We start from the raw sequence: 72,089 nt of genomic DNA, 5'->3' as shown, positions 1-72,089 counted from the left end.
ATAATACACAAGACAATTGAGATTCAACAACAATTTCAACAACATCAATCTTGTCCATTTGGTGCATCACACTGTTATCGAGGTACAAGTTCTAATTCTACTTTCAAGAATTCAAAACCTTCTTATACTATTAATAAGTTGCTGCCAAAACATGCTGAGCCTAAACTTTTTGAGTGGAAAAGTGGGGCTCCTACAAAACATTCTTCTACATCTTTAAAGCAACTCATTTCTACTAAATTTTCACCAAAATAACAACGAGTTGGTGACATTGAATGTTTTACGTGTAAAGGGCGTGGACACTATAGTCATGATTGTGTCAACTAAGACTTTTATTGATAAAAAAAGATGGCGAACTTTGTGAAACGGAAAAAAAAGATAATGAGAATTTTTTTCCTTGAATATTTAGAGTTAGATGGAATAGAAACGTCATGTTCTCCTACTGAGATATATTGTTTTGAATTGAATATTCATAATACTTGTGAGGGGGATATGGGAAGTGAGGAAAAATCATGTGAAAAGACAGAGAGAAAATAGACCTTTAGTGATAAAAGTCTACATAATGGTCAAAATTTGGTGAGTGAAAATCCATATGAGGTAAAATTGGAGAGTTCTTGTAACACCCTAAACCCGATCTAGACGTTCAGATCAAATTTTGGAGAGTTACGTCATTCGTACTAAAGTTTCATACTATCACATTGCAATCAAATTAAACTATACAATAGCATATCATTTATCACTGCAAAATATAACATATAGTCATCATAAATTCAATAACATCGTAAAACATCGGCTCCTACTAGTAATGCTTAAAGGAAAAAGAAAAGTTTGACCGAGCTTCCGCGACCCTAACCCGATCAAGACTGGGAGCCACCTGAAAACAAGTCAATGAAAATGTGAGTTGTGAACTCAGTGCGTAAAGGACTATTCTAATAGACTTTATTCATGGTGAAATTCTAATTTCAAATATTCAGTTTATTTCGGATGTATTTGTAATTTAGATTCAGAGCAGACCAATTACGTGTATACGTATATGTAATTTTAGATCATATGCGGTACCAATCAAACTCAGATGTGATTTCCTATTACCACCCACTACACACCATCTTCTGTAACCCCAACACACCATTAAGGACATTCAATGCCCAACCAACCCAGCATACCCTCAAGTGTTCGTTCACACTTTTATAGAGACGCAACTTAGCAGCTAATTCAGTATGCGACAAGTGCCAAAATCGGATATAATTTTAGTGGGAAAGCCACAATTTCAGAACAGACTTCTTCTCCTTTCACAGTATCTCATCCCATGCCAACGCAGAATAACACATGTTTAGTCATTCCAATACACTAAAAAATTAACCTAAATAGTTCAACAACAGAGTGAAATCACAGTGCATGTTCAATTATGCGACCCACAGACTAGTCTCAATGTATCAGACAGTTCTCACATAAACAAATTCAGTCATTCGTACATCGGGGAAACCAATATTAGAGTTTAACATTGTTCTCGGCCTCAAAAAAGTTTCCTGGCCCAACCTCTTGTCACACGGCTTGGGCACACACCTGTGTGCCTTGGCCGTGTGATCTTTAAGCACAAACAGTCAATTATACGGCCTGGGCACACGCCTGTGTCCCTGGCCGAGTGGTTTTTAAGCGCAAATAGTGAGTTACACGGCTTGGGCACATGCCCGGGCCCCTGGCTGCGTGGTTTTTAAGCACAAATAGTGAGTTACACGGCTTGGCCACACGTTCGTGTCCCGGGCCGTGTAAACCCTACACTAGCATGGCCACACACGGCCTAGACATACGCCCGTGTGGCCCTGATTCAGTAAACAGTCAGTTACACGTGTGGCCTACACGGCCTAGTCACACGCTCGTGTGCCCAGTCGTGTGGCATCGACAACAACCATTTTTGGTGATCTAAAACTTGCAAAGAAAGGTTTTCGGTACGCACCTGATCCCGTTTTGACGGAGAAACGAGATGAAGACTACCTGGAACCTAATTAGTCATTCCACAAACAATTACATCGTCAAATCCAACATTTAGCAAAAATCACTTATCGTCAAACGTACATTAAAAGGTTCGACACCATTCTATTCTAACTCACACGCTCACCTCGTACGAAACAAGAGGAATAACACGGTGGATTACCGTCTTTTGCGATACCCTTACCTAAACAAAGTAGTCAATTGAGCATTTAACAGAAAATCGACTAAACGAGCAAAGACCCATTTTGACAGAAAATGTTAATAGAACAGAAAACACAACGAAAGGAAATTGCAACGGAACTTACGCTAAATTGGCATTACACGCAACAAGGCTTCACAATCACACAAGATTAATTGCAGGAAGAAGAGAGAAGAAAAAGAAACTGGAAAGAAGGAAGAATAACAAAAATTAAAGAACTAAAATGTAAAAAAAAAGAACGATACGATAACTTTTCCTTAGACTACTTAAACTAACCACCACCCTTCCTGATATTTGTAAAAAAATATATTCCTAATGTGTACGATGGAATTCAAACTCAGAACCAGACATAATACAGACAAATGCTTAACTAGTGAACCAGCAAGCTCATTCTTGTCACCCTTTTAGATAGAATTGAACTTAAGCTGGTAGTGCGTGTTTATGGTTGATTCTTAAACAATAAAACTTTTATTGATGCGACTCAAACTTCAGACCTTAAACTCAATTACATAACCCAGAACCACAAATACAAAAATTAATTACTGTAAATTTTCACAAACAAGTTCTTAAAATTTTAGGGCATTACAATTCTCCCCCTCTAAAAGAAATTTCGGCCTCAAAATTTTACCTGAATCGAATAGATATGGGTACAGCTGTTGAATTGATTCCTTCGATTCCCACATGGCTTCTTTAGTACCGTGATTCTGCTAGAGGACCATCGCTAGAGAAATAGTTTTCATCCTCAACATTTTAATGTCACAGCCTAAGATCTAAATAGGTTCTTCTTCGAATGTCAAATCTGGTTGTAACTCAATCTCATCAATAGGTACAATATGCGACGGATCTGAACGATACTGTCTCAGCATCAAGACATGAAATACATCGTAAATCTGATCCAGTTCTAGCAGTAACTCTAACTGGTAGGTAATTGGTCCAACTCGCTTTAGAATACGGTAGGGTTCAATGAACCTCGGGCTCAGCTTACCCTTGTGCCCAAAGCGGAGAACCTTCTTCCAAGGCGATACTTTCAGAAACACCTGATCACCTACGGAAAACTCAATATCCTTTCTTTTTAAGTCTGCATAAGACTTCTGTTATCGGAGGCTGCTTTTAGACGATCTCGAATCACTTTCAATGTATTCTCAGTCTCAGATACTAGTTGAGGACCCAATATCCGACGTTCACTTAATTCAGTCCAACATAACAGGGTATGACACCTACGACTATATAAGGCCTCGTAGGGTCCATTTGTATACTAGATTGGAAGCAATTATTATATGCAAATTCAGCCAACAGCATGTACTCCTCCCAACTATACTTGAAGTCTACCACACAACCCCAGAGCATATCCTCTAAGATCTGAATAACCCGCTTTGACTATCCATTATTCTGGGGATGATACGCCGTGCTAAAATTAAGTAGGGTGCCTAAGGCCTGTGAAGTTTTTTTTAGAATCGCGAAGTAAATTGTGGATTTCTGTCAGAGATGATCGAAACTGGAATCCCATATGGTCTTACAAATTTGGCGATATACAGTTTAGCTAACTCCTTTAAGGAGTAATCTACTCGGATAGGAAGGAAGTGAGCCAACTTGGTCTATCGATCAACGATGACCCAAACCAAATCTTTTTTAGTGGGGGTTAAAGGCAACCTCGTAACAATATCCATTGTTATCCGCTGCCACTTTCACTGGGGAATCTTAACTGGTTGAAGCAACCCGGACGACAATTGATGCTCTGCCTTAACCTTTTGACACATTAGACAATGAGACACAAAAGCTACCACCTCCTGTTTCAGTCTGGGCCACCAGTAAAGTTTTTGAAGATCTGAATACATTTTATTCACACTAGGATGGATAGCATAAGGACTATTATGCGCCTCCTGTAGGATAGAATTTCGGAACTCCTTATCTTTAAGCAGGAACAATGAATTACACAGCCTGGACACACGTCCGTGTCCTTGGTCGTGTATAGATGGCATCTTACGAGGCCTTATATGGTTGTAAGTGTACCCAATGATAAGGAGTTACACGGCCTAGTGTACCCAATGATAAGGAGTTAAAGCATTCGGTCCTACAGGAGGCGCATAACAGTCCTTAAGCTATGTACCCTGGTGGGAATAAAATGTACTGAGATCTCTGAGAACTTTACTGGTGGCGCAGACTGAAACTGGAGGTGATAGCTTTTGTGTCCCGTTGTCTGATTTGTCAAAAGCTTAAGGCAGAATATCAGTTACCATCAGGGTTGCTTCATCCAGTTACGATTCCCTAGTGGAAGTGGGAGCGGATAACAATGGATTTTTTATGGGGTTGCCTTTAACCCTAACTAAGAAAGATTCAGTTTGGGTCATTGTTGATCGATTGACCAAGTCAACTTACTTCCTTCCTATCCGAATAGATTACTCCTTAAAGAAGTTAGCTAAACTGTATATCGCCAAAGTTGTAAGACTACACGGGATTCCGGTCTTGATCATCTTTGACAGAGATCCATGATTTACTTCACGATTCTGGAAAACCTTTACGAGGCCTTAGGCACCCGACTTAATTTTAGCACGGCGTATCATCCCCAGATTAACGGATAGTCAGAGCAGGTTATTCAGATCTTAGAGGATATGCTCCGGGGTTGTGTGGTAGACTTCAGGGGTAGTTGGGAGGAGTATCTATCGTTGGCTGAATTTGCATATAATAATTGCTTCTAGTCTAGTATACAGATGGCACCCTACGAGGCATTATATGGTCGTAGGTGTCGTACCCCGTTATGTTGGACTGAATTAAGTAAACGTTGGATATTAGGTCTTGAACTGGTATCTGAGACTGAGAATACATTGAAAGTGATTCGGGATCGTCTGAAAGTAGCCTCTGATAGATAGAAGTCTTATATGGGCTTAAAAAGAAAGGATATTATGTTTTCGATAGGTGATCAAGTGTTTCTGAAAGTATCGCCTTGGAAGAAGGTTCTCCGCTTTGGGCGCAAGGGTAAGCTGAGCCCAAGGTTCATTGAACCCTATCGTATTCTAAAGCGAGTTGGACCTGTTGCGTACTAGTTAGAGTTACCGCTAGAACTGGATCAAATTCACGATGTATTTCATGTCTTGATGCTGAGACAGTATCGTTCGGATCCGTCGCATATTGTCCCTATTGATGAGATTGAGTTATGCCCAGATTTAACATTTGAAGAAAAACCTATTTAGATCTTAGGCCGTGACGTTAAAATATTGAGGAAGAAAACTATGTCTCTAGTGATGGTCCTCTGGCAAAATTACGATACTGAAGAAGCCATGTTGGAACCGAAAGAATCAATTCAACAGCTGTATCCATATCTATTCGACTCAGGTAAAATTTTGAGGCCAAAATTTCTTTTAAGGGGAGAGAGTTGTAATGCCCCAAAATTTTAAAAACTTGTTTGTGAAAATCTGTAGTAATTAATTTCTATATCTGTGGTTCTGGGTTCTGCAATTGAGTTTAAGGTCTAAAGTTTGAGTCGCATCAATAAAATTTTTTTTGTTTTAGAGTCAACCCATAAACACGCACTACGCGCTTAAGTTCAATTCTATGTGAAAGGGTGACAAGAATGAGCCTGTTGGTTAACAGGTTAAGCATTTGTTTGTATTCTGTCTGGTTCTGAGTTTGAATCCCATCGTACACATTAGGAATATATGTTTTTGCAAATATCGGGAAGGGTGGTGGTTAGTTTAAGTAGTCTAAGGAAAAGTTATCGTATCGTTCTTTTTTTTTTTTACATTTTAGTTTTTTAATTTTTACTATTCTTCCTTCTTTCCAGTTTCTTTTTTTTTTCTCTCTTCTTCCTACAATTGATCTTGTGTGATTGTGAAGCCTTGTTGCCTGTGAGGCCAATTTAGCGTAAGGTCCGTTGCAACTTCCTTTCGTTGTGTTTTCCATTTCGTTAACATTTTCTGTCAAAATGGGTATTTGCTTATTTAGTTGATTTTCTGTTAAATGCTTGATTGACTACTTTGTTTAGGCAAGGGTATTGCAAAAGACGGTAATCCACCGTGTTAGGCTGATTCCTCCTGTTTTATACGAGGTGAGTGTGCGAATTGAAATAGAATGGTGTCGAACCTTTCGACTTACGTTTAACGATAAGTGATTTGTGCTAAATGTTAGAATTGATGATGTAATTGTTTGCGGAATGACTAATTATGTTCCGGGTAGTCTCTGTATCGTTTCTCCATCAAAACGAGATCATGTGCGTACCGAAAACCTTACTTTGCAAGTTTCGGATTACCAAAAATAGTGGCTGTTGACTCCACACAGCTGGACAAATGGGCGTATGACTAGGCCGTGTGGGCCATACGGATGTGTGGCAGGCCATGTGAATGGGCGTGTGGCAGGTCGTGTAACTCACTTTTTACTGAATCAGGGCCATACGAGTGACTACACGGGTGTGTGTCTAGGCCGTGTGTGGCCGTGCTAGTGCAGGGTTCACATGGGTTTGTGCCCAGGCCGTGTAACTCACTGTTTGTGTTTAAAAACCACACGGCCAGGGACACAGGTGTGTGCCCAGGCTATGTAATTCACTGTTTGTGCTTTAAGATCACACGGCCAAGGCACACGGGCGTGTGCCCAAGCCGTGTGATAGGAGGTTAGGCCCAGAAACTGTTTGAGGCCGAGAACAATGTTAAACTATGATATTGGCTTACCCAATGTACGAATGACTGAATTTGTTTATGTGAGGACTGTCTGATATATTGAGACTAGTCTGTGGGTCACATAATTAGACATGCATTGTGATATCACTCTATTATTGAGCTGTTTGGGTTAATTTTGCAATGTATTTGAATGACTAAACATATGTTACGAAAGTTTTATTCTGCATGGGCATGGGATGAGATACTGTGAAGGGAAAAGAAGTTTGTTCTGAAATCGTGGTTTTCCTACTAAAATTATATCTGATTCTGGCGCTTGTCACATACTGAATTAGCAGTTAAGCTACGTCTTTGTAAAAGTGTCAATGAAAACTTGAGGGTGTGCAGGGTTGGTTAGGCATTGAATGTCCTTAATGGTGTGTTGGGATGACAGAAGATGGTGTGTAGCGACTGGTAATAGGAAATCACATTTGAGTCTGATTGGTACCGCATATGATCTGAAATTGCATATGCGTATACACATAATTGGTCTGTTTTGAATCTGAATTGTAAATACATCTAAAATGAACTGAATATCTGAAATTGGAATTTCACCATGAATGAAGTCTATTAGAATATTCCTTTACGCACTGAGTTCACAACTCACATTTTCATTGACTTGATTTCAGGTGGATCCCAATCTTGATCGGGTCAAGGTCGCGGAAGCTTGGTCAAACTTTTCTTTTTCTTTTAAGCATTACTAGTAGGGGCTGATCTTTTACGATTTTATGGAATTTATGACGACTATATGTTATATTTTACTGTGATAAATGATATGCTATTGTATAGTTTAATTTGATTGCAATGCGATAGTATTAAACTTTAGTACGAATGACGTAACTCTCCAAAATTTGGTCTGGACGTCTAGACCGGGTTTAGGGTGTTACAGTTCTCAAGTGGAAAAAGAAAATGAAAAGCAAGAAAATATCCATACAAAAGTGAGGAATGATTATGTTTTAACTATCTCTAACTTAAATTTGTTTAGTGGTGTTTATTTGTTACAGAATTTCAAGGATCCATTGACAGACTCTCAATTATATTACTCTACCATGGATAGACGATTTTACTTGTAGGAAAGAGTAAGTTGAACATTGATAATTCTCCATATGTGCTAGAAGTAAGAAAAGTAATGATACATTAGAAATTAAAATATGTAGGCATACCTTAAATGTTTTTATAAGTATGCTACTAATTTTATTTTTTTTTACGATATGCTTTCTCATTGGTCAAGTTTTAAAAAACAATGGTCTAAAAGTTCAATTGATTTTATGGGTTTATCTAGTTATTTAAAGTTTACTTTTGTTGCATTCGAAAGGTTTATTAAAAAACCTCATGCATTTGACTTTGCAATAAAATTTTCTACCTTAAACTCTAAAGATGAGTTTTTACATAATAATATTAAACTACTTGATTTTTATAATTATGTGAAATTCTTAACTCATCGTTGGAAATTCTTATGGATGACCATGCATATTAAAATAAAGTTACAAGTTATTATTTACTTGAACAATCATGTGTCTAATATTTTTTTGTCTAGTGTTGATGGTTTGTTTTTAAAGATACTTGATCCATGCTAATTTTGGGATATCAAAATCATATCATTGATCCAGGAGATAGTTTTGGTGCACAAGAAAGCTTAGGTAAGTCTTTTATTCATTTTATTTATTCTAATCTCTTTTTTTCTGTGTAGCTAAAGATTTAGGGACGAATCTTATTGAGGAATGGGGGAATGATGCAAGTCTCAAGGCACAATTTCAAACCCATGAATGTGATGGGTTCATTCTACCTCAAGGCCCAACAACAATGTCAAAGGCTAAGCAAATCAAATCAGGATTTGATCAAAGAAAAGATTCTAGGAAAAATCTTTTTGACGAAAGGGAGAATGATACATGCACGGATGGGGTAAAATTTATTAAATTTCAATCACCAAAGCTACCAATTTTCAGGCTTGGGAAATCATTATAATTTCGATGACTTTTTGGATAGGATCCTAGCATTTCTAGGTTTAAATGTTTCATGGAGTTTTAAGATCCATCTCTTAGCTTCAAAACACATTTTGAATCACTTGATTTTGAGTTCAGGAGCTCAAGTTATGACCGTTATAATAAAGACTGCATGAATAGAATTTTTGAACGGGATTACGAATTTCGGGCTTTTAATTTGAGTTTAAATCATATTGGGTTCAGGTTTTAGGCTTAATTTTTATTATATAAAAGCTCTTATTATTTTATTATTATTTTATTACAAATTTTTATTATATTTTATTTATCAGCTCTTATTATTTTTTATTATTTTATTCTAAATTTTTGATAATTATTAGGTATTTTAAGTTATTTAGGTGTTTTATGTTAACAGGAAAATTTAGTTTAAAACTATTTCTTATTTAGATTAAATTAGAGTTCTAGTATACTTAAGAGTTTTATTTAGATTTATTTAGGTAGCCTTTATAAGCATTTGCATTGTACACAATTGACACAATTCATTATTATTCAACTTCTTTTTTGAGTTTATAAATTCTCTTTGAGTTTTCTTTTTAAGAATTTCTTTTGAGTTTCTTTTAAAAGAGTTTTAACAATTTTTTCAGATTGTGAGGATTATCTTCAAACTTTTTCTTGCCAAGTTTTCTTTCTTAGAGGGGAAATTAGAGCTGCTTGAAGGGGGTTGTGTATTCTTCGTGTTTCCAAGGCTTCTTAAGACTTCTACATACCACGTTCTATCTTTCCATCTACCTTATTTATTTTCTTCTTTATTAATTCTATGTCTTAGATTTCATTCTTCTATTTTATTCGTCTTAACTATTTATTGTTTTTTCTTCATTTTTATCTAACTTGGATATAATTGCGTTTCAGGTTGTGTCAAAAATCCAAGTTTCTTTTTGAAAATTCTAGAGCCCTAAGTCAAATCCGCGACTTTGACAAACTTTACGATCCGCTTCCACGTTCATCCGCCTCATTCTTTATCAACTACCACTTACTAATTGAATTGGAAAAGAAAGCATATTGGATGATCAAAGAATTAAATCTGGACCCGGAGTTAGCTAAGAAAGAAAGACTATTTCAACTTCAGGAATTGGAAGAATTATGTTTTATGGCCTATGAAAATACTAAAATGTGTAAGGAGAGGAGTAGACTTTGACACGATACAAAGATTAGAAAGCGCGAATTTCTACCTAACAGAAAGTTTTATTGTTCATCTCAAGATTAAAATTATTCCCTGGAAAACTGAAATCAAGATGGACAGGGCCATATACCTTACACCATGTAACTCCTCATAAACAATAGAGTTGATCGGAAAAGGGGGACAACTTTTTCTGGTAAATGGCCAATGAGTAAAACATTATTTTGGAGGAACAATCAACACAGTTGTCAATGAACAAATCTTGCATTGTAATGTGCTATGGGATTTACAATGAACCAAGGGGAGATCAACAACCGAAAATAGAGATGATGAAGAAAAAGACCAAAGTGTTGATTCCACAAAATATAGGGGAATCTGGCCCACATGTTGCGACACCACTCCCAAATGTCGCGACAACAAAAAAATTCATATCATAGAATCTGCTCTCGATGTCGCGACATCACTAAGGGATGTCACGACATCATTGTGTAACTCTGTTTTCTAAATTAATACTAAGTTTTTCAAGTTTGATTATATTAGGATTCTTATTCTTTAACTTCTTACTTAGTTGAAATAAACTATAACTCTTGAATACTTTATTCTTTCCTTCTAATCTATAAATAAGTCACATTGATCCTCTCTTTTATCACCAATAAAGAAAGAAAAAGAAATCAAATTACAGGCATAATAGTTTATGTAAGGAATTTCAGCAAGAATAGATTATCAAATGGCCAGTTTCAGTGTAAGTGATTTAAGCCCAATTGTTGAGTTCCAAGAAAGCGACATGAATAGATACTTGGAATAACTACAGCCGTACACTTTTATTCAAGAGTAGGGATTCTATTCTTTAATGAGGAATTGTAAAGGAATATGGGAGAATGCAACGAAAAAAGAATGGACAAAATTTTGTTTACCATCTGAAGAGCCTACAATAATCCCTACGGTGCAAGAATTTTATTTAGCATTAAAACAAAGGGAAACAACCAGACTATTCTATGATATGCATTCTTTTGTGAAGGTTAGAGGGGTTAATGTTCTGATGATTGAGATTAGTATCTGCCAATTTTAGGATGTGCCATATTATTATCTCGATTATCTCTATAAAATAGATTTGAAGGAATTGAAAAATATATATACGAATGAAATATTGCGATTTTTAATGGAAGGGAAAGAAATGTGGACATATCGAATAGGAACAACAATACCTGAGGTATTTAGTTAAGAACTAATGACACCAAAAGCCAAGATGTGGATGAAGTTCATCTGTTCAAGAATATAGCCTACATTAGAAATGTCTGAGATTGGCCCAAATCAAGCTATCATAACATATGGGATCCTCTAAAAGAAACAAATATGTACTGGTACTTGGATATATAAGAATACGGTTGATTGTGTAAGGAATTTAGGAAAAGGAATATATTCCCCTCATTTAGTCACAAAATTGTGTAAAAAAGCAGGAGTCCTTATCAAACGGATGGATAAAACCATGAATCCCTCAAGAAAACTACTCGGTGATGTCATATTCAATCAATTTGTTCTTCTGCAGACAAAACAAAAATTGGAAAGTAGGAAAATAGGATTTCAAAAAGATGATGAATTTAGGAAAAGTAAATGTGTTTTGTATTAGGGATTTGTATTTTTAATTGATGAATTAAGTATTCCTCTTATGGTTTGTATTAATATCTTTACGGATGATTTAAATTTATTTTAGAACTATGAAACTTTTAGTTGTTTTGTAAATTGTTCAAATTTTCTATGTAGGAACCCAATGCAAAGAAGACACAACAATTTGAGCTATTAAAGAGCAAATGAGGAAATACCCACCCTTAGCAGATGAAGCGAATACGATCAATTGGGTAATTTCTTTTCCTTATCTTTTTAAGGGTTGTACATTGAGGACAACGTGTCAACTAAAGTGTGTGGGGGATAACATAGAAAATTTGTTTATTTGTTTTCAATTTCTACATTTTTCTTTGTTTTTTCTTGTCTTTGGTGTGTTTGAGCTTATAGAAATACAAGTGATTGGTTAGGAGCATGTACATAAGTTGCTTGTGTTTACAAATAAATTTGGCATGATGGTAGGTTATTTTAAATTTTTGGTTACTAGACTACTAAGTTTTATGTGTTACAATGTAAATAGGCATTAAGCAATCAACTGTACTAGAGGATATGGAAAATACAAGGAAACAAGCATGCTAATATGAATGACAAATGACTGAATTTGAGTTTGTTTAGTTGATCAAATTTGTGCATATTGAGATATTAAGGGATGACCTAAGGCATTGTTTGGAATACATCCAGGGCCAAAAAGCTGACCTATTCATATTCAAATTTAGTACCAAATTTTGAGCCTGTTGACAATTCTTAATGAACCTCTCATTACAAACCCCGAGCCTAAAAATGTTAATTTGTATTTACCCTTTTTCTTTTGTCCTATACTACATGACTATAGACATCTAACCATATGTATTGAAGGTTAAGTAGATATATCATGATGGAGTTTGTAAAAATAGAGTGAAATAGGAAATATTGGTGTGATATAAGAACTATAGGTTAGCTTAAAAGTGTAAAACAAAAGAAAATTTTAAAAAGCAAAAGTAGTACGAGTAGAAAAAGCCTTGAAATAATGAAAAAACATTCATGAGTTAGATGCATTGAAAAAAAGAAAAGTAACAAAGTCACAGGCATAAGAAAAACTCATTCATTAATGCATAGAAACCTGGAGGCTAGTCATAGTTACTATGTTATGTTATGATTTCCTATGTGGAGAAACAATGAATGTGATAGAATGAGAAATGAGGCTGTGAACGGATAAGGGTCACTAAGGGGGGAATAATAGGGATCGATATGATGTGCCAAACTATTTTCGTGTTTGTAACCCTCTTGACACTTACTATTTTTGAACTCCATACCTATCCTAAGCCTTAGAACATTACAAGCCGAAAAGTCCTATGTGACCTAAATATTCTCATACATGAATGTAAATTATACTGAATAATCACATAAATGACCATTTGTTTTCTTTTCGGATAATCAAAGTACTTGTATGATTTATTGATGGATCTCTATGGGTGGGACCCTTAGTGTTTGTATACTTTTTAGTATACTTAATTTAGATGTTTGTGGTCAAAAGTGGTAAGTCAATTATTCATCATGTTAAAGTTGTCAGTGAATATGAAATGCCTAAGTCATGTGCTCTAAAGTCAATACTTGTATGATATTTGCACGAGGGACGCCTTTGCTATTTCTTGCTTTTGTTTGTGTTGCTTAAGGACAAGCAATGACTTAAGTTTAGAGGAGTTTGATTTGTCGCAAATCAGTATAATAGATTAAACTAGTTTCCGCACTTTAGGTGCTTGAAGACAAGCATTTTTATTAAGTTTTAATTATGTTTTCTAAGTTTCCATTAAGTTAATAAAATGTGAAAATTGATTCTTTTTTAGACCTTAGGGGCTGAATGAGGCCTAAGGGTGAGCTAATGAACTTTATAAGCGTGCAGGAGACCATTAGAAGGAGTACCAAATCAATAATGGTCACTATGTCGCAACACGGAAGGTCAGATGTTGCAACATAGGGAGCAGAATGGAGAAATCACAAAACTGCCTTCGATGTCTCGGCACAACCTATGGGTGTCGCGACATATCCCTGAAGATAGCTCAAGAGGAGTACACTGACTAATATGTCGCGACACAGGTCCTAGTGTGTTGTGAAATCGAACTGGACGGAAATTAAATAAGAGACAGAGGTGTTTTGGTCTGCACAATCAAACTTAAAGCTCGAGAATGTCAGCTGACCTGGGGTTAAGGACGAAAACCACCTAAAATCTATAAATAGGCTTCTTTTTCACATGTTAGGGGGACCATTCACTTAGCCTAGAATTAGTCTTTTAATTTCTGTTTAGTTTTCTCTTTCTTAGGTTAGATTTATTTTCATTCATTCTTGTTCTATTTAGAGAGATCTATATTGTGGAGACAATCAAACCTTGTGGATTTGCGATCAATCTTAATACAATCAAACTCTTTAGTGAACTCTATATTGTCGATTTATTTAGCATGTTTTATCTTTATATCGATTTTATATTGTCTATGGAGACCATAAGAAACTAATCCCTTTATGAAGGATTAGCGAGTGGAAGTATGATTTGTTAACTATTTTGTAGGGATACTCATCAGATCAGCTGCTTGAAAAGGAAGAACGTAAAACAAACCCTAGGCCTGACAAACTTGGGAATTCATCTAGGTGAGAATAAACCCAAAATTGGTATGACCCATCTGTGAACACCTTCACGCCAAACCGGTTTGGACTGTGAGGTCGGAAGATAAGTAGTTCCTATCGACTTGTTATTTGAGTTGAAGATTAGAAGATCCTACTTGAATAGCGGCTAGTTGATTGATGAGGAACCCGAAGTGATAGTTGACAGAGCCTACCAAAGTGAGCTAATCACCCATAATTAGATTTGATTATTTCCATTCTTCAATCTCTCGAATTTTAATTATTTATATTATATTATTTTTATTATTATAAAAACCCTAGAAACTCCTTTTATTTTACCTTCGTACTATAGCTAAACTAAAGTACTAATTAGATCTTTCAGTGTTTCGATTAAAATTGATTTAGCACTCGCCTCCTTTCGGTACGATCCTCGAAGTACTCACCTAATCCGTTGTAACTATATTACAACTGGACCCGTATACTTGCAGATACTGCTTCATTAATATATCTTTTACTGCAATATTTGCATTCTGGACATTAGTACGTAGGGAGGCAGTCATGGCCAGGCCGTGTGAAGGAGACCAAGCCATGTGGCTACTCCACACCCTAGTGTACAATTCGAGTATAGGGTTACACGACTGTGTCGCTAGGCTGTGTAACTCCCTGTGGCCACGTGGAAAAACTTTCACCAAAATTAAATAGGCCACATGGTCGTGTGGGGCACACGACTGTGTGGTAGACCATGTGCCAACCCATGTATAATTGAAAAGTGTCTTTTAAACCAAGCTATTCAACCATGAAATGCTTAAGCCCCAAGCTTTCATTTAAACCACATTTCAACCTATTCAAAGGCATCCAATACAAGTCAAAAACATAATTTACAACTATCATCCTAGGTGCCTAACCAATATGCCACAATTCGCACGTCAATCAACAATGTAAACCTAATTAAATAATCTTAATCAACCATACCATTATGTCTTCAATGGCACACCCCAAATAAACCAAACCAAACATGTACAAGAACAACCAACACATTTAAGAAAAGCATAGGTGTAAACCTGACTTTTACTAATTCCATACTAAGACATAATCTAGGCATATTATGCATCAAACCAAATCAAAACATCCATCAAACATAATGCCTAACATATAATCATTTCATCCATGAAAACATTTAGCAAATAACCAAAACAACCGTCAAACTATCAACAAAATGACCATTTCCATTATGCTATACATATTTACATAACCTCTAAGGCCAACAAGATTCAAAATGTCATCAAACTACAAAATCAACATTCCAAACATAAGACTTTCTGGGTACATGCCAAAACCAAATTAGGAGCATCACCAATACTTGAGTTCGAAATTGTTGTTGGATGCTGAATCGACATACAAATCAAATGATACTTAACCGACATACAAATCAAATGATACTTAACCTGCGCATGAAAAAACAAAACCATACGCTGAATGTTACTCAGTGGTATTTCTATAATTTGAATATTTAAACAAAATAGTAGCTATTAAAATGTAAAAATTAATTCAATTAATGACATGCAATATGATCAATTACAAAGGCCAAATTAAAAATTCTTTGTTCATAACCAAATCATTAATCTAATATCAATACATGGTAATTACATTTCATAGTGCATATGTTAGCTCAATTCATGTATAAACATATTCCATCTAGCCTTTCATTTCATAGACATTCATTGAACATCACCATCCAATATATACAATTCCATTCACTATCTCATATTCTTTTCCACATTTCAATTTCTTTTCTTATCAATTGTCATATCGAAAATCAAGTAACTTATTTGATCATTTATTTCCCTATTAACATGATTCAGACTCGAATGGATACACGGATCCAATCAATACACTAGTTTGACACCTAGTGCCTCATCAGATATAACCGAAGCAAATAGATGCGCCCAACGCTATCAAATAGATTGACACCCAGTATCTCATTAGTTAAATCGAAGCAAATTGGCAACTAGTGCCTCATTGACTCGTAGTCGAAGAAATCGTTGAATTCTTCCTATCATTTGGCATGCTAACTATATCCAATTCTACTCGAACAGTTAATAAGGTTTCCATTACTTATTCATTCTCAATTTATATACCAATTCACATCAATTACATCATTAACTCATTTATACAATCATATAATAACATAAAACATTTCACTATACATTCAATTCCACATTTACATAACTTTCACATATGCTCAAATTAATCCTTAAGAACATGATCATTTTTACCAATTCAAATACATCTCAATTTCACAAATAGATTGACCTTATATTCTTACCATGCAAACACAATTCAAATACAACAATTTACGAGTAATTCGAATTATAAAAACACAAATCGTAAATTTCGAACTATTTTTCAACGACTTTATCATTTCTTTTCTTTTTTGAAAAATCCGAATCGAATTTAACAAATTCAACTTAAAAACAAAAAACCCTTGGCCGTTCTTCTTCTTATTCTCCCCTAGCTTCTAATGGCTTTTTGCATGAAAGAATTTGGTTTTCTCTTTCAATCCACTTTCTTTTTGTTTTAATATGGTTTTGTTTAATGTTTGTTTTAATTTAATTTAAATTTTATTCTGTAATTTAATTTAATTAATGTTTTATTCTATAAAAACATACTTATTAGATCATCCATACGATAGTAATGTAATGTATAATTGCTATTTAACCCCTTTTGATGGCTGTCGATTCCACCAATATAAACCTACACCTAGTTTGCAAATTAAAGCAGTATAGGGAGTGGGGTCGATCCCACAGAGACTGAAATTACTGAAAATTGTTTGTTTCTTGACCAGATTAGTGTCTGGGCAGTTGTCATGCCCGCGACGTTTGGGGGGGAAATAAAATATGAAACCTGAAATAAACACAAGAAAACGTAAAAGGTAAAAAGTAAAAGATGAAATAAAAATAAATAATGAAATAATTTAAAGGAAAATCAATAAAACTTAGCTCATCCTTAAGCACGGGTTTTCCCGTCTTTGACCCGTTCCTCAAAATTAGGTGAACTCCTCTTTTCCGATAAGCTAGTTATAGCTACCAAGGACGCCTCGGACACCAACTCTTCCTTGTGTAAATTAGTTATGGAACGTCCTATAACTAACCCTTACCGATCGAACAACCTACGAAATGTTCGTGATTTAGAACTCCGGCAGCTTTGTGTTCTAGAAGAGCCTAGCTCGAACCAATGCCCTCAAACGTTTGTGACATTTAAATCTGGTTACTACTTCCCTTGACGGAACCAAACAGCAATCCCCACTTGGCACGCCAATGTGTTCACGGAAGACCAATTAGACAATCGATCCTTTCGGAATTCCAACTGTACGTCTCGCCACACTAACTCAAACGACGTCTTTTTTGACTTAGTGTTGTCTAGACTTTGTGAGTTGACGAAGTCATACTCTTAATCCGGAGAAATAATAAATATTGAAAGTTGGGAGTTAAACAACTCGGGTTCTTAATTCACGGGTTTTTTGACGGGGTTAACACCAACTTAAAACTGAAAGGGGTTTAGTGTGGCATGAATTTAATCATGCTTGAAGGTTATGGAAATGATAGAAATTATATGAAAAAGGTAGTCGAAATGGATAGGAAAAATATTTGCAAAGAGAATTAGATAAATTTTGTAAAAAGAAGACAAAATAATCTAATGCTCCATTGAATTAAGAAAAAGAAAAACAAGGTGGATAACGGAATTCCAAAATGAAATAGGAATGTAAAGACAATTGATTAATGGATGATTTCCTAAGAACTAAAACCCCCTATTTATATAGATAGGGTTTACTAAAAATAGCTTAAGAAAATTAATATAAAATCTAAAATAATAATAATTAAAAATAAATAAAATTAAAATAAACTTAAAATAGAATTTCCTATTTTTGGCTTTTTACAAAGTCAAATTTATGACTAGTACTTGGCTTGCTCCATCTTTTCGCTTTGGCCCATTCCAATAATTTTCTTCTAATTTGGCCCCTTTTCAGCTTGCTTTTGATCAATTGCATCCCTGACAAGAATTAAGTCATAAAAACACTTAATTAGCAGGATTCAGTTCATCAATAAACCAAATTAAGCACAAAAAATATGCAATTTGACATGTTTATCAAATCCCCCTACTTAGCTCATGCTTGACCTCAAGTATGTTGTTCTTTCAAACATTAGAATTAATTCCACAATTTATTAAAAATTGAGCCCCTTTTCCATATCCTCAATCAATGCAAACAACATAGGCAAAAAGAAATAAATGTTCAAATATACATTTTAATCAACAAGTGTCATAAAATTGAAATACGTCAACTAAATAATTTCACTAAATTGAGATTGAATCCCATAATTTGCATGGCATTATTAATTAACTATGCATCAGAAAATTAATAGACAAGATCAAACCTTTTTACGCGAACTAGGATGACAACCCAAGCACCCTATCCCGGTTACTCAGTTCAAACAGTCTTTATTTATTATGTATTGTTTTTTCTCTTTTTTTTATTTTATGGGGTGTTCAGCTAGCGGAATGTTTGTAAGTTATCGACTTGTCACTCGAACCTTTTTACGCGAGACAAGATGACAACCCAAGCACCCTGCCCCAGTTACTCAATTCGGTCACGTTTTCGAAACTTCATTCATAGCCTGAACCTTTATTAATTTATTTATGCACAAGCAAATATATTTTATTCAATCAATAAATTCATGCGAAAAAATTCTAGCTACATATACCAATTTTAAAACCTAAATGTCGACCAATTTATATACTTAAACATTTAATTCGAAATTTGCCCAATTGCTTTAATCATAATTCCTTAGTGAATTGCACTTTTATCATTTATATGATTTAGTCCCTATGCTTAAATTAAGTACTAATTCAACAAAATTACTTAACCAAAATTCAATACGCTTCTAATACAACTCCGTAAATATTAGATAAAAATGTTTACGAGTCCGGTTTATGAAAACGGGGTCCCGAAACCAAACTTTCAAACATCACTGACTTTTGGATCATTATACCTTCCTTTACGGACTTGATCGTACCAGTCCTTAGCAGAGTCTTTCTATCCAAACCTTAGTCCCAAAGGACTCGTCGACACTCTCGTGTTGTGTTGACCTTTATCAGGCCTCGCCACTCTACAAGCCCGTCCTCATTCCACCTTGTTCGTAGTGGTGGGATTACTTCTATTAATCCACCTCTCACACCAACCATTGCTTGGGGTAGTCTTCTGCCCCATAAGTAAAAAGGGGCAATCCAACTTGCTGAACTGACAAAGCCCTTGCCACTATACGAGCTTGTCATCTCACTTGCTCGTTTCCTCCATGCAACTATAATTTCTAGATTATATATATATTTTATGAATTTTTTATATTTTATTTCTATTTATTTTTACAATTTTTTATGGTTTATACAAAAAAAAAATTTACGACATGTTAAATGGCACTTTTTCTTTAGCTCAATCTAACTAATTTTTTTCTTAACCTCGGTCAAAAGAGGTGCCAAAAAGCATAACTTGATATACTATAGGTATTAAATTAGAAAAAAAAAAGAATTTAAATACCAACATAAGAAAATAAATATAGTTTGAGGGACAAATCATAAATTAAGCCACAATGTTATATAGTTTAATCATTTTATACAAAGAAAAAGGAACATTACACATGATTAAAAGAAATGAAAAGTCATTGCATGAATAAATGTGAGTTCAAATATTGTTTTGGTAGATAGAAGCTTTATTAAAGGAAAATATAAGCAATGGTATATGAACGTGAGTTTAAAATGAATTACAAGGTTTTGGAATTAAAAGAGATTGTATTATAGAATAAGATCGGGATTAATAGAAATTAATTTCTAGTTTAACAAATGCCTGAAATGACAATTAATCTAAAGACATGTTAGCAATTACTTAAATGACAATTAATCTAAAGACATGTTAGCAATTAAAGCCATTTAAAGTCATGATTATTGCTTAACATCTTCCACTAACTAGAATTATAACATAAGAAACTAGTAAACTAGTTAATAACTTAAGCTTATAGACTGCTAATTACTTTCCACTCTCTATATATGTGCGCGCGTGCGCGAGTTTCCCTTATTGGGAAAGAAAAGATGAAAATATCATCTTCTCCATCTTTTGTAAATCGAAACAAAAAGAAAGTAAGGAAACATTCCTCTTATTTCTCAAGTGTTGTGGCTTGTAGCAATAAAATTGGTAAGTTTTATTTTTAATTAGAATTGAAATGTTGATAAATGGTACTTAATCAAGAAAATATATGAATGTGACTTAGGAGTAATATTAATGAATAAAAGATTAGTCTACATGTAATAATAAGAAGAAGGGGTAATACAAAAATCATATGAGTAGCACTATATAGAGGAATGCTTAGCGTGTTGGACTGGTTATCTTTTTTGGAACGCTAGAAAACTGACTTCCATTAACAATAGAGTAGAAAAGGCCTGGTCAAAAAAATCAGGGCAACAAAATTACATCAGTCTCGAGAAACCAAACAAACATCAAAATACCCAAAACAAATATTTGAGCGTCTCTCAACCCAAATAAGAAGCCAAAACTAATAGTGCAAAAAGAGCTCCATTTCCTCGTCAATACAGAACAAGGTCACAGAAGTTAAATCGACTGAATCACTCCTCGCCAATCTCCGTCAACGTAAACAGTAGCCACATCTGGGAAGAAAGGCCCACCTCGTGGAAGCAGATGAGCCACAATGTTGGCACTTCGATGGAACATTGCTCAACAAAAGATTTTCTTTAATAAATCCTTACCACCACCACTAATTTTCCATCTGTCTTCATTTGGTGATGTGAGTTTCTTTATAACCGTCAATAAGTCGCCTTCAAAACCAACATGCATGAACCCCAAATCTGCTGCAAAAGTTGTCGCCTGGATCGCTGCCACAGCCTCCGCCAAAAACGCGTTGGGTATCTACCTATTAGGTTGCACACTAGAAGCCAGGACCAGACCTTCAGTATTTCTAATGACATACCGGAGCATGATTGTTTAAAGAGGTTCCTTAAAAATAGCATCAAAATGAGTTATTCTGATGTTTTTAACGAGTTTCAACCACCAATATCCTGATGTGTCAGGCACGAGGGACTTTCTGGCTTTAAATACGGGAAAGGAGGTATGTTAAGCTGATATTTCAGAACAGAATTCTCTGATATGTTTTTGCTTCGGTTTCTTTTGAATATTAAGAAGAAAAATGACTTATGAGGTTAAAATTGTCAATTTCATATTATGAAATTTGAATTATTATTATTTTATTTTAAAATAATAAACGAATTATTTGATACAAAAGCTATATATATGCGATGTGAGGTTATAACCTGACATCTTTCTACAACACTTTCTGAAATTCCTTTGAAGACCACCAAATTAGTTTCATCTTTTTCTTCGTCGACGAAACCCCGATCATGTCACAGCTTCAGATTCCTTTAGGGTTTTGATTTCTTTCCACCAAAGAAGAAATCCTTTTTGATAACCTTAAACCGATCATCAAGGGCGATCCCATACCTTCTGGTGTGCTGAAGACGCGCCATATTTATGGTGCAAATCGTGAGCCTTGGAATATCTTCGACCAAGAATTGCCAGAGTCTTTCTGGGTTCTCACAAAGTTGAAGAAAAAGAGCAAATCAAGAATCGAAAGAACCACGGGAGATGGATGTTGGCTCCAACAGTTTGCCAAAGAAGTGAAGAACAAGGACGGCGGCGAAGTCATAGGGTATGATAAATACTTCACATACACCAGCAAGAAAAACAAGAAATCAAATGGTCAATGGATTATGCATGAGTTCTCTTTGAAAGAGCAAGAAGCTGTTGGTTTGAGTGATTTGGTTATCTGTGAGATTAAGAATAAGGATGCCGCTGCTCTGAGCTCGGATTACGAAGAAAGTAAAGGAGAAATCAAGAAGAACAAGAAACGTAAGTTGATGGAGGTGCCGTCGGATTCAACAAATGATTTTGCTACCGTGCCCGTGGAGAATCAGACATTTGATTATATGGCTCCAGAAGTAGGAGGCTTCTCACCCTTCTCTGCATGTTTAGACCAACAACCAAACCCTTGGACGTCGGCAGGTGTTGGTGGCAATCTTGGAGTGCCTGATTATAATTCTCACCATCTGGTACCTGCCTAACCCTTGCTTTATTTTCATTTTGTACGTTTATATATTCATAAGCTTGTTCATGCATGCTATTGTGACTCAATTTGTGTCTCTCCATCTCTCTCTATATATATTTGATTCTCAAAACTAACCATTGGTATTGATTTGTATATTTAGGAAGAAGCTGATGAGGCTGGAGACGGCAATCTTTTCTTCACGTTCCAAGAACTGGACAGCATTTTGAACTCCGATCAGAGTTGATGTAAATGCCTTCATGTGACGACTTTTTTTCACGTGGTTTTCTTCCTTCTAAATTGGAAGGGTTTTCCACTTAAATTTGGTGTCTTTTTACATTGCCTTTATTTATTTTAATATATTAATACACTAATTTAAAATATATTTTAAAACTAATTTAAATATTTTATAATCAAACATTATTTTTTTTACACTTAAAAAACCCTGGTTTTAATTACTACCGTTGAAAATTTTAATTATCAATATTATATTATTATTTTGGTTTGTGTGTTATTAAATTGTTATTTCTAAAAAATAAATACCTCAAAATATGACATAATAATATGTAAACTTAATCAAACAATTATCAAAATAATCCCAATTATGACGTCAAACACTTACTAAAATAAATTTTAAAACATTGATAGATAATGCAACTTTTTTTTGAAATAAAAATAATGCAACTTAATTACAACGGATAAACATTAAAAGATCAAGAATTAAACATTCAAATACTTATCCGCTTGAAGTAAAAATAGTTAGAACCTATTAAAATCCCCCTTCCATTTATTAGATTCCAGATAAATTAAATCAACAACCCATATGAACCGTGATTGAAATCGATGTCCTTGATCCGGCTCTCCAACTTAGGCTCATCTCCAAAAGCATGTGTGAACTCCATACACCAACACTAACGAGTCAATAACTTTATATTAAATTTAATCAAATCATAAAAACTCATTCCTCCATTAATCTATATATATATTTTAATTAATTTTACAAATTGAAATAATATGTTTCTAGCACCCCACTTTTCTGTGGTGTCAGAACAATGGTTTTGGGGCCACAAATCCAACGCGTGGGTCCATAAATATTGCTATTTAATATTTACGAGTCTTATATAGTGTAATAATAAAACTTTATTTAATGATTTATGTTAAATGAAAGAATAATTAGGTTCAAGTGTAAGACCCTAAAATTAAGTAGTTTTATAAAATAAGGTATCGGGACCTCGTTTCTATAAATCGAGCTGTAAACATTTTATTAAATATTTATGGAGTGTTATTAAGGTCGTATTAAAGTTTCGTTAAGAAATTTTAAAGTTTAAATGGTTAATTAAGTAAAAAGGACTAAATCGTAAAAGTTGGAAAAGTTAAGTTCTATTAGTTAAAGGGGTCAAATGGCTATGGAATTATAAAATAATGGAATTATATGGTAATTATACTATTATTAATGTTAGTGGACAATTATGGGTAAGATTTAGTTAAATTTGAAGTTAATAACCAATGTTAAAATGGTAATTTAGTAATAAATTAAAACAAAACAAAATTTAAAACATGTTTTGTCTTTTAGTTTTGTCTTCAACCGGTTGAATAGGGGAGGAGAACTCCATTTTTGATAGCTAGGGTTCGACCAAGTCTTTTCTTTGCATGGTATGTAGATTTGATCCCATTTTTAATGATTTTTATGTTTTTGAGTCCGTTTTAGCTTAATCTAGCTAGCTCGGGGGTCAATTTGCAAAAATGTTAGAGGTTTAGGGACTTTTAATGAATTTTATTGCATGTGTTTTGATGTTAATTGATAGATTATGGATCCTTGTTGAAAAATAAACAAGTTTTGTTAAGTGATTTTTTAAGGAATTTTAGAATTAGGGATTAAATTATTAAAGGTGTAACTCTATAGGTTTTATTGTGAAGTGATGGTAAATATAGGTTTTTTCAAGGTCCCTTGTAACAATGGTTAACATGGATTTAGATTAAAATGGTTAGATTTTAATTTATAAGCTTAAGGACTAGATTGTGAAAGGTTAAAATGTTATGGGCAAATTGGTAATTTTGCATAAATATGAAATATGGATTAAATTGAATACTAGAAGTATGTAATTGATTGAAATTATCTATTTAGATCAGAATAAACCACGTTTGGACTTAGGCCAAGGAAAAGCTAAAGCTTCGAATTAGTTCGATCTAACTACTACGCCCCTAACTATTGAGGTAAGTCCGTGTGAACAATAATCGTTTTAAAGTTAGGCAAATTAACTATTTACTATGTTGTTTTAATATGATTGGATTTGAATACAAATGTATCAATACTATAATGAATTGATGGATAACGAGTCCCGGTTGAACCTTAGGAATTTATAGGATACAAATGATATGTCATTTGGGATTTCATGTTTCGAGTGCTAGTCTTGGATGTCCTACCGATGGTTGAGGTCCTGCATTTGTTGCGGATACTTCACAGCTCGTGTGAGTAGCATCGTGTAGCTTACATTCTGACCCACAGCTCGTGTGAGCATGCCCATTTCACAGCTCTTGTGAGCATTTATGTAAAGGAAATGTTACAATTATATGTAAAGACACACTATGTGTGAGCTTTCCCGAGTATCGATGTAATTCTAGATGGTTCAACGGGTAAGAAAAGGGAATGAAATAGTAAGTTCACAATTGGGATTTAATATGATGTTATAAAAAGATTGATGAGCTAAATGATGTACTTACATATAAGAAATCTACTTATGCTATGGATGAACTTATTTATATCATGGACAAATGCACTAACTTGTAAATTGATGATGCTGTTTAGGCTTATATTAAGTATTTGGAATGGAACGATAAGTAAGTAAATGGAATGATACATCATCTTATAAAAAGGTTGATGAATTTGCGATGTGTCTTTTGAAATTTACTTATGTTATAAATGAACTTATATGTGATGTTAATGAACTTACTACTTGTGAGTTTGATGGTGTTTCAATAGACTTATACTAAGCTTATGGTATTGGTAATGATTTATGCTTAATCTTTGAATTGTATTAATGAAGTGGTAAGTTATGTTTAAGTTTATACGAGCTTACTAAGAACTCGTTGCTTATGTAGTTGTTTTCTTTTGTTTTATAGATCATTGGAAGTTCGATTTGGTTGGAAGCTCGTCGGAGACCTATCACACTATCCAAAAGTCAATTCGATAATATTTGAGTATTCTGGCCAAGTTTTATAATGGCATGTATAGTGTGAATTGTAATGGTATTTTGGCATGTATAAGTTTTAGAAACCATGTTGGTTTGGTATACTATGATCCCTTAACAAGCTATGTCATTTTGGTTACTTTAATGTGCTTGTTCACAAGGTTCTTTTAATATGTGTTGATGGCTTGCATTTGGTCATATATGGTAGTTAGTTGAAATTGGTTAATATGTTTGGTCTACGGTAATGTTGACATGTTTAGTTAAGGAATGTTTGGATGCAAATTGTGGTGCCTTTGAATGGCATATTGGTTAAGTGATTTAGGATTCTTGAAATGGTATGTTTATACAAGTTTGAATGGTGTTTTGAACCCCTTGAATGTGTACTTAAGTGGTTTGAGAAGTTATGCATGAAATGGTTTTGAAATAGTTTGATTTTAGGTAAATTTTGGGTTCACACGACTTGGGACATGGGCGTGTGACATAGCCGTGTGAGGTACACGATCATGTGTCATTTGAGGATTTCTTAAGATTCAAGTTAGTGAGTTACACGGCCTGGCACGCGGACATGTGGGGCAACTCAGAGAGTTACACGACCTGGCACAGGAGCGTGTGACACAACCATGTGAACCTACTCAGAGAGTTACACGGATGAGGACACGGGTTAGGGGGGTTTAACACGGCCTGGCAACATGGCTTTGTTGTAACACTCCTACCTGTATTCATTGCCGGAATAGGGTACGAGGCATTACCGGAGTTTACGAATTAATTTAATTTTTTTTAAAACTCAATATAACCCATTTATAGATATCTAACCTTCCCTGCAATTTTAAACCGAGACTCATCCAAATCAACCAATCCAATTCAACATATTTTCAAGATAGATTCATGCATATTTATAAGATAACCTCATCACACATCAAAACCAAGATTTGTTAGCCATACCATTGGCTGACCTTACATTCATTTCACAGAATCATTTACTTTATTAGGTTATACATGCCATTGATTTCCAAAATAAAGTTTCTTTATATACCAAAATCCTGAGGTTGATAGTGTGATGTGTCTCCGACCAAATCCAACCTCCGAGCTCTTAACACTACAAAATAGGGGAAAATGAAACAGGGTAAGCATTTTGTGCTTAGTAAGCTCATGTAACAAGAATTATACTTACCTAATATTTTCAATACAATACAATAAACATTCATATATCCATTCAATGCATTATTACCCTAACATGCACAAACTCAACATTCAAGTTAGTACAATAATTTCCATGTATCAATAATATATATACCATAATTGATGTGCTCATCAATACCACGATTTTCATTTCCTTGTTATTTTTCCATATTTATCTCGTTGAATTTATCGGAATTTCGATGGATTTTTCAGAGGTACACTTTTAGTGAACAATTCCGGGCCCGTCAAATCATAGTCATGTGCACACATTTCCATTTCAGAGAGCACACTCCCGCGAACCTCAACCTTGCAGCGGGATTACCAGTCCAGGTTAAATCCCCTGCAATATAAACTCATAGAGTATTGTCGGGATTACCAGTCCAGGCTAAATCCCCTGCAACGACAATTACTCTAATGAGCTTGGATCTGAATTACCAGTCCAGGCTAAATTCAGACCCTAATTCGGATTACCCGTTAGGCTAAATCCATTTTCCACATATTCTTCCAGAGGGATATATCAGGATAGGATCACTCGTCCAAGCTAGATCCTTTTTACCGTCAATTCCTTCTCAAAGATCCATCGAATTTTCCTTTCATTCAACTGAAATTTCTTCCCCTTTTTATCAAATATATCAATGTTTTATCAATTTTCATACAATGAACATTCAAATTATATTCACATCAATAACATAAATTTGAAGTTTTTAATAATATAATTCAAGTTACATGAACTTACCTTGATACTTGTTCGTGTACAAAAATCTATTAATCCCGAACTTTTTCCTTTCCTCGATCTAGCTTCGTATTTGAATCTTCTAGATTTGGTGCAAAAATTATGGAATACCAGCTTAAAAAACCCCTCCTATGGTGTTTTGGCTGATGAGAATGAAGAAAAATAAAGAGAAATCTAGATATTTCCTATTTAGTCCTATCTTTATTTAGTTAATTATGCAATATTCTAATTTTGCCCTTAAATCATCAATTTTCCTGTTGATTTCATGCCTTGCCATCCAGCCCAAATAAATTTTGGGTCTAATTGCCTTTTAAATCCTTTCTCATTAGACACTTAAGCTATTTAATCATTCTAGCAACTTTTACACCTTTTCCAATTTAGTCCTTTTCATTTAATTGCCTACCCAAACGTTAAAATTTTCTAACTAAATTTTAATACCACATTACTAACATTTTATAAATATTTATAAAAATATTTCCTACTCAAGTTTACGAGATCAAGGTCTCGATACCTTTTTTTTACCTAATTCCTTCAATAATTCTTTTTTCTAACTAACCACTAAATCGGTAAAAATTTTTCTATTGATATTTTCATATTATTTTCCTATTATATTAATATTCATGCAATAATTTTTTAAATAATTTTTCTTTAAATCAGATTTGTGGTTACGAAACTACTGTTCCGATAACCTTGAATTTAGGCTATTACATTTGTGACCCCTATTTTCTTTCGTTTTATTTCAAATTAGTCCCGAATTGCTTCTAAGCTATTTCTAGGGTCTCTAAAGCTCAATTTAGGGACGAAATGTATGTGATTGAATGGTTTATGATATATTTACGTTATTGAATATTATGATTTTTTTAATATTTTTAATTGTACAGTAATGCTCCGCAACCTTAATCCGGTGATGGAGTCGGGTTAGGGGTATTACAAATGCAACTTCTGCACAACCGACATAAGGCTCCCAGGGTGGATCCACATTGGGCTCATCATCTGACCCACCAACATCTGCAATGTAAGAGGTCCATTCACCAGTGAATGTCGTAGGGTACTGTCAACCCTTCTCGTGTACTTTTCAGAATGTCCCCAATCAGATTTAGATTGCGAACCACTAGAAGCTGATTTCATTCCCCAATAAGTATTTCCAGCATTAAACATCGACCCATCGAGGTGCATGTCGCATCCACTAATAGAGTGTCGTGCAGGGGTCGTGTATTCCGTCCTGCAACCAAAAATAGACGGTTTAGTGTTTTACCTCCCACTAACGGAGTGTTGGGCAGGGATTGTGTATTCCTCTTGAATAGTAGTAGATGTTGAAGTCGCAAGTGTTTCATCTAGCCTTGAAAATTCCATGTATAGCTCAAGATAAGGCGATCCACTACCAAGGTGTGTTTGCACCATCACCTTCAAGTCACGAGCACCTTTGATATCAAATGAGTCATATGTCATGGGATCAACCGAAGCACAAAATCGATACTTAATAGATGAAACTCTCATTGGCGTTGTTCCGAAGATTTTGTGCCTAATTCTTTTACAAAGTTCTGTCAATCCTATGTTTTGGTTAAAACCAGTCGCTGTGTTCTTTGATAAAAAAACGTCGTTCTAGGTGTCACGGATCTCACCATCGTAGTAAATAAAAAAAATTACTACGTCCACTTATTTTCCACCAAATTATCTGTCGAAAGAAATTCAAAAAAAAACATTATGCAAAAATATAATGATTTGTATAAAAATTAACACAATAAATCAACTTATTCCTTCTCAAATTCTTCAATTTCTATTCTTTTGAACTTCTTCAATTTCTCTTGTTGTAACTTATGCAACCAAAGAATGGAATTTGGGTCATTTATAGCCAAAGGGATAGTGGGATGCTCATTTCTATATAATTCCCTGGATAGTGGGGGTTGAAATTTGTAGGGGAAAAACATTACAAGGAGGATGCACTGTCACCAGCACTACTGAAAAAGGCATCCAGTTGGGAGCTTTTTCAGTACTTTTGCTGACAGTGCATCTTGCTTAGAGTGTTTTTCGACCCTAACTATCAGATTTCTCCGAAATCCCGGGATATTTTTTCAGAACCATCTTCTCAAAGTTATTTTTTCAAAATCATCGTAGAAAAAGCGTCTAGCTGGAAGCTTTTTCTGTACTATTACTAAATGTGCATCCTACTTAGAGCTTTTTTAAAAAAAAAAACAAAATTCATGTTGTCAAAATAATTTTTTCAAAACAAATCACGTCAAATTTATTTTTTCCAGAACAATACTTAGCAATTAAAAAAATTTAAACCTTAAACCCTAATTTAATTTTTTTTAAACCCTAATCAAACCCAAAAACCCTAAACCTAAGCCCTAATTTACAAATAACCCACAGGAGACTACATGGGGAAAAGTAAGTCCATGTTAGCGTACTTTTTCCTGATACGAGGAAAAACATGTCCTCGTTATCGTGCTTTTCTGTGTTATCCCCTGAAAACTCGTCCATGATAGCACGTATTTGGGTTTTCAGTCCATACCTGTTATTATTTTTTGGAACGGCCCATTTCCGTAAATAATTTCAGAAATGGGCCTTTATTGGTACTATACCCAATTTTGGTTCTATTAAAAGATTTTTATTAAATGAATTTATATAATAATAAATAAATAAACAGTTAATTTTTTTATTGAAATACTTTATTTGAAATTATTTTATTTCCATCAACCAAAAAAGTAAAAAAAAATTGTATTACTTTAATTTTAAATAACAAATTTTAATTATTTATATAATAAGTAAGTTTATATTTCATATATAACAGCTTATAAATAATACATTTATATAATTTAAAATGTTATATTATATTTTTATTATAGTCAATTTATTATCTATAAAAAATTTTATGAAAATTGAACAAGATTTTAATTTACAATATATGAATTATGACACATAAAAAATTATAATTTGTACAAATATGCTTTAATGACTATTAAGGTTTTTTATTAGCATTATATCTAAATTATCAAAATATTGATATATTTTAATTATATTTATTAATTATTATTTTAAATAATGTTATTTTTCATTAAAATTATATTATACCTTAAATATGATATGAATTTTTTTAATATTATTAAAAAATTATTGATCTACAATATATCCAATTTTTGCTATGGTATAAATTCTTTAATTATTAATTGAAAATTTGTTAATATATTTGAGTTATTTTCAATAATTTGAACAATGAACTAAAAAAATAATTAAAAATTTAAAATATATTATTTAAAAAATTAAAAATTAAAATTACAACATTGAAAACAAGTGAGAAATGAACAACTTATGGCCCTTAATCTTAGTTATTGTATCATTCAGATTTGGCATGGGAAAGCAACTGAAACAGGTTTAGATCAGTCTGATAGAACACTATATATCTCCACTATTGCTGACGTAATGATCTTGTCCGAGGCTTGTGATTAAATTATTGATCAAATTAAATGGAACAGCCCCTGATTTCTTCGGCTCCCGATAGAAGTTTCCTATAACCGGTTTTGCCGCTTTAGTCTGCAAAACCCAGAAAACACGGCCTTCATTTTATCTTATGAAATCAATCGGTTTAATTGTTTCTAAAGAATATTTTACATACAGCTTCCACTAAGTGATAATGAGGGATTTGAGGGAAGAGATGATGGATGACATGTGTGCCAATGTCATGGTGGATATTATTGAATAAACCATAATCAAGATCCACTGTTGTAAGCCCTCCTCTGAGATAACTCCATTCCTGTCATGTAAATGAAAAAAACCTCTCAAGTTTGAACAATTTTTTACTCTTAAATGCCTACATACAAAGTTAAATTGTAGGTTACCTTGCCACGGTACCAAGGTAGTTTGTGCTCATGGCCATGGTGATGTAGATAAGTCAATAAATCTAGCCATATCACGAAAATCTACGAAACCAGAATAAAATGGCTCAGCTTGATCGATCGAAACTTAAGCGCAAGTGACTCACACAACTTGACGTACCAAATAGGGAATGCCATAGAGCTTAAACACGTGGGATGGACCAACTGTAAAAGATACGTAGGCAAGTATAATAACCATTGGAGACCAACAGGCATTGGATATCATCACAAGTTTCCTCTCTTGGGGGCTAAACAAGTTGCTGTAAGGGTTGAAATGAGATCCTTCTTTGCCTGGGCTTCTAAACCACTGTAATGAAAACAAAAATAGCCAAATTTAACTCCTTACTAGCCAAACAAAACAAGCTTTCTCACCAAATACATGGGAATTGCAAATAGGAGAAAGGGGACGGTGAATCGCAGTAATGGCGTACTGGTGTCGAGTTTCTTGTAAATATTCTCAGGCAACTGAGATTAAAAACCAAAAGTATGAAGGGTTAGTCTGGAACTTGATATATATAGCACGGATGAATTATAAGAAAAATAAGGTCGAAAATGTTGTACCGGCACCCATGACTCATCCTTTTCGACATTTCCGTGGTTCTGATGATGAGTTCTATGGCTTATTCTCCTGTAAGATTTTCAGATTATGTTATGTAGTTGCAATCATACAAAATAAAGAACAAATATTTACCTGATTGAACTTACCATCCATGGTAAGGAACAAGAATTGAAGAATGTAAGATATGTCCCACCACACTATTCAAAATTGCATTGTCTGAAAAGCTTCCATGGCCACTGCAAATCCAAAACTAAGATAAAGAGTTATATTAAAAACAAGAAAAAGGAAATGAAGTGTACTATTACCAATCATGTCCAAGGACAAAGACAGCCCAAAACATGGTTCCTTGGGCAAACCAGTAGATTGGCCAAAACAACTAACTATTGCAGTAGACTGCAGCTGCTGCTAAAGAAAAAACCACACTGACATCCCTAAAAACATAACTCATTGACCTCCATGGATTCTTGATCCAACACTGCTTCGGTATGGCAGCTCGGATATCGGCAATCCGGAATTGAGGAGGTGAACTCGGATCAAAATCACCTTGCTCATTCATTCCATTAACATACACCCTTTTCAACTCCATTGTTTCAAATCATGTATCTAGGATGCGACAGGTGACCAATGGTTGCTTTATCTCCACTCCTTTCTCACCTTTATATATATATATATGTGAACTTGGAATTTGATATTTATGCTAACAAATCTGATGAAAAAAAACATTAGCTAATAAAAATATATAAATATAAGTAAACAAATATTTATATATATAAATAAATTAAATTAAATAATTTATATTTAAATTATCAGATATAAAAAACAAATAAATAACATAACAAAAACCAAAAATAAGGAATGAGTTTTTGGGTCTAGCATTTAGTGTAAGCCTCAACTACTAGAAGTTTGGAACTACACACCCGACACACAAAGCAAAGTTCCAAGTTTAAAAACTCAATTTCTTTTAATGTGGGTTCTTATATATATACACATCTCATACTTGGTATTTAATCAATGTGGGATCTAAGCTTTTCTTTTCCCCAACAAATGCTTCCAAGTAGCTTACTTTGAGCACCAATTTCTCATTCATCACTCAACCATTTTGAGCATATGATCTACCATTGTAAAGGTCATGGAGTAGAATATGAAACCATAAATTTATGATTCAACTCTCCACCTTTATCTATTGAGAATATACCTCAAAGTTCTTATAAATTACAATTTTTCCAACATTTACATTTATGAGTTCAAACTTTATTCTATTTTAAGTATAATGTGAATTTTATTCAAATTTATTATAGCTTAGATCCGAAAGCTATCAATTCGTCTATTTATGCATGTAATAGTTTTATTATTATTGATTGTAATTTATAATTCCATTTGTGAAATCGGTAATCATACTATTTGGTCCTGAAGTTGAATTCTCAAATTGCTTATTGTTTATTATTTGATTGTTTTTTTTTTACTATTTTTTTTAGTTTTGTTTGATAAAAAATTATATTTTCCCCAACTTCGTCCAGGGAAATCCTTTTATAAATAATAATGATTTGTGCCGAAAGTAGTTAATAAATTTCATTCAAACATGTTTTTATCATTTGTAATGCATATATTAATTTTAGTATTTTACTGATGGATCTAAGAATTTAATATCTATTCTTTAATTTGATATAATTCGGCCGACGTTAGTTAGTTGAAATAGTAATTATTATGGCCAAAATGTTGAGTTCAAATTTATCCCTTAAAAATATTCATTCCAACTTCATGCAAAAATATATGTATTGTGTTAGAAAAATATTTTTAAGAGAAATTCACATAATCATGTTATCGATATAGTTAAGGATTTTAATTATTCAGACTAACTAATTTCATTATAAAAACAGATGATCAAATTATATCAAATTAAAATATAATAACTAAATCTCAAATGCAAACATAGTAGAGAGATCGGAGATGTAATTTTACCATTTTTATTTTAAAATCTAAACTTTTTATTTTTTTAAAAAAATCAAAACTTTTTCCAAGATCAAACCTTTTTTTTTTAAAAAATCATTTATTTTAAAAAGGGGAAGGGGAAAAAAAGGATTTTTGGGGCTCTTAGGGGCAGAGGACCAATGTTCCGGTGACGTCCCCTTCATCAAAGCCCAAACCCAATCCCTCATGATATGTGTATGGGAAAAAAAAGAAGAAGAAAAGAAATAAAATGTTTGTTGTTGTTGTTGTTTTTTTAACTTTTTTTTAAAGAACAAAATATGAAAAGCCTCCATTTGACGAAAAAGAAAAGTAAAAAATAAGATAAAAACAAATACCTCCATTTGACCAAAATTAAGTGGGCTTCGAATGGGCCCAAGAAAAACCAAATATACAAATGGGCCTCCAATTGGGCTCGAACAAAAATAGGTGTCTATACTAAAAAAAAACTAAAATTAAGTCTAAAAGAGGGGGAGGAAATTAAAAAGATAAAATAGTTTTTCAATCCAAGTTTTCTCTATTAAAACTTAGGTAATTCCCTATAAAATCTGACTAAATTACCTAAAAAGGCCCATTTCCAAGTAAATTTACGAAAATGGGCCAATTACAACATTATTTACCGAAAAGGGTCGTTTTTGACAAAAGCGCTTACGTGGCCGCGTTTTAGGGGGAAAAAACTAGGAAATCGCACCCTCCTCTCAACTTATTTTCACACAAAATTTCTTAATAATTTAGCAAAAATTCTTTACAATTTCTCCCTAGGGCTCTCAAATTTCTTATTAAATTTCTCAAAGCTCTTTATAATTAATTATTTACTTTTATTTTTTCTAGATTAGTATTATTTTTTTATAATTTCAAAAATATTTGATTGTGTTAGCAACGGCCGGGGGATTAATTCGTCTCGATTATAAACATATCTCCGTCGAACAAATAAAAATGGTAACTGTTTATTTTAATTTTTAAATATTATTTAATATTTTTTCATTTATGTAATTTTAATTAATTTGTATTTTATAATTTTTTTATAATAGTCTGTAGATCAGGTGTTACAATGTTATATTCGTAACATGTCTAGTCTGCCATCACCGTTGATAGAAAATTACTTGAGGGAAGTGGGTTTTTGGCATGCGGCCACTATAGGCCGGGGGTGCAAGTTGAACCCGAAACTCATCAGCGCATTAATAGAGAGGGGGAGATTAGAGACGCACACATTTCATTTTTCATGCGGAGAGTGTACTATCACTTTGGAGGACGTCCAGTTACAATTAGGATTGCCAGTGGATGGGGCTGCACTCATCGGGTTTGTTCAATCTACTAATTGGGGAGCCATATGCTACGATCTTTTGGGTGTGATTTCGGATAATATTTACAGAGGTCAGATCGAGATGGGCTGGTTACGAGACACATTCCCGGAGTCAAGGATGATTCGACTGAATTAGAAAGAATACGATATGCTCGGGTATACATCCTTGAAATAATTGGAGGTTCTTTGATGCAAGACTTGTCACAAAACCTCATACATCTGAGGTAGCTACTGAAACTCGTTTATTTTAGAGCAGCTGGCAAACTTAGTTGGGGGTTTGCCGTGTTGGCAACATTATACTGGGAGATGTGCTGGGCGACACCACCAAATAAAGTAAAAATTAGAGGTTGCCTATCACTACTACAATTATAGGCTCGGTTTCAGTTTCTATTTTTATGTCCTCGAGTGAACCACCCATATACATTTCCACTCATAACAAGGTAAAATTTTTATTTAATTTTACAATTATTCCATAGACTTAAAATAAAATTGTATGCTGAAAATTTATTTAATTAGGTGGAACCATCTAGCAAGTTATGTTGGAATACCTACTACTCTTGAAGATATACGACTTCTATTAGACCAACGGTCGGAAGCGCAAGTAAGTATTAAATAAAATATATATACATAAAATAGTCGTTTCATATTTAGTATTTAGTATTTAGTATTATGTATATAACTAATATTTTTATCCCGTTCATATAGTTTCAATGGATACCATACGAGGATCTGGCAATACAGGCAGTAATTCTAGAAGAATTCTTTCAAAATCTGAACATTTGGCATGTTAAGGTCCCATTGGTAAACTATTCTATTGTCGAGATGCACCAGATGGATAGAGTGTTGCAACAATTTGGATTTTCACAACCGATTCCTAAGGAACCTAAGGTGCTCGATGAGCAGCACAAAATTAACTTACGACTAGCGAATACTAATTAGCTGTTATTCTGGTTGGAATATATCAAAATTTTAGAAAACATATACGATCTTATACCTAATCGCGAACCGATCATCGTCTCAGAGTTAGCATGCACCTTGGATTACATGCCATGGTTTAGGATCTATGGCAAGCCATATTTACTGTCGGGAGAGCAAACGCGTTGGCAAATCTGTGTGGAAAGGGAACGACGGGGCCCTTTAAATCCAAAGAGAAAGGATGATGGCACGAGCCCATCAATAGCGCCTATACAATCACCTGGCCTATCAACAACGTCCACACAATCACTGGGCCCAATGCCTTAACCTACGACACCCACATCACAGCCCTTTCAGATTATGTCAAGTGAATATCCTAGCCTTTATATGTATCCTAACCCATATATGTTTCCTTTTCTTATTCCTATGCCTGGTTGGAATGCATAGCCCGGTGCATCTCCTTTTTCGATGATTCCAACTCAACCAATGATATATAGGCCATCGTCACCGGAGGGATCACGTGAGGCACCGTCGGAGAGCTCATCTTATTACCATTCCCCATCACCTTATGGGATTCAAACACCTTCGCCGTAGGTAATGCAAACACCTCTACATTCTTTATTCTACTAGGGTGGGTCATCCTCTTAACACCCACAACCGAAGCAACCACAACCCCCGTCAGAGCAACCAAAGAGGAATCCAATGCGTAATCATCGTCCACCTCCATGTGGCACTGATTTCGACCAGTATATACATTGATTTATTTTTAATATATTTCTAGAAGCTGTTTCTATATTGTTTCATTTAATAAAAAAAAGTTGATTTTTTTATATTTTAATAGTAAATTAATTTTTTTTATTTTATAATTTTAATAAAATATAAGTTCTTTTGAATAAGACGGAATAGAAATACTGCAACATCGTTTCATTACAGCAATTATCAACTATTTTGGTTTGGACATGATTGAATTGTATGACTTGGGTTCCTACACCATCCACACAACTTTTGTTGGTTCGTTCTTTCCCGGATATCTATATTATTATGTATTCTACTCGAGCAAGGTCGACCTTTTGGTTTACGACACAATTTTCTATCTGGTAACAACTTAAACGGAGCAAGTGATATAGACGATCACTTACGTTCATTTGGGATCGATGGGAATACGTGTCTCCACATATTGTACATGTTTCTATTTTGTACACTTCGTCGACATATCTCATTGGATCCAAACAGAGATTCTGACCAGCTGCAATTGCATGAGCGCATGGATAACAAAGTGCATCAAACGTCCCACAATTGAAATCCCTATTTATCAGGTGTGCACAATATTGCCCGCCAATAATACATTGGCTCGGTCTGTCAAACTCTATTACACGAAACTATAGATTGTCGCTATCGTGACATACAGTGTGCATCGTGTTGGCCCGTGTCTTGGCCTTGTTAATTTCTTGCAATACCTTCCGTAACCATACATGGCCTCCCTGTATTTGGCCTTTATAATTCACTACTTACTTTGGAAATAGTGCCGCCAAACGAAAATATATCTCTTGCACAACTGACGTTATCGGTAAATGACGCGTTCTTTTTAGAACATAATTTATGCATTCAACCAGGTTTATGGTTATATGACCATATCATAGGCTGTCGTCGTATACTTGTATCCACTGTTCGAAGGGTATGCTACAGGGGTAGTCTGCTCATTGATCGTTATTTAAACGCAAAATCCTCAACATCTCATCCTTATTGATCTCGTACCCTACCAATATAAGTTGATAGCGAAAATTACATACCAATATTCTATTCAGGATAAATTGAATATTACAACCGACAGTATATTAATAGAGATTAAATACCCATGTTGGTCACTTACTTTCGTTCAGTCGTAGACTGATATTGCCTGTAGGATTTGAACGCAACGTACCTTAGACAATACCGATAGAGTGTAATGCCCCAATTTTCGAGAATCCTGTGAATGTTGGCATAGGTTTAATTATGTTAGTGGGCCTCTAGAAAGCCCAAACTTAAGATAGAACCTGACAATTTTAGTTAATTTTTGTTCCATAACAAAAAGGGGGTGAAATTATGAAATAGAACCTATGTGAAAAGGTTTGAAAATGCTATAGGCTAAATTGAAGTGACCAAATAAATAGGAGTGCAAAATAGGAGGATTTGCATGACAAACCTCCCATTTTACATGAAGTGGCCAGCCATTATGTTGTTGTAGACAAAATGTACACTTGATATCCATAATTTATGGTACAAATTGATACAAATTGATAATAGGTTAGGTAAATGTTTCATGATAATAGGTTAGGTAAATGTTCCATGATAATAGGTTAGGTAAATGTTCCATGATAATAGGTTAGGTAAATGTTCCATGATAATGGGTTAGGTAAATGTTTCATGATCAGAATTTCATGTCTTTTGTATTAAAGAATTAAATGGATGAAATATGAAGTTTTATTAAAAGAAAAAGGGGTGAAAAGAACAAAGTTTTGTCCATCTTTGTTCATCATAGCTGAAAGTTAGAGAAGAGAAAGGAGAGGAGAAAGCTCTTGAGTATTCGGTCATTAGGAGGAGGAAAATTGAAGGTAAGTTCTTGGTACCTTGCTTCTATTTTGAGGTTCATGAGTTCTTCTTGATTCTACCTTAACTCTTGAAGCATATTTTGGTTTTTAGTTGTGTTGTGAGCATTTAGTCATGAATTAAAATGAAGGAAATGGTTGTTGTTTCATGTTCTTTTGATGAAAAATGGAAGATAGGTGAAGTTGAGCCAAACAAATGAGCATGCATATGCCTTAGATGTTAAAGGGAAAAATCAGCTAACATGTTGTGCTTTAAAATGATGAAATGGAGATTATACTTAAGTAAAATCATAGATATGTGATGATTGATTGGTGATATACATGTTTAAATAACATGCATGCAAGGTATGTGTGAAAGAGTGATTTGGTAATAAATCTGCTTGGGACAGTAGCAGTAACGTGACTTTGGAAATCACCATAAATTGTGGGAGATGAATTAGAAGCTGAATAAATTATGTAATTAAAGCTTATTGAGTCTAGTTTCTAATGAAATAAACAAGAACATATTTTGAATTCTATACAATGAGAAATTTGATTCGTAATGAAGGGTGGTCAGATTAGTCAAACAGTGAAATATGGGAAACTTTGAGAAAAATATGGTATTGATTGGCCATACCAAAAATTCTGAAAATTTTATGGATAAAAGATATATGAGTCTATTTTCAGGGAAAATTAACGGCACTTGATTTGGAGTTCCGTAGCTCCAGTTATAAATAATTTAGTGACTGTTGCTCAGGAAGACAGCTTGCAGTGAAATTATGATTATGTGGTAAACGTTGACAAAAATTTGTTAATGAGTTGCTTATTGATTTCTTATAAGCTTACTTGATCTGTAGGTGTGGTTGGCCGAATATTGTAAGGGGTTAATACGTAGTTTGTATTTGAATAGTTAGATTAACGTGTTAGTAATCCAATTGTAGGCAGTTCGTGTGTGGATCTCGTCAGCATATCGTCGCAAACAGGTGTGTAACTGACACCCTCTCATAGACTAGATTGGCAAAAGCCGAAAAGCCGAAATGCCGAAAAGTCGGTATTTTTGGAATTTGCGAGTGTGCGAATGCTTGTAAGATAGTTGGGTTTGTATATTTGGTAATCTAAAGTAATAAACTGCAGTACGCGCGATTTCGTACATTTTGATAATTTGGGCTTAATGGGCCAAAGATCGGGTTCATGGGCCAACGGGCCCAATTCGGTAAGTATGCGCGGTAAGTGTTCTGATAGTACGTAAATAGTTAGGATATGCATGAAAACCCTAAAAGTAGCTAAATTACTATAATACCCCTATGTATGGAAAATTACTGTTATACCCCTAGGTGCAAAATTACCGTTATACCCGTAGGGTTAATTTTGACTGAAAAGCATAGCGATTTGATTCTGTATGATGTATGCCATGATTATATATATCTGTTGCATGGGGACATGGGTTATATTATGGAGGAAGCGTCCTGGTGGCTATGCCACAATTATCTGATCTGGTGGCTCTGCCACAAATATTTGATCTGGTGGCTCTTCCACAAATATCTGATCTGGTGGCTCTGCCACATATATCTGTTCTGGTGGCCCTGCCACGATTATCTGTATCTGGTGACTCTGTCACATTATCTGTTCTAGCAGCCATGCTGCAAATTCTGTGGTGTGTAGCAGTTGGGTGGGTCGAGTAGTCTCCCCACATGGTTAACGCTGGTACGGGGGTGTTATGGATGAATCTGGGTTGGGTTTCTGCATAAACATGTAATATCTGTTCTGTTCTGTTATGGGCCTATGGGCTTTATTCTGAATTCTGTTCTGGGCTAAGGCCAACTTATTATGTTTCTATGGGTTGAGCTGATTTAGACTATGGTTGGGTTATTTTACATACTGAGTTTCCCCAAACTCATCCCTTTTATTTTCATCCACGCAGGTAATCCCAGCTACAGTGAGCTTGGAGCTGTGAGGGAATTCGGAGTGGCCACCCGTTCTGAAAGTTTGATTTTCTTTTGGTGAACTGGACATCCTTTTATTTACGTTTGAAGTTTTGGGTTTTTAAATGTAATAAGGCCGCTTATTTATTTTGATGGTTTGTAATATGTATTACTAAGATAGGTAATACTTATTTTAACTGTTGAAATTGGATAGCTTTAGGGCGCGTTTTCAAAAACAACAGTTGATTTCAAAATAACACGACAACAAGCAAAGCTTCCGCAATGAAAGTATTTTCCAAAATTAATCACTTTTCCTAAAAATGACTTAATCAAATCGGTTTCCTAGAAATATCCATGACGTTAAGGTGTGGCAATGGCCGTATGCATGTCTAGGATTGGATCCGAAGGGAGCTTGGTACTTAAGCAGTCCGATGGACTCACCACCTTTTTTTCGGTTTCCTACCTGGTGCACAGCTTCCATTCACTTTAACCCTTAATGAATTAATCTTTTGAACATCAAGTACGATTTTCTGGACTTAGAATGGAAATTTTATTTTTTTTAACGTTTTTGATGTGGCATGCCGGATCCGGCCATAACTTCTGGGCCGGGTTTGGGGTGCTACATTTAGTGGTATCAGAGCCCAGTTACAACAACTCGACTGTGGAATAGATTTACAAAATTTAGATCTTCGAAAACAAAAATTTTATAAAGATTGCGAAAAACGCGATTTTCAAAATATAGATCTTTAGAAGGTGGCATTCCGAATCTCTGGCTCAAGCCTGTAAGTATTACTCTGAACTCTTCTGAATATTTTTATAAATTATCTGTCTGTACTGAAACCCTACTAGGATACTCTAGATAGGATTATTCTGAAACCATAGGAAAATCTGATAAGAGACTGAAACTGTAGCTAGCCTTCGATTCTGCGAAAACAAACTCTGAACTACTGTCTGATTCATAAAACATCTGTAATAAACACTGGAATATTAATTGATGCATAAAAATTCGTAATCAAGATAATACAATATGAGTACAAGAGCTACTCGTGGAAGAGGCCGTGGACGTGGCCGAGGAAGGGCTCGAGCGGTATCTTCGTCTTCGAGACATATGTCGGCGGCAGATACACCAGTACCACCGACAACAAAGGTAGAGTCTCATGACCGCGGTGCCGAGGATGATTCCCTGTCACAGGCAATGCTTCGTGTTCTGGAAAGGGTTGCCGGAGCAAGTTCAGGCAACAAAATTTAGGGATCTATTTCTGAATGACTTCGGGACTAACGGAACGGAGATCTTTAGGGGCGTGTCTGGTATAGCCCCGAATGTGGTGGAATATTGGTTGGAGGCCACAGAACGGATTATGGACGACTTAGACTGCTCTGAAAAGATTGTGAGTGGAGTATCTGTATTAAGTCCCTTGGGTCACTCGGTTAGGGTAGACAAACTGTATAGGAATGTACCCTTAGAAACTCAAGGCAAGGTTTTTCCTGGAGATCTGATAGAGTTACCGTTCAGAGAGTTTGACCTCATTCTGGGAATGGATTGGCTTGTTAAGCATAAGGCGACTCTGGATTGTGCTTCTAAACGAATGGTGTTAAGAACTACAAAGGATGAGGAGGTTATGGTGATAGGTGAGAGAAGGGATTATTTGTCCAATGTGGTGTCGGCATTAAGAGCCGAAAAGTGGATTCGGAAAGGTTGTGAGGCCTAATTGGTATTTTCAAGTCAGTCGGAAGAGGAGGGACTGACAGTGGATAAGGTTAGGACCGTAAAGGAGTTCCAAGATGTTTTTCCGGAGGAGCTTCCAGGATTGCCTCCGAATCGAGAAGTTGAGTTTGGAACAGACTTGTTGCCTGGAATGGCGCCTGTGTCTATCGCACCGTATAGGATGGCACCGAAGGAATTAGTAGAGTTAAATGCTCAAATTCAAGAGTTGTTGGATAAGGGCTTTATTAGGCCAAGCATGTCTCCATGGGGAGCACCGGTGCTATTCGTGAAGTAGAAGGATGGTACAATGCGGATGTGCATTGATTATCGCCAGTTGAACAAACTGATAATTAAGAATAAGTATCCACTGCCAAGGATTGACGATCTATTCAACCAGCTTAGAGGAGCTTCTGTATTTTCCAAGATCGACCTTCGATCTGGATATCATCAGTTAAGGGTCAAGGAGGTAGATATCCAAAAGACGAAATTCAGGACTCGGTATGGTCATTACGAGTTTTTGGTTATGCCATTTGGACTAACGAACGCTCCTGTAGCGTTTATGGATCTGATGAATCGTGTGTTCCAACCATTTTTAGATCAGTTCGTAGTCGTCTTTATTGACGATATCCTGGTATATTCTGAAACTGAAGCGAAACATGATGAGCATCTCCGTATAGTGCTGCGAGTGTTAAGGGAGAAGGAACTCTTTGCGAAGTTCAGCAAGTGTGAATTTTGGTTGAGGGAGGTAACCTTCTTAGGACATGTGGTCTTTGCCGAAGGGATTAAGGTGGACCCTCGGAAAATTGAAGTGATTTTGGAGTGGAAGCCGCCTAGGTCAGTGTCAGAAATACGGAGTTTTCTAGGACTGCCAGGATACTACAGTAGGTTTGTGGAAGGTTTTTCTGTGATGGCAGCATCTCTAACAAAACACATAAGGAAATGAGTACCATTTGTGTGGACTAAGAAACAGCAGGAAGCTTTTGAGAAGTTAAAGAAAGTTCTGACTGAAGCACTTATGTTAATTCAGCCGGAGTCTGGGAAGGATTTTACTGTGTACAGTGACGCATCACACATGATTTTGGGCTGCGTGTTAATGCAAGAGAGTAAGGTGGTTGCATATACATCACGATAGCTTAAGCCTCATGAGGGGAACTATCCGACTCATGATTTGGAGTTGGCAGCAGTGATATTCGCACTTAAGATTTGGAGACATTACTTGTACGGAGAAAGGTGTATTATATACACTGACCATAAGAGTCTTAAGTATTTGTTGACTCAGAAGGAGCTGAACCTTAGGCAAAGGAGATGGATTGAGTTGCTTAAGGATTATGACTGTTCGATCGAGTATCACTCAAGCAAGGCTAATGTGGTAGCCGATGCTCTAAGTCGTAGAGCTGTATCTGATCTGAGAGCAATGTTTGCTCGTCTGAGTCTGTATGATGATGGAAGTCTGTTGGCTGAGTTGCAAGTGAGGCCAACCTGGGTGGATCAGATTAAGGAAAAACAGTTGAACGATGAGTCTTTGGTCGCTCGTTTTCAACAAGTTAAGGAAGGGGAAACTTCTGAGTTTGGGAGCTAGAAGAGACGATGCAACAGCAATACCCTCATCTGTTTGGATTAGGTAAATTTCGAGGACGAAATTTCTTTAAGGAGGGTAGAGTTGTAACGCCCCAATTTTCGGGAATCCTGTGAATGTTGGCATAGGTTTAATTATGTTAGTGGGCCACTAGAAAGCCCAAACTTAAGATAGAACCCGACAATTTTAGTTAATTTTTGTTCCATAACAAAAAGGGGGTGAAATTATGAAATAGAATCTATGTGAAAATGTTTGAAAATGCTATAGGCTAAATTGAAGTGACCAAATAAATAGGAGTACAAAATAGGAGGATTTGCATGACAAACCTCCCATTTTACATGAAGTGGCTAGCCATCATGTTGTTGTAGACAAAATGTACACTTGATATCCATAATTTATGGTACAAATTGATACAAATTGATAATAGGTTAGGTAAATGTTTCATGATAATAGGTTAGGTAAATGTTCCATGATAATAGGTTAGGTAAATGTTCCATGATAATAGGTTAGGTAAATGTTCCATGATAATGGGTTAGATAAATGTTTCATGATAATGGGTTAGGTAAATGTTTCATGATAAGAATTTCATGTCTTTTGTATTAAAGAATTAAATGGATGAAATATGAAGTTTTATTAAAAGAAAAAGGGGTGAAAAGAACAAAGTTTTGTCCATCTTTGTTCATCATAGCTGAAAGTTAGAGAAGAGAAAGGAGAGGAGAAAGCTCTTGAGTATTCGGTCATTAGGAGGAGGAAAATTGAAGGTAAGTTCTTGGTACCTTGCTTCTATTTTGAGGTTCATGAGTTCTTCTTGATTCTACCTTAACTCTTGAAGCATATTTTGGTTTTTAGTTGTGTTGTGAGCATTTAGTCATGAATTAAAATGAAGGAAATGGTTGTTGTTTCATGTTCTTTTGATGAAAAAATGGAAGATAGGTGAAGTTGAGCCAAACAAATGAGCATGCATATGCCTTAGATGTTAAAGGAAAAAATCAGCTAACATGTTGTGCTTTAAAATGATGAAATGGAGATTATACTTAAGTAAAATCATAGATATGTGATGATTGATTGGTGATATACATGTTTAAATAACATGCATGCAAGGTATGTGTGAAAGAGTGATTTGGTAATAAATCTGCTTGGGACAGTAGCAGTAACGTGACTTTGGAAAATCACCATAAATTGTGGGAGATGAATTAGAAGCTGAATAAATTATGTAATTAAAGCTTATTGAGTCTAGTTTCTAATGAAATAAACAAGAACATATTTTGAATTCTGTATAATGAGAAATTTGATTCGTAATGAAGGGTGGTCAGATTAGTCAAACAGTGAAACATGGGAAACTTTGAGAAAAATATGGTATTGATTGGCCATACCAAAAATTCTGAAAATTTTATGGATAAAAGATATATGAGTCTATTTTCAGGGAAAATTAACGGCACTTGATTTGGAGTTTCATAGCTCCAATTATAAATAATTTAGTGAATGTTGCTCAAGAAGACAGCTTGCAGTGAAATTATGATTATGTGGTAAACATTGACAAAAATTTGTTAACGAGTTGCTTATTGATTTCTCATAAGCTTACTATGATCTGTAGGTGTGGTTGGCCGAATATTGTAAGGGGTTAATACGTAGTTTGTATTTGAATAGTTAGATTAACGTGTTAGTAATCCAATTGTAGGCAGTTCGTGTGTGGATCTCGTCAGCATATCGTCGCAAACAGGTATGTAACTGACACCCTCTCATAGACTAGATTGCCAAAAGCCGAAAAGCCGAAATGCCGAAAAGTCAGTATTTTTGGAATTTGCGAGTGTGCGAATGCTCGTAAGATAGTTGGGTTTGTATATTTGGTAATCTAAAGTAATAAACTGCAGAACGCGCGATTTCGTACATTTTGATAATTTGGGCTTAATGGGCCAAAGATCGGGTTCATGGGCCAACGGGCCCAATTCAGTAAGTATGCGCGGTAAGTGTTCTGATAGTACGTAAATAGTTAGGATATGCATGAAAACCCTAAAAGTAGCTAAATTACTATAATACCCCTATGTATGGAAAATTACTGTTATACCCCTAGGTGCAAAATTACCGTTATACCCGTAGGGTTAATTTTGACTGAAAAGCATAGCGATTTGATTCTGTATGATGTATGCCATGATTATATATATCTGTTGCATGGGGACATGGGTTATATTATGGAGGAAGCGTCCTGGTGGCTATGCCACAATTATCTGATCTGGTGGCTCTGCCACAAATATCTGATCTGGTGGCTCTTCCACAAATATCTGATCTGGTGGCTCTGCCACATATATCTGTTCTGGTGGCCCTGCCACGATTATCTGTATCTGGTGACTCTGTCACATTATCTGTTCTGGCAGCCATGCTGCAAATTCTGTGGTGTGTAGCGGTAGGGTGGGTTGAGTAGTCTCCCCACATGGTTAACGCTGGTACGGGGGTGTTATGGATGAATCTGGGTTGGGTTTTTGCATAAACATGTAATATCTGTTCTGTTCTGTTATGGGCCTATGGGCTTTATTCTGAATTCTGTTCTGGGCTAAGGCCAACTTATTATGTTTCTGTGGGTTGAGCTGATTTAGACTATGGTTGGGTTATTTTACACACTGAGTTTCCCCAAACTCATCCCTTTTATTTTCATCCACGCAGGTAATCCCCAACCATAGTGGGCTTGGAGCTGTGAGGGAATTCGGAGTGGCCACTCGTTCTGAAAGTTTGATTTTCTTCTGGTGAACTGGACATCCTTTTATTTACGTTTGAAGTTTTGGGTTTTTAAATGTAATAAGGCCGCTTATTTATTTTTGATGGTTTTTAATATGTATTACTAAGATAGGTAATACTTATTTTAACTATTGAAATTGGATAGCTTTAGGGCGCGTTTTCAAAAACAACAGTTGATTTCAAAATAACACGACAACAAGCAAAGCTTCCGCAATGAAAGTATTTTCCAAAATTAATCACTTTTCCTAAAAATGACTTAATCAAATCGGTTTCCTAGAAATATCCATGACGTTAAGGTGTGGCAATGGCAGTATGCATGTCTAGGATTGGATCCGAAGGGAGCTTGGTACTTAAGCAGTTCGATGGACTCACCACCTCTTTTCCGGTTTCCTACCTGGTGCACAGCTTCCATTCACTTTAACCCTTAATGAATTAATCTTTTGAACATCAAGTACGATTTTCTGGACTTAGAATAGATATTTTATTTTATTTTTAACGTTTTTGATGTGGCATGCCGGATCCGGCCATAACTTCTGGGCCGGGTTTGGGGTGCTACATAGAGTGTGCGATCCCATAGGCTTTTATGTCGCTCAATTGCGACTAGTATTCCAGTGCCCCGATCCGATATAACGCAGATATCAAGTTGGGGGCATACATGCCCCCTTAACCGAGAAAGAAAGAAATCTCAATCATCAGTTGACTCCCCCAATGTTATTGCAAATGCAATTGGAAGGATCCTCCCACTGTCATCCTGTGCTACAGCTAGTAATAGCCGATGGGTATATCTACCATACATAAATGTACCGTCAATTTGTACCAATGGCTTACAGTACACAAATGCGTCCCGACATTGCTTAAAGTTCCAAAACAGACATTTGAACACTTGGCATCCACGGAGCAATCGGTCGTTGTAGTATACAGGGACCATTTCAAGGTCTGTTATGCAACCTAGGACATACTTCTCCAGCACCTGACCCCGCTGCCAAACCTTATTATATGAAGCGTCCCACCCACTATGCATCTTTTCCAAAGCCTTTTGCTTAGCTATCCAAGCCTTGCGGTAAAAGGGCATGTACCTTATTTGGCTACGAATACTGGCAATTATGCATGCATAGAAGTCCTAGGATCCACCTTCAAAATCAATAGTATTAAGCTAGCTGTCATGTTTGAATTCATCTTGGGATGATATTGTGAAACACTTGTCAACGAAGTACGTTAAATAATGCAATATTAATTAATAACATTATTATTCAAAACCCTAAACACCTAGTGATATTGTACCGGTAACATAGGTATGTGGACCTTTGTACTTTTTTGTCTCCCACAAGCCTGTCTTTTTCCTTAAATAAGCCATTATTTTCCATGAACATGTATCGTCTTGCACTGCACACTTGGCTTCAAACTTCTCGAATTTGGATTTAACCACGTTGTAGTTAACCCCGTGATTGATGCTATGTTGTTTCAAAGCACCAAGAAAACTATCATTACTGGAAAACTCCTTACCAACTTCTAAATCACTCGAATCCAATGTGGAACATATATGCTCATGCTTTCTGTGTGGTAGATCTGGGAACTCCAATGCATCATCTGTCGATATATCGACATTATACATGTGGACTAGAGGTGAGTACACCCTAAGTCGCAGATCTTCTTCTTCATATGAACCCTCTTTAACATCTTCAGGTCTAGATGGAACAGGCTCCGATTTAGAAAATAATATAACTTTTGCACCATCAAGGCCGGGCTCTTGAGGTGGATCCACATCAAACTCATCATCCAACCCATTATCATCTGTAATGTACGAGGTCCCCTCGCCGGTGGATGTTGTAGGGAGTACATCATCTCTTCTTGTGGACGTTTCGTAACGTCCCTAATCATATGTATATTTCCAACCACTAGAAGTTGATGTCGTTCCCCAATACGTATTTTTAGCATCGAACATCAACCCATCGATGTACATGTCCCATCCACTAACCGAATGTAGTGCAGGAGTTGTGTTTTCCATACTACCACCAAACACGGGCAATTTCATGTTCTGTCTCCCACTAACGGAGTGTCAGCTAGGGGTCGTGTATTTCTCTCAAAAAATAGTTGATGTTGAAGTTACAAATGTTTCATTTAGCGATGAAAATTGCACATATAACTCAAGATAGGGTGATCCACTAGCGAGATAAGTCTGCACCACGCTTTAAAGCTACGAACACCTTTGATATCAAATGAGTCTTATGTCACGGGATCAATCGAAGCACAAAATCGATACTTAATAGAAGAAACCCTACTTGGTGTCGTTCCGAAGATTTTTCCCCTAATTCTTTTACGAAATTCTATAAATTCTATAAAATCTACTTAGCGACGTTCTCAGTTTCATAGACCTCACCATCATAGTAAATAACATCACTAATACGTTCACTCATCTTTAATTTCTATTCTACTTAGCCTCTCTAATTATTCTTGCTGAAACTTATGCAACCTGAGAATGATATTTGCCTCGTTTATAGCCTAAGGCCAAGCTTGAACTACTGTAGAAAAAGAGCATCCACATGGGAGCTTTTTTCAGAAATTTTACTGACATTGCATCCTGCTTGAAGTGTTTTTGACATTATTTGTTCAGAAACGTCTTCTCAAAATTATTTTTCAGGAACTACTGTAGAAAAAGAACGTCCACGTGGGAGCTTTTTTCAGAAATTTTGCTGACATTGCATCTTACTTGAAGCGTTTTTGATACTATTTGTTCAGAAACGTCTTCTCAGAATTATTTTTTCAGGAACTACTGTAGTAAAAGAGTGTCCACGTGGGAGCTTTTTTCTGTATTTTTACTGACATTGCATCCTGCTTAATGCATTTTTGACACTATTTGTTCAGAAACGCCTTCTCAAAATTATTTTTTCAGGAACTACTATAGCAAAAGAGCGTTCGCGTGGGAGCTTTTGTCTATATTTTTAATGACATTGCATCCTGCTTGAAGCGTTTTTAACACTATTTGTTCAGAAATGTCTTCTCAAAATTATTTTTTCAGGGTAAAAATAGTCAATTTTGTTAAAAATAAACACAACGTTATTTTTAAAAAAACTAAACCCTAATTTAATTAATTTTAACCCTAATCTCTATTTTAATTTATTTAAAACCCTAGAACCCTAATTTATTTAATTTATTTAAAAAACATAAACTCTAATTTAATAAACCCTAAAACCTAATGTAGTTTATTTTAAACCCTAACTTAATTTATTTAAAACCTTAGAACCCTAATTTACTTAATCTATTTTAAAAAAACATAAGCCCTAATTCCCTAAATCCAAAAACCTAATTTAATTTATTTAAAACCCTAACTTAATTTATTTAAAACCCTAGAACCCTAATTTACTTAATCTATTTAAAAAGCATAAACCCTAATTTAATAAACCCTAAACCTAAAACCCTAATTTAATTTATTTTAAACACTAACTTAATTTATTTAAAATTCTAGAACCCTAATTTACTTAATCTATTTAAAACCATAAAACCTAAGCCCTAATTTATTTAAAACCCTAACTTAAATTATTTAAAAACAATTAACCTTAATTTAAATAATTTTTATAAAATAACACTAAATCTTGATTTATTTTTAAAAACTACTAAAACTCTAAACCCTAACTTGTTTTAACAAAAACCTAAATACTAAACCCTAACTTATTTTAGCAAAACCCTAATCCTAAAAACCCTAAAAAATCATAGGGACTAAACATGTAAATATCCCTAACATAAAAACAAGGAGCAAATCGCTCCCTTGAGGAAGCGTTTTTCACCACGTCAGCAAAACGCTTCCACATAAGTGTGTTTTTGGATGATGTGGCGAAAAACGCTTCCTCAAGGGAGAGATTTCCTGTTATTTCCCCCTAAAACGCGACCACGTAGGCGCGTTCTGTGAAAATCGGCCTATTTCCGTAAATATGCATGGAAAAGGGCCTTTTTAGATAATTTAGTTATAAAATCTTGACTTTTTCCTTTTTATTGAAAAAACTAAAATTAATAATAATAATAAATTAAAAATAAAAAAATGGTTTATTCATGTAAAAACCTAAATAATTCTCTGTAAAAAATCTCAAAATATTCCCTTTTAGTAAAAAAATGAATTCTAAAAGAATAAAATAAAAGAAAATTAAAAAGAAAAATTAAGTTACAAAAATTTGGTGACTAAAATGAGTGTACAATATCTTTGAATTACCAGCAGGTGATAAATAAATGTAGTGCTGGAAATGAAAATTTATGAAAATTATGGTTGACCTTAATTCAAATAGAAATGAGGGGAACTAAACTTTCCGATGCATTAAAAATGGAATGGAAATCAAATAAACGTGAAAAACAAGAGAGCTAGAGATGGCATCAAGTATTTTTTTTCCTTAAAATTTAATGATATGTTATGTACCAAAAGACATTAATATTAATCAATTTCATTCAAACATGTTTTTATCATTTGTAATGCATATATTGTTTTTAGTATTTTTTTAATAAAAAAATTAAATGACAAATGATTAATGATCTCACAATTTAAAATTTAGTATCTATTCTTTAATTTCATATAATTTGGTTCCTCTACATAATGTTATTGGTTAGTTGGAATAGTTGAACCTTGATCAAAATGTTGAGTTCGAATTTTTCACTTCAAAATATTCATTCCAAGTTCATGCAAAAATATATGTATTGTATTAGAAAAAGTATTTTTAAGAGAAATTTATGTAATCATTTTATTAATATAATTAAGGGTTTTAATTATTTGGACTAACTAATGATGACCGAATTATGTCAAATTAAAATATAATCACTAAATTCCAAATGTGAGCATGGTAGAGAGATCGAAACTACAACTTTACCATTTATATTATTATGACTAAAAAAAAGTTGTTAGTTCAAATATTTAGCACCTAGCTAATGCGTGTTTTGTAATAACACTTATTTCATTTCGTTATGATAAAATAATTTTTTATTAGAATAGTATTTTTTAAAAAATAATTAAAACAGCTAAGGATGTTAATTATTTAGACTAATTAATGTTATTGTAAAATTTGAGAATTAAATTATATCAAATTAAAATATAAAAACTAAATTTTAAAATGTTATTATGATAGAGGGAGTAAAACTGAATTTTTACCATATAATTATAATGGCAAAAAAAAATCAACAAAAGGTGATTGGATGCGTGTCAGGAGGTGTTTAGCATTCCTTTTATATGGAGTTAGTCATATGATTTCAGCACGCTTGGCCTTGTATTAATTATTTATTTATTTTAGATTAATTTATAAAGTAAAAATTTAAAGATTATAATATGCTCATGTTCTTGGGGTTTAGTACCAATAAAAGTCCATTTTCAAAATTATTTATGGAATGGGCTGTTCCAAAAAATAAAAACGGGTATGGACCGAAAACCAAAAAACGCGCTAACGTGGAAGTGTTTTCAAGAGATTTTGCAGAAAAGTGCGCTGACGACGGCTCATTTTTCCCCGTGTCAAGCAAAAGTGCGCTAACGTGGATGCGCTTTAGTAAAAGCATTGATGGGGATGTGCTTTTTCCCGTGTAGTCTCCAATGGGTTATTTGCAAATTAGGTCTTAAGTTTAGGGTTTTGGGGTTTGATTAGGGTTTAAGAAAATTTAAATTAGGGTTTATGGTTTAATTTTTTTAATTGCTAAGTATTGTTCTGGAAAAAATAAATTTGACAAGATAGGATACGAAAAATAAATTTGACGTGACGTGTTCTGAAAAAATTATTTTGACGAGAATTTTTTTTTTGAAAAAAATTCTAAGATGCACAGTCAGTAATAGTACAAAAAAAAAGCTTCCAACTCCCAACTGAATGCTGTTTTTTGTACTGATGATTTTGAAAAAAATAATTTTAAGAAGATGGTTCTGAAAAAATATCCCGGGATTCCCGGAAAATTTGATAGTTGGGGTTGAAAAATGCTCCAAGATATACTGCCAGCAAAAGTATTGAAAAGCTCCTAGCTGGATGCCCTTTTTAGTAGTGCTAGTGACAGTGCATCCTCCTTGGAGCATTTTTTCCCTACAAATTTCAACCCCACTATCCAATGAATTATACAGAAATAAGCATCTCACTATCCCTTAAGCTATAAATGACCCAAACTTCATTCTTTTGTTGCATAAGTTACAACAAGCGAAATTGAAGAAGTTCAGAAGAATAGAAATTGAAGAAGTTGAGAAGGTATAAGTTAATTTATTGTGTTAATATCTATACGAATCATTATATTTTTGCAAAATATTTTTTATTTTGAATTTCTTTCGATAGATAATTTGGTTGAAAATGAGTGGACACATTAGTGCTATTATTTACTACGACAGTGAGGTTCGTGACACTGAGAATAGTGCTGTTTTTTTATCGGAGAACATATAACTCAAGATTTTCGATTAAACACTTGACACTATTTCGATAAGGGATATAGTGAATTTTCGAGAAAAATAAAAATTTGTTGAATCAAATAATTCTTAGGAAAATAAAGTGATTTTGGATATGAGAATAAATGGAAAAAAAAATTTAGAATTGAAAATGTAATTAAAGGACCAAACCAAAAATTTTGTAAAGTTTGAGGACTAAAAGTGCAATTTGATCAAAATATGAGTGAGGTAGTACTAATTAATAGGCATAAGGATAAGTTGGAAAATGTATTGATATTACCGGAATCACATTTGAGACCAAATAAAAATATTTAAAAGTATAAGGATTAAATTATAAATTCTCTCATTTTTATAAAAAAAATGGTAAAAATATAAATTTTCTACCATTTATTGAATCCATTTGAATTATGATTTTTGGATTTGATAAGTGCTTGTTTCTTTTTGAATGGAAAGTAACTTCTATTAACAAGGCAGGTGTATGAACAACATTAAATGTAGCACACATCTCATGTATCTCCTTACAGTAAACCTGAAAAAAAGGTAACAATATCCTTTGAGGTCTGACCAAACCCTCATGATAATATTGATTTCGAGCATGCCAAATTGGCCAAATGGTAATAAGAATGGTAGTAAAATCAGACCCCTTGTATCTGCTAAATAAGGAGGAACATGTAGCCACTCCTAACTATGTAAATCCTTGTACTATCTCCTTTCCACACCAATTTGTTTGGCTAAACTATGGACGGTAAAAGGGATACCGAGGGTTCTATCGATTTCATTGCTTAAAAACAAGGTACAGATTGAATCCCCCTTCCATTAATTAGACTTAGGAAAAATTAAATCAACAACCCATATGAACTGTGAATTAATATTCATTATTAGGGCCTTGCAATCACTTGGCCCAAAAAGCCAATAGTTATTCTAGATTGATCGATGTCCCCGATCTAACCCGCCAACTGAGGCCCATCTCCAAAAGTCTCTGTGAACTCATACACCAACACTGACGAACCAATAACCTTATATTGAATTTAGTCAAATCAGGAAAACTCATTCCTCCATTGACCTATATTTTTTTAAATTAATTTTACCAATTGAAATAGTATGTTTGTAATACTCCAAAATTTTCGATTAAACACGTGACACTATTTCGATAGTGGATACAGTGAATTTTCAAGAAAAATGCAAAATTTATCGAATTAAATAATTCTTATGGAAATAAAGTGATTTTGGATATGAGAATAAATGAAAACAATAATGCACGCTATTCATAATACAATAAAAGAATCAAAGTAATATAAACAAATAATATTAAAATGTATGTAGGGGGAATGTGTAAAATAACCATAAATATAAATAGACAAAAATAAAAAAAGACGAAATAAGAATAAATAAAAATTATACAAGTGTGAATAAATATAAAACATTAAAATAAAGTGCATAATTGACATTAAATATATAAGGTATAAATGCAAATGAAAGGGAAGATATAAGTTTAAATAATTTATTAAATATGGAAACAAAATGACATAGCTTGATTTTGGGACTAAAGGATAAAAAAATGTGGAAGACAGAGGATTAATGTAGCAATTAATTTACTTTTAATTTTTAAATTTCGGATTAAATCGAAGGATTGGATAAACAAAAAGGTTACGGGTGTAAATAGGTCAGAAAGTGAGGGCACTGCTATAAAAACGAAGTATTTTTTGTAAATTTAAAAAGTAAGGCGGGTGGGAATAAATTACCCATTTTTGGTACCTATAAATGAAAAAAAAAATTATTCATTCTTTCATTTTAACCTCAATTTTTTTAAAAAAAACATCTTCCTCTCTCTATGTTAGCCATGGCTCTACCACCGGAGAGCCCAATGACTCTAAACTATTTTTTTTTTAAAAATTAAAATTTTCCTTTATAATGTCTAGAAAATAGATTTTTAAAATAAAGTTTCTCTTTTAAAAAAAACCACTATTTTTCTTAAAAATAAAAGCTTTATTTCAGAATAGTTGAAAAAGATCAAAACTTTGTTTTAAAAATTTAAAATTTTCCTTTAATATGACATTTTAAAAATTTAAACTTTTTCTTTTTTTAAAAAAAATCAAAACATTTCCCAAGATCAAGCATTTTTTTAAAAAAAGAAAAAAGAAAAAAAAGGAGGGATTTTTGGGGCTCCTAGGGGTGGAGGATCGACATTCTAGTGACGTCCCCTTCATTGAAGCCCAAACCAAATCCCTCATCATATGTGTATAGCAAAAAAAAAAAAAAAAAAGAAGAAGAAGAAAATAAAAAAAAGAAATAAAATATTTGTTGTTGTTGTTTTTGTTTTTTTTTTTACCTTTTCTTTAAAGAACAAAATATGAAAAGCCTCATCTTTTTCTTTCATTTCATTTCATGTATATGTATTATTTTTTTAATTTTGTTTATTTGTAAGAAATGATATTAATAATGATATTTAATAATAATAGTAGTAGTAATGATAATAATAATTTGGACTCTTGACAGACCCAAAAAGGAAAGAAAAACAAAATAAAAACAAAAAGAACAAATATACAAATGGGCCTCCAATTGGACTCGGACAAAAATGGGTGTCTATAGCTACCCCTCTTTGTTTGTGGCTTGCATAGCAAGGAATGTACAAAGACGTAGACACGTAACCACTATCAAATCCCACTAAACATCGTAGTAAAAGAAATAACATATTTTTGTAATTACCAAAACCGAAATAGATCAAAACATATTACGTTATCCAAAACTAGAAAAGTAGATACCAAATCATCAAAACATGAAGAGTGAAACAAGATAAACTTAGACCTCAAAACCAAATCTTTGAAATGAGAATGTAGAAGAAATGTAAATAGACACCTGTGCATTCATATACAATGCAATGAAAAGTAAATGGACCTCCACACCTGGACCTTTAAATGCATTAAAAAGTAAATGGATCTCTATGCTTGGGCCTCAAAATGCAATGAAAAGTAAATGGACCTCCACACTTGGGCCTCTATGCAATGAAAAGTAAATGGATCTCCACACCTGGCCTTTATGCAATGAAAAGTAAATGGACCTCCACTTGGGCCTCTAAATGCAATAAAAAGTAAATGGACCTCTATGCCTGAGCCTCTAAATGCAATGAAAAATAAATGGACCTCCACACTTGGGCCTCTAAATGCAATGAATGCTTTCTTTTCTTCCTTTCTTAATTTTTTCATAAAAGGTAATCATTTTGAGAATCATGTTTTTAGGTTGAAAAAGATCAAATCCCTATCCACACACAACAGATCATGAAAATCAAATTCCAATGGATATCACCTAAACAAATTTCAAAATGATTTTATGACTCATAAATTAAATTCTCAGATGATAATTCACTTAACAAACTTGGTACTATGGATTTCATAAATCCACCCTTTAAACATAAATTTCTTGCATCGAGAGTCAACTCGTTAATTCTTGTGAAGTCGAATTTCCTTCTCCTAACTTTAGACTATTCCGGCTGTGAACCCTGTACCATACTCTTTTGCAAAATTGCATCTTAAATTAGATAGTCTTTAATATAGTTCCTTTCTCTTTCTCTCTCTCTATTTTTTTTGTTTCTTTTTTTGTTTTATTTTGTTTTCTCTTTTTTTCTTGATTTAAGCAAAATCTTCTTTCTATAGACTCTTACATTCTCTAAGTAGATTAATTCTCTAATTTAAACCGACCATGAGCAATCAAAGATGGACTTGTTCCAAGGTTATAGTGTCAGCTCGAGTTTGGGTGCCAAAGAAAGGGCTAAAATAGGCTTAAATAGATTACTTCAAGGCTAGTACCGAAAGATCAATTTCTTCTGAAAATCTTCATTATCCTCCAAGGTATCTCATATCTTTTTTTTTATTTTTTTTATTTTAGAAATCTCTATAAACTACTAATTTCTAAGTTTTCACCCTAGAGTTAATCTCCCTCTTTTATGCTCTTAAAGACGTCACAATTTCCCAAGGATTAACTTATTGATTTGAACAAACATATTCAATCAAAAGTGTCTTTTAAGGGTTGTAATGTGGTCTAAGGGTTAAGGGTCAATCAGAGAAAGGTTTTCCAGGCTAATATATATTATGTGAAAGAGTATAAAAATCATGAGGATTTATTTTGAATTTTTGATTGCTCTTTCCATCTCCCAATCACTTTTCTTCGTTCTTACTCATTCCTATTTCCTTTCTCTTTTTGTCTTTTTTTTTGTTTCTTATTCGCTTTCCCTATTTTTTCTTCTTTTTTTTGGTGGGGGGGAATGAGATTAATAATTTAGAATTGTCATTCGTCACTTTGAACATGGTCAACCTATTAAGTAATTAACCTTAAGGAGAATGCAAGATTCCAAAGCAAAACGTAACCTCAAACATGATACAAAAAGAAAAGCAAAATAGAAAAAGCCAATATTTCTAATAGTGAATAACTTTTTAAGAACAATCAAGCTTAGTTTTTAAACAAAAGTATTTCTTCACTGCATCGGAATTTACAAGGTTCGACATCTTGTCTCCGTCCATTTCAATAAGAATCAATGCTCCACTAGAGAAAGCTTTCTTCACCACATACGGTCCCTCCTATTTTGGTGTCCATTTTCCCCGATGATCATGAACATATGGTAGAATCTTCTTCGGTACCAGATCCTCTTCTCTGAACTGCCTTGGTTGCACCTTCTTGTTATAGGCCTTCATTATTCTTTGTTGATACAACTGGGCATGACATAAAGCTGCTAATCTCTTTTCCTCAATTAAATTCAACTACTAATATCTCTCTTGCACCGATTCAACCTCCTCCAATCGCACCTCTCTCAACACTCGTAAAGATGGAATTTGTACCTCAATAAGTAAAACAGCCTTCATGCCATACACTAATGAAAACGGAATAGCTCTAGTCGAAGTCCTCACTGATGTGCGGTATGCGTGGAGAGAAAAACAGAGTTTTTCATGCCAATCCCTATACATTTTTGTTATCTTGGAAATGATCGTCTTGATATTCTTGTTTGTAGCCTTGACTGCCCTATTCATTTTTGGACGATATGGTGCACAATTGTGATGCTTGATCTTAAATTGTGCGCAAATCTCTTATATCAAAGCATTGTTAAAGTTCTTAGCATTATCTGAGATGATTCTTTCTGGTAAACTGTACCAACAAATGACCTCTTTTTTTAGAAATTTCCAGATCATTGATCGAGTTACATTGGCATATGAAGCGGCTTCGACCCACTTGGTGAAATAATCAACCACTACAAAGATAAAACGATGTCTGTTTGATGCTTTTGGTGTGATGGGTCCAATGGCATCCATGCCTCACATTGAGAATGACCAATGAGGCATTAAGACTTGAAGATTGGTAGGAGGAGCGTTAATATTATCTGTATCAATCTGGCATTTTTGACATTTCTGAGCATAACTTAAACAATCTCATTCAAATGTCAACCTAAAATATCCAGCCCTCATGATTTGCCTGCCACCCTATGTCCGTTACTATGTGCTCCACATACTTCATCATGAATTTTCTTCAATATCCAATTAGCCTCTTTTGTGTTGAAACATCTCAACAGGGTTTGGTCATGTCTTCTTTTATACAAAAACTCATTGCCCAAGAAGAAACCCATAGCCAACCTTCTAATTAATCGTTTATCATTTTCTGGGGCGTAATCCGGGTATTGCTGGTATTGTAAATACCGTTTAATGTCAACATACCATGGTTTCCCATTCATTCCCAATTTTACTCCTGCATAGTAGCCCGGCCAGTTCTTAACCTTTAGTTGTATAGGTTGCACTTCTGTTTTGGATCCTACTTTGAACATAACGGCTAGAGTAACTAATGCATTTGCTAACTGGTTTTCTTCTCTTCGCAAAAGATAAAATTTAACATCATCAAACTTTTTGATCAGTCCATGCACATATGTTTGATAGTGAATCAATTTGGAATCCCTCGTTTCATATTCTTCTCTTAATTGGTAAACAACTAATGCTGAGCCACCAAAAACTTTTAAAACCTTAACCTTTTTCTCAATGGCAATCTGAAGTGCCAAAATGCATGTATCATATTCAACTACATTGTTTGTACATGTGAGTATTAGTTTAGTTGTAGCACAAAAATACTAGCCACTTAAGGAGGTTAGTACTACCTCAATCCCATACCCCATCATGTTGGATGCTCCATCAAAATACACCTTCCAAATTTCTTCTTTGCACTTTGAAATTGACATGATCTCTTCATCTGAGAAATCAAAACTCATGGGCTCGTATTCCTCTTTCGCGCGATCTGCCAGAACTTTTGCCACTATGCTTTCTTTTATAGCCTTTTGGACATGTAAACGATGTCATAATCGGACAATACCACTTGCCAATGAGCAACTCTTTCTGAAAATTATGGCTTTTCGAAAATGCACTTCAAAGGGTCCAATTTTGCGATGAGAAAGGTGGTGTGGTACAACATGTATTACCTTAGTCGACCTACGGTCTATGCTAAAGTGCAACACATCTTTTCTAGATAGGAATACTTGGCTTCATATTCCGTAAACTTCTTGCTCAGATAATAGATCGCTTGCTCTTTCTTATTTGAACCATATTGTTGCCCCATAACACAACCTATAAAATTATCCAACACTTCAAATACAAAATCAAAGGTCTTTCTAGCACCGGGGGGATCAAAATTAGTGGCTTAGCCAAATACTCTTTTACTTTCTCAAACATTTTTTGACAATCTTCAGTCCATTCACCATCACTATCCTTATGTAAGAGCTTGAAGATGGGATCACATTTATCCGTCAACTGTGAAATAAAATGAGAGACGTAATTTGATCATCCCAAAAAACCTCTTACCTCCTTTTGAGTTTTAGAGGGTGTCAAATCTTAAATTGCTCAAACCTTGTCTGGATCTATTTCAATTTCCTGTTCAGTCACTACGAAACCCAACAACTTCCTTAACTTTACTCCGAAAATACATTTTTCTGGATTCAATCTCAATTTATATTTCCTTAATCTTTCAAATAGTTTATGAAGGTTTTCCACATTACTTTCCTCTCTAGCGGACTTTGCTATCATATCGTCAACATAAACTTCATTCTCTTTATGCATCAGTCATGAAACCGTGCCACCATTGCTCGTTGATATGTGGCCCTAGCATTTTTTAGACCAAACAGCATGGGCCTGTAACAAAAAGTTCCCCAAGTCATAAAATGTGGTCTTTTCCATGTCCTACCTCACTATTTTAATTTGATTATACTTTGAGAATCCATCTATGAAAGAGTAAACATAACGTCTAGTAGTGTTATCTGCTATTGTCTCTATATAAGGTAATGAAAAATTGTCCTTGGGACTGGCTCGGTTCAAATATTCATAATTGATGCACATTCTGATTTTCCCATCCTTTATAGGCACTGGTACAATATTCACCACCCACTCTAGGTATTTAGCTACTTCTAGAAATCCCACATCAAATTGTTTCTTGACCTCTTCTTTAATCTTCAACAGATTCTCAGGTTTCATCCTTTTTAACTTCTGGTATATAGGCTTGCAATCTGATTTCAAAGGTAGCCTGTGTTCCACGATATTGGTGTCCAAACTCGACATATCTTGGTATGACCATGTAAACATATCTGAGAACTCAATATGTAGATCCTTCAACAATTAACTTTACTTTAACATGAGAATGGTTCCAATCCTAATTTCCTTTCTTATCTCATCATCACCTAGATTGATTAAATCTGTTCTCTTCAAGTGGAGTTCTATAAGTTTCTTTTCTTGTTCAACTAGCCTCAAAAACTCATATGGTAAAACTTCTTCCTTTTCCGTTTCATGATCATTATAGTGAACATAATTTTTAAAATTTTATTCAAAGATTTCGTTTAGATCATTTATCAATTCATGATGTATATCCCTGAAATAATTATGAGTATGTATGTTGGTATATGAATAAAAATGATTGAATGAATAAAAGTGACTAGGGACATGATCCAAATACGATTTCATTAAAGAGAAAACAATTGTACGTGGATTTTTTAAGGAAATTAAATTAACTGAATGATATTAAAATTTGATATAAAAAATCTTAAAAACGATTACATCTTAGAGGATTCAAGTATAGCAGTTAACGGTATGTGCTGGCAGTTGTCCAAGGCGGAAGGGTCGTAGCAAACCCAATCTCTTGACATCGACACCCTATCGCTAATCATGTTTAGATCCAATGCAACTCCATTAATCATTAACTTGACCATGGTCCTTTCCTGGTGCTCAAATCCCATTGAGTAAAATGTCTCAGATAGTGGAGGACAAATCAAAGGAGGTTTCACCACATTCTTTCCAAACATACGAGCCAATATCTTTACTCTCTGCTCTTAACACATCCTCTCGACATCCTTCCTGTGGGCTTATATCCCAACCCTCTTGTATCCTTCTGAGTGAGAAAAAAAACAAGTTCTGAGATACTTTGTAGGTCTTTTCCCAAACCTAAGTAAATTTTCCAACCTTTCCCTATTGTTTGGGAAAATAATATGTTCGTTGTTCGTGGCACATGAGGCTTAGGGGCTCGTATTCCTTCTGCCACGTAAGATACAGTGTCCAACTTAAAGGTCTAGAAAGAACTCTTTATTGCATTGTCATCCACTTCTATGAAAGGAGAATTTGGCAAGCTAACTACCAACAGGTCCTTTTCGCCTCGCACGATGCAAAAATTCTGATCGACTACAAATTTCAATATTTGGTGCAAGGACGATGGTACCACCCCAGTCGAATGAATCTAGGGGTGTTCTAACAACATACTGTAAGAAAGCATTATATCTATCACCTGAAAGCTAATAAGGAAATTAACGACTCCTAACAATAAGAGAATCTCTATTTCACCAATTACGCTTCTTTTGGTGCCATAAAAAGCTCGCACCACTAAAGGGCTTAATACCATGTATGAGGTGTTCATGGGCAGCCTGGACAATGTTAACAAAGGCAGGATGTTGATTGATGACCCACTGTAGATTAGGACCCTAGCCATGAAATAGGCTTTACATTTTACTGAGATATGTAGTGCCTCGGTACTTCTTCCATCCGAGGGTATTTCATCATCATTGAAAGATATGTAATTTGAGGCCAAAATGCTCCCTGCTAAGTGACTGACATTAACCACTAACATGCTATGAGTGATGTAAGCTTGTTTTAGAACTCATACAAGAGCAACCCTGTGTGGCTCTGAGTTCAACAGTAGTAACAGTAAAGAAATTCTTGCCAGTGTTTTGTTCAACTGCTCGACCACGCTATACTCATTGTGCTTTATTAGAGGCAAAAATTTGTTAACATCATCATTCTCTACTTTTGGTCCTCCCTCATTTCCTTATCGGCTTCTTTATTACTAGTTTCTGGTTGATTTTCTGAAACCACTTCCTTACCACGGGGTTCTTTCCCCACTGTGTGTGGCTTGTAACAACGTTGGCTTCGAGTTATGCCATTGAGTCCTGAGATGTTAGAGGCATTAGATCCAACCACCTCTAATCATATCTCCAAGGAACTTGTTGGTCATTTCCATACTTAAAAGAGCTGGGAACCCTGATGACCAACACATCATCTTGTACGACCTTTGAGGTATACTCTTTTCCAATAGGGAATCCAAGAGACACTGTATATGTTCCTTAAATGTTAGGAAAACTTGGATAGAATGTCCTTGAGCTCCTTGATGGAATTTGCAGATTTGGTCCATATCAATTCCCATTACAGACCTAGGTGGCTCGGTGTGAATTAGATTTGATTTCCTCAATATGTTAAAGAGTTATTCGAGTGGAGTTGTGATTTCTTTCACTTTTCTCATTTGAAGGCTTTCTTCTTCGGTTATAGCATTAATTATTCGATTATGGTTTGGTAACAGATTCGTGTTAACATCTGGTGTATTCTCTCCCTCGGAATTTATCTTTTCCGCCATTATAAAATATTGCACCTTATATTTTATCGCTAAGCAGTTCTCGATGGTATGACCTGGATTGCTAGAGTGATACTCACATCGATTGTTGGCACCATACCACTTTGGACATGGCAGTTGCATTGGTTCATTGTGTGTAGGCACAAAGAGGTGCATCTCCACTAGAATTGAAAAAAGTTTCGAGTAGGAGATGAGAATTGGATCAAACACAGAACTCTCCCGTGACGGCCTTACTGAAGCTTGGGTTTGTAGGGATAGGTTTGGCATACTTAACATGTGGGGATTTGTAATGGGTATAGGTGGACGATACATAAATGATGAAGTATTGGTAGCATTTACACCCAAGTATTGGGGGCGTGGAGGTATTGGGTTTGAGTATGAAAAGTAAGAGTATGGGTATCCTTTTTGTGCAATTATTGATGTTTTTGTTTCCTTTTTCTTCCCAGCGATAACTCTCTTCGCACTCAAAGGATCATCTATTTTGTCATACTTCAATGCATTCTCTATCATTTCTCTGGATAATACCATATCCTTGAAAGCCTTAGAGGTATTTCCTACCATCCTGTCATAGTATATGCCTTTTAGCATACCAATAAACAAAATAGTGGTCTCCTTTTCCGTGAGCAGGGGCAGTACTTGCAGTGCCAGATCCCTCCACCGTTGTGCGTATTCCTTAAAAATCTTATTTGACTTCTTGTCCATGTTTTGCAAGGTCAGGTGGTTTGGGGTCATGTCTACAATACATTTGTATTGAACAATAAGTGCCCTTGTAAGTTTTCCCCAAGTTTGAATTTGGCTCCTGTCGAACTTACATACCAGCGAGCCGCTGATACGATCAGACTGTCTTGAAATATGTGCATTAGTAGTTTCTCATCTTTAGAGTAAGCACGTATTTTCCTACAGTACATGGCGATGTGAGTAATGGGGCAACTGCTACCATTGAATTGTTCAAAGTCAGTAATTTTGATTTTTGATAGGATGACCACATCGGGTACCAGACATAAGCCTTCTGCTTCTGTAGATCCAAAAGTGTCTAATCCTTCGGCAGCTTTCAAACGTTCTTAAATTAGGCTGAATTTATGAGCTTCTTCATCCATAATTGACTTTCTCTTGTCCACTTCTCTTGGCTCCTCCCTTGTAAGCAACTCATTTACTCTTAGGATTTGAATGGTCACACCTGGCGCTTGAAATGGTAAATCTTTGCGATATATCCCTGTATCACCGTGAAGAGGGATTGGATTGTCTAAAGTACCCCTTCCTTCATCTACCTTAGCCTTGCCTTTGACCATTGTAGTCATTATTTCCATTATCCTTTCCATCTGTTCCTCCAGTTTGGCCATCTTCTATCATCTTCTTGGCTTTTGAGGGAGTGTTGTACTGATGAGCTATTTTTAGTCCTTTTTCAAATGGCATTTATTTCAAAAGTTAGAAAATTATTTTAGAAAATTATTTGGATTTGTCATAAAAATGTTCTTCTTTTATTTTTTTTCAATAATGTTTCTAAATAAACAAATGAGCGGATGATTAAATGATTGAATGAATGGATAAATGAATAAATGATTGAAATTGGGGAACATTGTCGTAAATATACTCGAATATAAACATTTTCTTTCATGGAAGGTTTAAAAAATGTTCAGCTTACAAAGTTTTTTTTTTCATTTTTCATTCACACTTAAAGAAAATCCTAATTGATCATATTGCCATAGGGCAAATCGCTACTTACAGTTCTTGTCTTGGAAGCACGTTTTCTTAGCCTCATCCCATGATTTCCATATAACCATTAACTCATCTTCGTGATTCCTCCCAAAGTTCATGCGGACTATCTGAGGTAGACTCGAATCAAAACTACCTATCTGGTAATTGGTTTTTCTACTCTGAGTATCCTCTGATATTCTCGTTATTATCTCTATATTTTTTACCTCATACTAAACAACTGAACCTTCTTAAAGTGTGTTCATGTCGAATGTAGATGTGACACTGTGCCCCAGGTATTTAAACGATGCATGAATTATGCCATGGAGAGACACAAACACAAGAAAAACAAAGTTAGTAAAAAATAGATAAATTCAAATGAAAAAATGTGAAATTAAATCATAAAGCATTGCAAACAAATTCAAACACAAAACATATGAATAAATGATCATGAGGTCCTATAAGGTATTATTATGAGGGGTAAGGTACGACTCTTATGTCTAGACTTCACATTTAAAATGCTCATTACATGCTGGCTTACGACTGACTCTAATGCATAGGGAACCCAAGGCTTAAATACGACATCCATAAGGATGCGTTCCCCTTTAAAAAGGGCTGGCCCTTAGGTGGTAAGACATCCATAGCGTACATAATAGCATTTGCTACATGAACATCTATGTCCATATTAACCATGGAATAATCATTAAACTTATGCAATGACATATTACCACACAAAAGCCTAAAGCTACTCCTCTTAAACGGGATGGGCCCGAGTATAAAACCTAAAGAAAGATGTAACATGAATGACAATTATAGCCACCCAACGATGGTAGAGTTGACATACACATTAATCAATTTCATCAATGAAAGAATAAACAAACACATTGGCATACATATCAAAATACGATAAGTAAATGAAATGAACAAATAAATCGATATTTAACACATATTCAACCATTTAAAACGAAATTAGACAATTAAATAAATTAATGCATGAATAAATAATTCTTATGACATCCCTAATTTGACCCCAGTCGAAAAGTGGTTTTAAGACCACAAAATCGAGTCATAAAAATAATTAGATGTTATATTCGATGCTTATTATATGTGAAAGTTCATGTGTGAAAATTTCATGCTTTAATCTCGTCAATTGTATGTGAAATTATTAAATAGGACTTATGTGAAAATTTTTGAAAATGCTATAGGCTAATTTGTAGTGGCCAAATAACTTATAGTATGAAATAAGTGGATTTGCATGTCAAATATCCCACTTTAGTTATAGTGGCCGGCCATGATAATGATGGTAAGTAAAATATGTGCTGTTTAATAATATTATATGGTAATGGTTTAATTTATGAAATAAAAAAAATTTAAGTAAAATAAAAAGGATAATAGAAAAACAAAAGAAAGACAAAATGTTGGTTTCATCTTCTTCCTGAGTAGCCGAACTTTAAAGAATAAAAGGGGATATAGCATTCGGCCATCTTAAGCTTAAAACAAGGTTAGTAATTCATGTTAGATTTTGAAATTTTAGCTTATTTTAAGTTAGTTACTAAGTTCTTTACTTAGCCCATGTTAAAATTTTGGATTTGGATGGTGAATGGAGCATTCGGCCATGGTTGTTAATGAAGAGATTTGATTATTTTCTTTATGTTTTGATGAATAAATGTTGATGAGAGATGTTTGATCTAGTTAAAAATTTAATTTGATAGTATTTATATGTGTAATAGCCAAACTTGGACTTGCTTAGTTACTTGAATAAATGTTTTGTATTTAAATGCTAGAATGTGAGTGTTGCCGTTTAGATGATTTGAAAAGAACAGGGTAGATGTTTGAATGTCTAAAGGTTCGGTATTGTACATGAATTCTAATGGTATGATTTTGTGAATGTCGAATGAGCTATAGGAGGTGTGGATGACTTTTATGTATGTGAGTGTGTGTATGCCATTTAGTTGGTGACATTCGGCATTTCTTAATTAACATTAGAGATGAGTGCCTGAAATCGGCATGTGTATTTGTGAAAATGCCGAATGTGAACTTGGATAATATTGAGTAATGTATGTTCTTTAAAATGATGGAATGGAGTGGATGCTTTAAATGTGTTATGAACAATTATAAGTTAAACTAAGGTTTGCTAAATTACCATTGTCATTGCCGAATATGTGCTTAATTAAAGAAGAATTGGTTGTTGAATGTTTTAAATGATTTAGATAGTTATAAATTAAGTTGAAGCTTGGTAAAATTGAATAATTGTGGCTTAATTGTTTAATGGCAATTGGCTATTATGGTGAAATGCAATGTTAATATTTAGTTGCTAGTGTTTATATGTGTGTTAGCCGAATTTGAACTTGAATAATGATTTGAGCATGATGTGTTGTATTGAGATTATGCTTAAGTGAAATTATAGATATATGTGATGAAATTGATTGGTGATATACATGTTTAAATAATATGAATGCAAAGAGTTGTGAAAGAGTAAATTGTAGTAAATCTGCTTGGGACAGCAGCTGTAACGTGAATTTGGAAAATCCACCATAAATTGTAGGAGTGGAGTTAGAAGCTGAATAAATTATGTAATTAAAGCTTAATGAGTCTAGTTTCAAATGAAATCAACGAGAACATATTTTGACTTCTGTACAATTAGAAATTTGATTCGTAGTAAAGGGTGGTCAGATTAGTCAAACTTTAAGAAAAATTTGGTATTGTTTGGCCAAACTAAAAATTCTGAAAATTTTATGGATAAAAGATATATGAGTCTATTTTCAGGGAAATTTACGGCAATTGATTTGGAGTTTTGTAGCTCCAATTATAAATAATTTAGTGACTATTGCTCAGAAAGACAGCTTATTGTGAATTTGTGATTATGTGGTAAACCTTGATAAAAATTTGTTAATGAGTTGCTTAATGTTTTCTTATAAACTCACTATGATCTATATGTGTGAAAGTCGAATATATATATTATATTATTGAAGTAATGCTTGAATAGTTGAATAATGACTAGTTTAAAATTGTTAAATTTAAGCTCAAGTGCAAAGAGGGTCGAAGTGGGATAGGGGAAAGGAGAAAGTAATTGAGTAGCCTTTCTGCAACCGTTCAAGTATATACGAGGTAAGTTTTAAATAGTCACATTTAGTACGTAATTAATAATGTCTTAATATGTGTATGATAACTGTACGGCAATCTATTGATTCTATTTGAATATAGTTGAGTGACAAATAATTTATGTTTAAGGCTTAAAGCCGAATAGACATTAGAAGTTAAGCTTGGAAAGTAAAATGGACATATATTCTTATGTATGTTATTGAGCCAAAAGTTATATGAATGGTGCCCATGTTATGCTATTATTCGAATGAAATAAATGAACTATGAATGTGAGATGTTATGTGGATTGAATTTTCTTGCGAATAAATATGCATGACATTCAGTGATGTATATCCGGACTTAAGGTCCACAGGCTATGTGCTGGAATTATATCCGGACTTAAGGTCCGCAGGCTACGTGCTGGAAATATGTCCGGGCTAAAGTCCCGTAGGCTTCGAGCTGGTATTATACCGGGTTTAAATTCCCGCAGGCTTGTGCTGGTAATTGGTTTCAAGTTCTAAGACCTGACAGGCTTAATGCCAGTAAATTAAGTAAGATTACGATATTGAATGTTCGCAGTAACCATCGTTGAGTAAGTATTATACATTTAAGATGTTCAGGTACGTATTACTTACACATCGGTGAATTGATTTCGAAGTGAGTCATTAGCATCAAAGAAGAATATATATATAAATGTGATTAATGGTTATATTTGTGAATGTGAGAATGATTTAATCGGTCATGGTATATTTGTATATGAAATATATGTTAAAATTACTTTATGTACTCATGTACATTCAGTCAATGATTTTGTGAATTATTAGTATTAAAGAATGATACTTAAGTGTGAATGATTATTATATCTACGAGTAAAATAATGACCGATTCGGTCAAATGTTGTTAATATATGAGATTATTTGATTTAAATGCATCGTATGAACTTTAAGTAAAAGAAAAATATGTGCTGAGAATCTATGTTTATGTTTATGTGTATTCGGCCATGAAGCAATTTGAATTGAGAATAAGTCTGTTTAAATGAATGTTTCGATTTTCGATAAGTCTTAATTGTTTATGATGCTTAAAACTTACTAAGCTTTGAAAGCTTACTCTGTTCTTTATTTCTCTGTTCTATAGATTGTTGATTTTGGCCACCGACTCGGGGATCGTCAGCAGTTCATCACACTATCGATCTTTTTGGTACAGTTATATTTTGGGCTCGATATGGCATGTATAGGTTAGGATGATGATAATGATGTTTGGAAATTGTAAATATTTTGGCCATACGAAAATGGCATATAACTTAAATATCAGTATGCATTTCAGCTCGATCTCTGTTTATGTTTATTGACAATGTGAATGAGATAATTAAATGTTTAGTTCGGTAATACCTCTTAGCCTTAATCCGACGATCAGATTCGGGTTAGGAGTGTTACAAATCTAATATGCAAAAATACTAAAAAATCTAGCTCTCAAACCTAAGTAACTCGACTCACTAACATCCTTAGTGGAGTCGCCAAGCTGTCATAATGTTGCCTACATAAGAGTATGGGGGCCTAGTAAGCAAAGCTAGACATGGAGGCCTAAATTAACATAGAGTTGCCACTAACCCATTACGGTTAGGCTAGTTAGCCACCTATTGTTTAAAAGTTTAGAATTAATACTATAGAAAAATCCTAAAAGTCTAGACTCGATCTCATCACCAAAATTCGGGTTCAGGAGTACGGTTACGTGTGGGGAAGGTTATAGCACTCCCACAATGCCTATCTGGGGATAGTTCTATGGGGTCTTAGGAGCTAGGTTTTTTTATTTATTTAAGCATATTAATTTTTTAATCTAGACTAAAATCTTATGGAAATCTTAAATAAAAACTCTAAAGAAAACACCTCCGGTTTACTTGTAACTTGATTAAGATGTGTTCACCAAACTTATCTAATTTGAAACTTAAATTAGAGATTTTTACTTTTAACGGAAACCTAAAGGATATCTAAATAATTTTAGTAAAATAACTTCAATTCCTAAAATTAATTCTATTTTAGAATTCTAAAAAAAAAAGTCTAGAAATTACCAATGAATTAGGAGAAATTTTAAAATCCATTTACAACTTATTCGATCTTTTATTATTATTATTTTTAAAAGATATAATTAATAATATTGAACCTATCAAGATCTTACGAAAGTATCCTATGCTGGGTTTATGATTTATCTTAGTTCAAAATTCTTGATCTAAGGTTTAAATTCGTCACAATTCTAAAATAATATATCTTAAATAATATTTATTAGTTTTCTTAAAAAATTTCTAAAATAAAATACTTAACTAATTTCATGTCAACATTTATAGGGTGGAAAAAAGACCTAAAGTCCCCTCTCATGTCAACATTTATAGGGTGGAAAAATGACCTAAAGTCCCCTCTTTTAAAATGAATAGTAATAAAATAGGAAAATTAATTAAATTGGCTAAAGTTAATAAAAAGTTAAAACTCTTTCAAAAAGGGAAATAATAAAAAGAAAACTTAAATAAATGAAATAAATAAGACCTTGACATGATGATGATAATAATAACAATAATACACATTATTCATAATTCAATAAAAGAATCAAAGTAACATAAACAAATAATATTAAAATATACATAAGGGGAATGTCTTAAAAAAAACATAAATATAATAGACATGAAAATAAATAAAGATGAAATAAGAATAAATAAAAATTATACAATTTTAATTTTGAATAAATATAAAACATTAAAATAAAGTGCATAATTGACATTAAATATATAAGGTATAAATACAAATGAAAGGGAAGATATAAGTGTAAATAATTTATTAAAGATGAAAACAAAATGACATAGCTTGATTTTGGGACTAAAAGATAAAAAAATGTGGAAGATAGAGGACTGATGTAACAATTCATTTGCTTTTAATTTTATATTTCGGATTAAATCAAAAGATTGAATAAACAAAAGGGTTATGAATGTAAATAGGCCAGAGTGTGAGTGCGGTGCTGCAAAAAATGGAGTATTTTTTGTAAATTTAAAAAATAAAGAGGGTGAGAATAAATTACTTATTTTTGGCACCTATGAATGAAAAAAAAACTATTTATTCATCATTTTAACCACATTTAAAAAAAAAAACTCTTCCTCTTTCTCTTCGTCCGTCTATGTTGGCCATGGCTCTACCACTGGAGAATCCAACCGCTCTCCGGCCTCCGGTGGTGGAGCTGCCCTTTACGGTGGCCGAAAAAAATATATATATATACACATATTGCAAAATCAAAGTTTTCTTTAAAAAATTATTATTTTTCTTAAAAATCAAAGCTTTATTTCGAAATAGTTGAAAAAGATTAAAACTTTGTTTTAAAAAATTTAAGCTTTTCCTTTAAAATGACTAAAAGACATATTTTTATTTTAAAAAATCTAAACTTTCTCTTTTTAAAAAAAAAACACTATTTTCTTAAAAATCAAAGTTTTATTTCAAAATAGTTGAAAAAGATTAAAACTTTATTTTAAAATTTTAAAAATTTCCTTTAATATGACTATAAAATATATTTTTATTTTAAAAATCTAAACTTTCTCTTTTAAAAAAAATCAAATTTTTCCTAAGATCAAGCCTTTAAAAAAAATTTCTTTATTTTAGAAATAGTAAGGAAAAAAACGGAATGTTTGGGGCTCATAGGGGCAGAAGATCAATGTTCTGGTGACGTCCCTTTCATCGGAACCCAAACCCGGTCCCTCATGATATATGTATGGCAAAAAAAAAGAGAAAAAGAAATAGAATGTTTGTTATTATTTTTTTAACCTTTTTTTTAAAGAATAAAATATGAAATGTCCCCTCTTTTTCTTTCATTTCATTTCATGTATATATACTATTTTTAAATTTTGTTTATTTGTAAGAAATGATAATAATAATAGTAGTAGCAATGATAATAATAATTTAGGCCCTTGACAGGCCCAAAAAGAAAATAAAAAGAAAATAAAAACAAATACCTCCATTTAATCAAAATTGGGTGGGTTTCGAACAAGCCCAAGAAAGAAAAAATATACAAATGGGCTTCCAATTGCGTTTGGACAAAAATAGATGTCTACACTATAAAAAACTAAAATTAATTCTAAAATAGAGGAAGGAAATTAAAAAGATAAAATGGTTTTTCAATCTACCTTTTCCCTATTAAAACTTAGGTAATTCCCTATAAAATCTTGACTTTTTCTTTTTTCCTTTTTATTGAAAAACTAAAATTAATTATAAAAAGGAAATTAAAAAGAAAAAAATGGTTTTTTCATGTAAAAACCCAAGTAATTATCTGGAAAAAAACTCAGATTTTTCCCTTTTACTAAAAAATAAAATGAATTCTAAAAGAATAAAACAATAAAAGAAATTAAAAGGATAAATTAAGTTACTAAAATTTGGTAATTAAAATGAGTGTACAATCACTTTGAATTACTAGTAGGTGATTAATAAATGTATTCCTGGAAATGAAAATTTATGAAAATTATGGTTGAACTTTAATT

The 72,089-nt window shown here is 34.0% G+C and overlaps 1 protein-coding gene and 1 pseudogene across 1 annotated transcript; one reads left to right on the top strand and one right to left on the bottom strand.

Annotated features, from left to right (window-relative positions):
• Positions 1 to 20,580: 20,580 nt before the first annotated feature.
• LOC107894922 (uncharacterized) lies at positions 20,581 to 22,637 on the top strand. Its single transcript, XM_016820090.2, has 2 exons — positions 20,581 to 22,323; positions 22,480 to 22,637. Exons 1-2 carry the CDS (start codon positions 21,985 to 21,987, stop codon positions 22,561 to 22,563), a joined length of 423 nt encoding a protein of 140 aa, XP_016675579.1. The 5' UTR covers positions 20,581 to 21,984; the 3' UTR covers positions 22,564 to 22,637.
• Positions 22,638 to 30,750: 8,113 nt separating this feature from the next.
• Positions 30,751 to 32,476, bottom strand: LOC107894923 (acyl-lipid omega-3 desaturase (cytochrome b5), endoplasmic reticulum; annotated as a pseudogene).
• Positions 32,477 to 72,089: the final 39,613 nt, after the last annotated feature.

This window comes from Gossypium hirsutum, chromosome A13 (assembly GCF_007990345.1).
Source record: "Gossypium hirsutum isolate 1008001.06 chromosome A13, Gossypium_hirsutum_v2.1, whole genome shotgun sequence".
In the NCBI taxonomy this organism is placed as follows: Eukaryota; Viridiplantae; Streptophyta; class Magnoliopsida; order Malvales; family Malvaceae; genus Gossypium; species Gossypium hirsutum.
This window is presented reverse-complemented; position numbering and strand designations above follow the sequence as displayed.

Coding starts and splice junctions, on each gene's coding strand:
- LOC107894922 (XM_016820090.2), top strand. CDS start 21,985: ATGCATGAGTTCTCTTTGAAAGAGCAAGAAGCTGTTGGTTTGAGTGAT. Junction 22,324..22,479: donor ATTATAATTCTCACCATCTG/GTACCTGCCTAA, acceptor TTGTATATTTAG/GAAGAAGCTGATGAGGCTGG.